The sequence below is a fragment of the Helianthus annuus genome, chromosome 1, assembly GCF_002127325.2.
Source record: "Helianthus annuus cultivar XRQ/B chromosome 1, HanXRQr2.0-SUNRISE, whole genome shotgun sequence".
Classification (NCBI taxonomy): Eukaryota; Viridiplantae; Streptophyta; class Magnoliopsida; order Asterales; family Asteraceae; genus Helianthus; species Helianthus annuus.
The window spans coordinates 113,689,595-113,761,683 of record NC_035433.2 but is presented as its reverse complement, the minus strand read 5'-3'; the positions used below and the strand labels follow the sequence as shown (position 1 = coordinate 113,761,683).

Sequence of the window (72,089 nt, the reverse complement as noted above, 5' to 3'; positions counted from 1 at the left end):
GGCTCACCGGAAGAAAAACACCGTAAACTATATATTCTAGGTTCGCTTGAAAGGACATCCTATATATAGATGACTGGTTTCGCTTATACATTCATGTCTGTATAAGCGAAACTACAATACTACCGTTCAAGCGAAACCATAAGACTGACATACAAGCGGAACCTAGACACTGCCCTACAAGCGAAACCTACATAAACACTGTTTTCTAGGATTCCGTGCCATGTCTATCCTATACAACTCTAGACTCGATGTAAGACGTAGTCGACAGACGTAAGTGCACCAACAAACTCCCCCTCGGATGTTGACAGAGTCTTCGAGTCTTCTCACCTGTCAATCTACAGTCTTTATCAGTCTTCAAACATCCTCTGAAAAATATATCATTGCAAGAATCCGCAAACTCTATCTTCATCACTAACAAGCTTCTCTTTCTTGATTGTAATTTTCAAGATCAGTACTGGCTCTAACTGCTTCTTCAACTTTTATCTTCAGACTCCCCCTCTCAAACAACTGGGATCGAAGTCTGGAATTCACAGCTTCATTCTAAGATCGTGCACAGTCTTTCATCAGGTTCAAGATCGATACCTGACTCCATTCTCTCTCAGCATCATTACCTGGCAAATGTTCACCTGCACAATCTCTACCCAACCATAAGTTTCTTCAAAGATTAAAATTGTTTTAACTATTAAGAAACTATAATGGTAAACTACAGAAATGATTTTGCATTCAGGATTTTTTACTGGCTCTTATACAAACAAACTTAACAACACATACTCTCTCTCGAACCTGTTCTTCATGTTTAGCACTTTGAACTTCAAAAATCAGCTTCTCAACACCAGTTGTCAAAAATCTTTTTGGATTTTTCAAAAAAAACAAAGTAACTAACATTACATGTAAAAAACATGAAACAATACAGAAATGAAATATTTATAGACAGTATTTTTTGTGAGTTCGTGCAAGAGGATCATATCAGTTTTTGAGACATATCATCAAACACCGTTAAGCTTGATTTCATTTTAAGTTCTAAACAATTTACCTAGATTGTCAGTATGTTTGTCCTCTTAAATTTTCACACAGATTTCAACTGTTTCGAGATATGCAATTAGTGTTTTATTTGCAATTAGATACTTAAACTTATCAGTGTGTCCCACTACTTGAATATACTCCCGTATCCAGATCCCAATATTCAGTCTTACAGGTGAGTATACCATAGCTGATATCTGTAAAGGGGTTATGTGCGAGGGCCGTGAGAGCTCAGGTCGATACTTCCGTATACGCAGAGAGATGACGGCTTCGACTTTCGGTGGGTCCCCTATAGAGGATCTTTTATTGACAACAGCAGCGACTATCAATTTTATTGTTTCATCAGCATGCTGAGGGCGAGCTTATATTTTAAAGCTTTTTGCAGAAAGCATTATCCGGGGACTAGGTCAGTATTTCCATACAGCAGAAGTCCCGGGATAATACCCCAGATATCACTGAGCATAAAGACCTAGTATCTCAGAATAAGGGACCTTTCAAACAAGATTTCAGGGGTTACCTATATATCCAAGCAGTTTTATTAACCCACAGAATAAGCAAGTTTTGATTTTAGGTTTATATCTCTTTACAGTTTTGATTTTAGGTTTATCACATTTTGACTTTTCATTTCTTTAGCGTGCTGTGATAGTCCACTGATGTACTATCATTTCCTCTTTTATGCAACAAAAACTCATTTTTCAATTTTATCATGTTTTTGGCTTTTTCAATTTTTCTAATGTTTTTGGATTTTCTAAAAATTTCTTACTCCCCCTAAAATTCAAAAACATCTAAAAAAATTGAAAACAAACTATACAGAACATAACAACTGATATCAAATCGCTTCAATTCTCCATCCGTTTGGCTTAAACAATCAGAACTCCCCCTCACAACAAACTATTTTCCCATAATGATTTCAAAACACTCAAGTTTGTTTTAATCAGAATGGTTTTTTCGGAAAATAAGTTTTGTTGATTTTACCCTTTGTAAAAATTGGGGCAAGATCATCACTTTGTTTCTTTCTCTTTATAATGATAGTTAACTCAAGCTCAATTTAATGACCTTGATTAACCACTTTGTAGAATCAACCTGATTCAAAATTTGAACCACTTGTAACAACCACAAACATACAACCACTTGAAGGATTAACAGTTAAGCATTTCAAACCTGTTTTTCAACCAATTACCATCTGTTGGTTGAATTTTCAAGGTGCCGATTCCTACTCCTCGCTTACAAACGTGGGAGTTCCGGCAAGTCCTGCAAAACTTCTCAAACTTTCTGATGTTTTTGGATTTTCTAAAAATTTCTTACTCCCCCTAAAATTCAAATACACCTAAAGAAAATTGAAAACAAACTATACAGAACATGACAACTGATATCGAATCGCCTCAATTCTCCATCTGTTTGGCTTAAACAATCAGAACTTCCCCTCACAACAAACTATTTTCCCATAATGATTTCAAAACACTCAAGTTTGTTTTAATCAGAATGGTTTTTCCGGAAAATAAGTTTGTTTATCAACCACTTGTAGGAAAAATTCAAGTACAAATTAATGTCCTTGATTTACCATATGCAGATAAGCACAAACCAAACTTCAAACCTGTTTTTCAACCAATTACCATCTGTTGGTTGAATTCTCAAGGTGCCGATTCCTACTCCTCGCTTACAAACCTGGGAGTTCCGGCAAGTCTTGCAAATCTTCTCAAACACATTAAACAAACATGATAAAGAATGATGCCGATTCATGATCCACGATTACCAACTTGGGATCTCCGTCAAGTCAGGTTTTTATTCTTTGAAAAATATATCCACCCAAGCCTGACCTTCCTTGGGTATAACAACATTTTCTTCATCTTTTCTTTCAACAAACTTGTAAATACGTCCTTTGGAAGCATAAAAATCTTTGATACTTTTGGCCTTGCCGTTGACCATTTGTCCAAAGATACGTTTTACATTTCCGTTGAAAGTTTTTTCAACATCAAATTTCTTCTTGTCAGAATAAAATTGATTTGAAATTTCAACTTTTCCATCTTTCCTCATAAAATTTTCAGCACGCAATGGTGGAAAATTTTCATCGTTCATAGTTGGAACTTTCCTTTCAACTTTTTTCTCAACACGTGGCTCCTCTGATTTTATGGAATTAGATTCATCACCAGAACTATTACCTGAACCTTTCACAACCCATTTTTGATTTGGCACATCATCCATTCTTCTTGAAGCACTCTTTGAACATTCTCCTTTTTCAAAGGTTGAATTTTCAAATCCAGTAAACTTCCGGGTTTTCAGTTCAGTCTTCTCGACAACTTTCTCTTTTATTTTACCAGAGACTTCCTGTTTTGGCTTGAATGTCTTCGGACAATCCTTCGCCACATGACCAGCAATCTTGCACTGAAAACAGGTTCTCTTTTCAATCTTCTTTGAAACTTCATTCTTCTTCAGTTCTTCTTGCTTCTTGACAAGGAATTCCCGATTAGACTGCCTTCTGAATGATTGTTCTTTTTCAGCTTCTGTTGTTTTCCCTGAAACAAACACAGTTTTTAATTTATAAATTTTTTCATTTTTATAGTTTTTCGGTGGAATAAAACCAAGACCTTTCTTTTTGAAATTACGATTATGGTTTGGTTTCTTTTGGAAACTATAACCACAATTGTAACCCATTTTCTTGTTGATTCTTTGTTGATCTCTTGAAGTGTATGGTTTAGGTTTTCCATTAAGATTTAAATCTTTTATTTCAGAAATATTAATTTCTGTTATTTTGAAAACCTTTTGAATCATTTCAAATCTGACACTTTTTATTGGAAAAGCATCATCAGAATATAATTTGTCAGAATCTTTCAAAGTATAAGCCACTTTGAATGATTCATCATTCAAATTAGATTTTGACATCAAAAACTCTTTATTATAAACCCGTTTGTCCTTTTTGAATGTTGGCTTTGACGTATTGGACCCTGACTTTGACTCGGGTTTGGACTCCATATTTGACTCCTCACTGTCATCTTTATCTAACACCTGATCGACCACGCTTTTTATCAACTTTGACTCATGATCAGTGTCGGATGACGTCTACGTGACATCAATATTTTCTTGCAAGTTATCCGATGGCCCAGACTCCCATTCTAAGTTTATTGCTTTTTCGACTCTCTCAGAATTTGGATTTCGAGGTGAATATCCATTTTCGACCGGGGGCGGACATCTATTGTAGACCACACTTGATTTCTTACCAGAAGTCTTCACTTTTTCTTCGTCTTTTGTCACAGATTTCCTTTCTTCAGACATCTTCACTTCTTCAAACGTCTTCAAATTTTCCACAACCAGATAAATCCTGTCAACAACAAAAGAAGAACATGAGTAACTTTCTAATAACTTTTTCACTTTCTCAGTTTCTATCTTTTGTGTTGCTAACTCCAACTCCAGATCTGCACACTTCTTAATATGAAAATTAGGATCATCAAGCTGTCTCAGGTACACTATCTTCAGTGTATTCAATGCCACAGTTTGTTCACCACTCGAATCAGTATACTTGTTGATTTCTCTTTTCATTGTATCATATGATTCTTTTAATCTGTTTATGTTATGCAGTAACTCATTGTTCTGCTTGATTAAAGAATCACAGTTCATGCATTTTTCTGGAACTTCAACTGGTTCAGCATCAACTTTTACTTCAAATTCAGGAACCTCTTTGACTTTTCTGTCTGGTTGGAAAAATTCAGCTCTTCTTTTTCTCTCAGCTTCAGCTTCAGCTTTTAGTATCTCTTCCTCTTCTTCCTCTTCTTTGAGCTTTCTTCGTCTTGCTTCAGCAGCTTCCATGACTTTTCTGCTTCTTTCTGCACATTTCAAATCATAGGCATTAGCAAAGAAAGCATTTGAAGTGTTTTTGGACATCTCTTTGGCCATGAGATCTTTATCTGGGCAAAAATCATCCCAACAAAAACCTTCAGCCAACTTCTCATCATCTTGTTCTGCCAAACACACTTTGCTGTTTATTGGAATATATTTATCCCATGAAAAGTTTTCATATTTGCTTAGACATGCTCTTTTTGAATTATCAATCACATCTCTCCCATGAGCAGTTTTTGCCTGATGCTGTGCTGGTGGTGTGACTTGATGATAAATCTCCTTTTTGTGATAATCGTTGTTTCCGAAAGGATTTTGGGCTCCAGTAGCTTCACGATTTTTGCACTCCCTCTTGAAATGCCCCTTTTCCCTGCAACGAAAACACGTAACTTTAGATTTATCAAATCCTAAAGTTGAAACATTTGCATCACGGAAATCATCTCTTCCCGTTATTTGCTTAAACTTTTCAGCTCGTCTCATCACGCTAGCCATACACCATTTAATGTCCATCAATTCCATTTCCTCAGCATCAATTTGATCGTAATCCTCTTTAGTAAGCATTGGATTACCGATCTTTCCAGCCACAAAACTACTATAAGACTCAAGAACCATTCCTAACAAAGACATTTGATTTTTAGCAATCTCTTCAGTGTAATCTTGATCATTTTCAATACTAAGAACAATATTGCACTGAAGTTTTCTTCCATTCTTTGTTAAAGAAATGTTTGGATCGAATGATGAAAATATTGAGCTGCTGGATCCCTGGGAAGATTTCTTTTCAGAAGAATCTTTAACACTAAAAGCAGTTTCTATCTTCGGAGAATGGTTTGTTGATCCAGTAGCACCACCCTTGTAGTACAAACTGATATCCTGTTCTCCATCATAATTCTTCATCCTGGCAATCTTCCTCTGCTCCATCTCTTGAGCTTCCAGGTGTTTCATGAAATCTCCCAACGTCATATTCTTGTAAGCATCATCAGAAACGTTCCCCATGTTTCATGTGGTAGCGCATCTGCAAGTTTTTCAATCAATTCATCAGTATCCTTTTTAATACCAAGTTTTGTCATGTTTCTCACCAAGTTACAATATCTGTCAATTATCTGCTTGGTGTTTTCAGACTTTAAACCACGAAACAGATCAAACTCTTTCTTCATGAGAGACATTTTATTCTTGAGCATATCATCACTCCCAACAAACTTTTCTTCCAATTCAATCCAAATTGAATAAGCAGTACCATCATGTTGAAGTAGTATCAAGATATCTTCTTTATAGCTTGTTGAAGCAGACTCACCATGAGTTTCTCATCTCGATATTTCTTTTTGTCCTCAGTACTCATTTCCCGGATTGATAACTCTTTGTTGTTTCTTGTGGGTCTTTCATATGGCTCTTCAGTGTGTTCCCACGCATCTAAGTGATAGGCCTCGACCCAGTTTCCAAAACGTTCAGACCACACGTTATAATCATCGATATCCATGAGTTTAGGCGGTCTCTGAGACATCCCGGTTTCATTGTCAATCAAAGCATTCTGAGTAATTGTGATCAGGCTAGCAAAAGCGTTATAGAATTCAGTATCCATTGTTTAAATTTTACAAAGTTACCCAACAGACAAATAAACGAAACTACAATAGTCCAACCAAGCGAAACCTTCAAGTGTTCACACAAGCGGAACTACAAGTTGTAACTTCAAGCGAAACTACTTGATGTCTGTTGAAGCGAAACACTTGATGTTTGTTCAAGCGAAACACTTGAGTGACTTAGAAGCGAAACCACTAAGTTGTCTGTTCAAGCGAAACTCTGAAGCAAAACTAGCAACTTAGAAGCGGAACTATGTACTTTGAAGCGGAACTAACAGCCACTGAAGCGAAACTAACTGAGATTTGAAGCGAAACTACCTGCTGATGTCATGACCGAATAAGCGAAACTCTGAAAAATCTAAGTTCTAGGTCGATTTTAGATCTGAAAACTTCAAGGGTTTACTAATACATGATTCCGAGTGTATTGTGTGATTTTGAGCTGGTTTTACCGTGAAAACAATTTTGAAAATTTGAAGAAAGTGTAGAAAACTAGATGAAATGCAGCTAAAATGGCAAGAACTCCTCCTCCTGAGCTCTGATACCAATTGTAGGATCGTGTTTCGGCCCTGTTTGAGTCGATCAGAAGAATTCCTATCCAAATCAAGAGGCGGAAACTTATGATTTGGTGCTATTTCAGTCACATTCACTTAAACTTGCTGTTGTATTGATCAATAACACGAGTACACGTTCTGACAGCACTTCGGCAGCACTTCGTGGCTCACCGGAAGAAAAACACCGTAAACTATGTGTTCTAGGTTCGCTTGAAAGGACATCCTATATATAGATGACAGGTTTCGCTTATACATTCATGTCTGTATAAGCGAAACTACAATACTACCGTTCAAGCGAAACCATAAGACTGACATACAAGCGGAACCTAGACACTGCCCTACAAGCGAAACCTACATAAACACTGTTTTCTAGGATTCCGTGCCATGTCTATCCTATACAACTCTAGACTCGATGTAAGACGTAGTCGACAGACGTAAGTGCACCAACACATAGTTTGACTTTCGCTTTGACTTTTAGTTCTGACCCGTTTTGCCAAGTTTAGGATTGCCTTAGAGCTTCTTTTGGACCTAGTTACATGCTAGTATAACCCTATGTGATTATACGGCTTGGTTCACTAGTTGTCTAATTATTATGCAAGTTTCCGTTAAATGCCCATATGTTGACCATTATGCCCAAATGTCCATAAAGTGTGATTTTTGAAAATATAAAAGGGTAGACATCTTAGTTACTGAATTATAAACTTGTACCTAAAATTTGACATCAGTTTGAGGTCTAGATTAAGAGTTATGCTCATTAGCGTAATTAGAAGCTTTCTTAGTAATTAATTAGCATAATTAGCATATAGCCTATCTAAACCCAAATTTTTATATCAAACTTTATACCCACTGATATATAATAATATTTTCGGATTTTTGGATATTTTTATTTATTTTTAGGCTGAGCATAACTTAGAGTTTTTAGCTTAATTCGGTTATTACCGGTTATGCCCTTTTAAGGCTATAAAATGAGTTTTATAAATCCTTTTAACCTCAAACCTTTTTCCACTGATTTATTGTGTTAAATATATTATTTTGAGGCTTCTGGAATTATAAAAATATCAGCTTTTCTTTCAAAACCCGGAAATGGCTCCAAATCGCCTTTTTAGGCATTTTTACGACATAGTAAGTATCAAAACTAGTTTATATATATAAGAGTTGATACCTACTGATATATTCAGTAAATTTCTATATTATAACAGTAAACTAAAGTTCCAAACTCAGATTTCCAGTTTTGACCTTTTAGGCTTATGTGGAATTACCAAAATGCCCTTTCGGTGCATAGGATGGTTATAACTATAAAATTCACATAAATATGATGCCCTACTATTATAGCATAGTAAACTAAGTATATTTACTGATTTATTCAGATATGTAACTCAGATTACTAGTTTAACTCTATTATACCCTTTAAAATGACCAAAACGCCCTTATAAGGCATAAATTGAGTTTAAAATATTTTTGGGCATAATTGGACATATCTTACTGATGTCACAACATATTTAGTGCATATAATCTCAGGAAACTTGTATATGATTTATATGGTTACCCGTTACGCATTTTCGCGTTCGGATCGGCTTATGTAACTAGTTTACGCATATTAGCCGAAACGGGTCAAACCATATCATCTTTGTCTCAAAATCCAGAATGTGTTTAGTTTGCCCATATTATACAAGTCTCCAAACTTGTTGGGTCTAAACCACATTCTAATCCGGTCTTCGCCTTCCATGCGATTGAACCGTATTCTTTTATTAAAACTAAGTGGTCTAAGCTTAGGCTAAATTAAAGACCCGTTAGGATTCTAATAGGTTATTATAAACCTTCGTTCCAGAATAGGAGATCCAGTAAAAGATACGTGCACTTGCTTGTTGTGAATTATACTTGCAAAGGTAAATACTTTTAACTTATTTTCCCTTATACGGGCTTGGGGTACGGTATATAAAATACCGCTTGGTCGGGAAATTGACCCTAACTCATTAGTAGTTGGGTATTATCAATGTGACCCATTTAAAAATTGGTTTTTGTTTGTTTTACGCCTTTGAGAGTTTAATGATCATGTCCCGGATATCCTTGGCATCATTCATGAAATGGCCACGACCTTGACACGCGGGTGTAGGCGTACACCCGACAATGTGTCCATATTTATTAAGGTATAATCCGTTGGTTTCCTGCTGCGGATTTATACTATGTGGTGTGTCTATTAATCTTAAACCCGGCACGAACCAGGCGACTGAACGCATAACAGACATGTAATTCTTTTACAAGTTTAAAATTGATTAATTATCCCAAGTTATAAAAAGGTTTGTGCCATGTGCATTCAAATAAATTTTTAAATGTTTTTAAAATGAGTCAGTTAAATTGTATTTACCAGTGTAAACTGACGTATTTTCCCCAAAAAGATTAAGTGCAGGTTCTACACGTAATAGGCTAGCTACTCCTTAGCATCGTTAGAGTCTCGCAAGCTTGGATGCCATTTATCTGTTGAACAGTTCTCCTTTTTATTTTGATCCGCATGTGGATCTATTTCAGCTACATTGTGATACTTGGATATTACAGTTTGTTTGGTTGAAATAAATCTCTTTTTTGCTTCCGCTGTGCATTATAATTTGTGTTGTTTGACTATGATCATATCAACTACGTCACGATACTCCCCCACCGGGCCCACCGGTGACACGTGGAAATTAGGGGTGTGACATTATGACCCCAATCAAACTTGATATTCTTACGGGTTAGTGAAGTTAAGGGTGCAACAATCCTTGAAAAGTGTTCAATAAAACGTCTGTAGTATCCTGTCAAACCCAAGAAGCTACGAATCTCCGTGGGTGTCTTCGGCTCTTGCCAATTCATGATAGCTTCAATCTTAGCGGGATCCACCTGGATACCACGCTCACTAACAACATGTCCGAGGAATTGGACTTCACGAAGCCAAAACTCAAATTTTGAAAACTTGGCATAGAGCTTCTCTTGCTGTAGGAGTTTAAGAATACAATGGAGGTGCTTCTCATGGTCAGCTTAACTCTTTGAGTAAATAAGAATGTCATCAATGAAGACAATGACAAATTTGTCCAAGTAGGGCTTGCAGACGCGGTTCATGAGATCCATGAACGCTGCTGGTGCATTAGTGAGCCCAAAAGGCATCACTAAGAACTCGTAGTGACCATAACGAGTCCTAAATGCAGTCTTGTGCACATCTTTGTCTCTGACTTTCAGTTGATGGTAGCCTGACCTCAAATCGATCTTGGAGAAATAACTTGCCCCTTGCAATTGATCGAACAGATCGTCGATCCTGGGCAATGGATATCTATTCTTGATCTTGACCTTGTTAAGCTCGCAATAGTCGATGCATAAACGCATTGATCCATCCTTCTTCTTTACAAACAGGATTGGTGCTCCCCAAGGAGACGAACTCGGTCTAATAAAACCTTTGGCTAACAAATCATCCAGTCGAGTCCTTAATTCTTTCATCTCTGTTGGGGCTAACCTGTAAGGTGCTCTTGCAACAGGTGCTGCTCTAGGAATGATGTCAATTCTGAACTCTACTTGCCTATCTGGTGGTAAACCAGGTAGTTCTTCAGGGAAAACTTCTGGATATTCAGAAATGACAGGGATGTCTTCAATTTTGGGCTTCGGCTCTTCAATGGTCACTTGTGCCATGTAAATGACACAACCTTTCTTCATACACCTAGACGCCTAAAGCATAGACACTTGCTTAGGCAACCCATACTGAGTGTCTCCCTGTATGGTAAGTGGCTCACCATACGGAGTCTTGATCACCACTTGTTTCTTGTTGCAAACGATCTGGGCTTGGTTATGAGATAACCAATCCATGCCTATTACTATGTCGAAACCAGCTAGCTTTAACGGAAGCAAGGACAATGGAAAAGAGTGGTTCCTAATGGTTATAAAACATCCATCTAACACAGTTGAGGCTGTCTCTAAGGTACCATCCGCCAATTCTACCTCATATTTCACGCTTAGGGTTTTAACTGGTAATTTCAACAACTTACAAAACTTATCATCTACAAATGACTTATCCGCACCTGAAGCAAATAACACCCTTGCATAAACATCATTTATAAGGAAGGTACCTGTTATCACATTATCGTCCTGAACAGCTTCTCGTGCATCCATTCAAAAGACCCTTGCATTGGTCTTCTTGACCTCTTCAGGCTTTTTGGCATATTTAGGGCAGTTGGTCTTGATGTGTCCTTTTTCATTACACTTATAGCACGTCGCATCCTTTATTTTCTTGCAGTCTAATGTCTTGTGATCCTTGGACTTGCATAACCCACATGCAATCGGCTTTAACTGAGACTTTGACTCAAACCTGCATTTTCCAAAATGACGCTTTTGGCAAGTTTTGCACTTTGGCTTCTCATCTGTCTGCTGGCTACCCTTGTTAGACTCAGACTTCTTCTTGTGGTCTGTGTTACCTTTATGCTTCTTCTCAGACCGTCGTGAGTTATCATCCTCACGCTTCCTCTTTCCTTCTTCAGAGCTCTTAAGCGATCTCAGCCTGACTGCAGCCAGAGTGAGGGATAGAGATAAATCAGCTGCTGACCTAAAAGTAGTCGGTCGAGAGGCCTTGACACTAGCTTTGATTTCTGGGGCTAAACCCCTAATGAAGCGGGCGATTCGCTTTGGTTCCGGCGTCACTAGGTAAGGAACCAATCGAGACATGGTATTGAAGCTTGTAAGGTATGCTTGACAATCCAGGTTTTTCATAACTAATGACAAGAAATCAGCCTCGATCTTTTCAACCTCATGCTGAGGGCAGTAATTCTCCTTAATAAGAGCAACAAACTAATCCCATGTCAGATTATACAGTGGGATCGTTCCAGCAGTCTGAATCAGTGACCTCCACCATGCTAAGGCTTCTCCCTTAAATGACTGTGAAACAAACTTCACAACGTCCTGTCCTGCACAACCACTAATATCGACCATAGTGTCCATCTCATCGAGCCAAGTCATACAATCGATGGCTCCTTTCTCCCCCGTGAAATCCCTGGGCTTGCAGGAAACAAAATATTTATAAGAACAACCCTTAACACGTGGTTCTTGATGTAGCACCACCTTCCTAGATGGAACGCTCCTCTGATTCGATGAGTGACGAGAATCACTCTTGTGAGCGGTATTAGTCCTTGAGGGTGGTTTTGAGTGTGGTACAGACTGAGTCCTGACATGGGTACCACTAGATTCATTGAATTGTCTGTCTAGAGCTCGTGTAACAGCATTATCTATTAATGCCTGCAATTCCGCTCATGCTTCATTAACTCGGGATGTATCATGATTCTCCCTTGGGTGACTGTTGACTTCGTCTGACCCGGCCATTGTCACACCCCGACCACGTAAAACAACAAAACGTGGCGGAATCGTCGGGGAGTGTTGTAACAGAATCATTGTTTCATAACACATGGAAAATTGAAATGTTGTTTTATTAATAAAAAGAGTTACAACGTCTTAACAAACAAAGAAGAGTAACAAAATTAACTAGTCTTGCATCTTTTATTGTCACTAAGGCCCAAGTCCGCCTATGTGTATCTTGATCAATCCTATGCATCATCTCCTGAAACACATGTGAAAATAGGTACGTCAGCATAAAAATGCCGGCGAGTACATAGGTTTTATTGATTTAGGATTCATGACTTATAAGTTTAGAAAAAAGTTGTTTAACAAAAATCAGTCATGATCCTTGTAAAATGTTTTGTTTTGTAAATCGTTTTGAAAAGCGATGATAGATATGTATAGTTAAAAGAATGATTGTAAGGTTAAATGAATAATCAAGTAAAATGAATTTGTATAACACAAACTATTTTGTAAAACAATGTCTTGTGAAAAATATGTTATTTGTGTAAAAATGTGTAAATCCAAATTAAATGATTTAAATAACGCAACGACGTGTAATATAGTACAAGCACTTATATATAGGAAGTACCAGCGGCGTATCCACCATGCTTGTATCACATTACACACGCCTCGTTACTTAAGTCACTTACCCAAACAAACCACCAATGTAAATTGCCCATGTCTAAACCAATTGTCAAATGTCATTGTGAAAACCATGTCAAAATGTCTATGTCAAATGTCAATCATGTAATGTGTAAACAAAATGTCATGTATGGCAAGTGAAATATGTATCCACTAAACCATGTATAAAAGTGCACAAAACAATGTATTGAAGTAAAACGTGGTTTAAATCAATGTTATGTTTTGTGGAAATGCATGCTATACTGAATACAAACATTTATGCGGTATTGAGAAAGTGCATACATCCAAGCCTTGCGACTGTGGTGATGAACCCCTAAACGAATTTAAAGGTCTATCTGTCTAAATGTTTTAATCGAATTCGGTCATTCCTTCCATCCAAACATACTCAGGATGTCAGGAACGGGAGTTGTCAATTCCTATGGTACCATTACCTACTAACGAGCGGCGTGATCAAAGTTAATGAATGTATATGGTCCCACTTAAACAAACCAAATGTCATACCCAAAATGTAAGCATGTGATGAAAATGTACTAAGTATGATGAACATACATAGCATGAAAAGGTAATGTAAAACAATGCACTAAGTATGCGCTAAACGAACATACGTAGCATAAAATGTCATGTAAAACGATGTACTAAGTATGCACACAATGGGCATACATAGCAAAAACATAATGAAATCATGTACTAATAGTGTACTAATGAACATAGCAAGTATATGGTATGAAAACATTGAAAGCATGAAAGTAACAAGTAGGCACATGTGTTTCACCCCAAAACGTTTGAAAAACAGTAAAAGAGGGGACTATGTACTCACTTGAGATTGCTTAGAAGTCCTAGGATAACCACCAAGCAAGCTAGAAGATCACGGATTCAAACGGCACCTAATATAGGTATCTACATTAATAAACGGACCCATCGGAGGATCGGGTAGTACGAGGGTTCGTAAACCAAATAAGTATGGGAACTTATGTAATATGGTTTAACAAAGCCTACGTACTAAAACGAAACCTATCCTAAGTGCTTTTGACCCATTACGACCCGTTTAGGTAGCTTATGCCACTTTAACGCGTCGTTTGCGTAAAACGCATCCGGACCGCTTAACTAGTCCTATGACAAGTAAAATATGCCTTAACATGTCTAATATAGTTACCTAATTAGTTTAGATGTCAAAATTTAGGTTACATATACTTTAAATAAATTTTGGTGCAAAAAGGGCATTTTGGTAATTTACCTAAGGCATAAGAACTACTTATCATACAACTACTTAAACGACGTGACCATAAGGTATAACCTCGGAAGGTTATTCCCTATACAACTATGGTCACCTAAAGTGTTTGGTCGGATCCTAATGATCGACCAAATGGGTCGGGTTCGAAAGTATAAGCGATTGATTAGATCGCTTACCTTTACGACCCTAAACAAGCACAAATCTAAAAGCGACGAGCTAAACATGCTAGAACATGTTTAGTTAAGTTAGAAAACAGGTTTGGTATCAAAACAAACGGTTTTGATACCCTAGAGTAGTTTGGTTACAAAATACGCAAGAAAACGCATTTTGGCCGAAACTACGACTCGTCACTGAGCCTAGATAACGTGGTAATCAGTAGGTATAGTCACTAGGGACTATAACCATCGTGATTACGCTCACGTTATGAAGTTCAAACAAACTTCGCGTTGACCATAGACTGGTCAATGCAGAAAGTCAAACACAGTTTGACTTTTGTGCTAAAAATGCAAAAAGAACGAAAGAGGACTTACAAAAGGTCCAAGAACGGAAGCTTTGATCCGAATATTCTCAGGTATGAAGTGATTAATCACATCAACTTAGAGAACCAATTCAGATTCAAAGGTGTGTGTTTGAAGTGCAACATGGAGGGGGTATTTATAGATTTTGTAGAGCCGTTAAGATCGTTCCTCGTTATCCGAGCTTCAATCTAGGCCGTACACATCAAGCCCACTGATTTACAAAACCAGGGGAGCCCCTAGAAATGCTCAAAACCATGTGCACAAGTGAGGGACAGCTGGATCAAGCTGGAAACAACATTCTGCTGATCTGGGGAAGCCTTACGGACCGTATGGTCCTCCCCTTACGGACCGTATGCTGGTCTGCAGACCAGCAACTTTCAAAGTTGACAGTTTAGCCCCTGCACTTGAGAATCTTGCATTTTGGCCCATTTTTGGCACGTTTAAGCCCCGTTAACCTCATTTCAAGGCTCTAAAATGAAGTTAAAGTGTAGGGAACTCAAAACATACTCAAAAATATTTCGGATGTCGGTTCGTTTGGCCATATGATTGCGTTGTTCGGTTAATTACGACGGAAGTCGTAACGGACGCAAAAACGGTCCAAATTGCGCGACGAATGGATTTTTGTCAAGCCAAACACTAAAAAATAATATTTTAATGATTACATAAATTTTTGGATGTCCGGATGTATTCAGAACGTAAGTTATGCGCGAAAATGCAAACTTATGTACTTTTTGACGCTTTTAGTCCCTGAATGACCAAAAAGTTTATTTTAACACACCGAACACCTCAAAGCCTATTTCTAAGCTATGTAAAGGATATTTTGGGTATGTTTAACTTATGGCCAAGTTCCGGAATGTTCGTTACAGTTCAAATTGGCATACTTTCGTAGTTTGTCGAATTTAGTCCCTGTAAGCGAATAAACTTGATTTCGGCATACCAAACCTTCCAAAACTTATTTCTAAGTTATGTAAAGGTTATTTAAGGTATGTTAAGCCTATGCCACTATTCCGGAGTGTTTGTTGCATTAAACTGGTTATATTTACGCATCAGTGCGCGTATAACCCTCTAGAAAGTGATCTAAAGCCCGAAATCGAACAAGAGTTTATATGTGCAAATGATACACATGTTTATACAAATCCCAAGTATGAAATACAATATTTTATTGGTTTGGTATTTGTTTGATGGCTGAAGTGACACAGGTGTCACAGCCATGTAGCTTGATTGCTACATAAGGTAAATGATAATGATTTATTCAGAAGTCTATAACAGTATTATCACTCTTGATGATTTATTAACCATGGTATTAATAAACCATATTGGTTAATTTGATAAATATAATTATTCAGGATTTTTCATTATAATAATCCTTAGTCATAATTAAGATAATACATTAGCACAAATGGCCAAGTCACAGAGACAAATTTAAATTATAAGCCAAGATTTTATAGAATCAAGGCATTTAAGGTTTGAACGCAGTTCATTACCTTTCTTGACAGGGAGTCATAGACTACACTGTCTTTTGTCTTATATGACAATGAATATGGCCAGTAGGCATTACATCACTACTGGATGTTTTAAAATAAGAACTTGGAAAGGTCCAATCTAAGGATGACTTATGTGATTTTATCGAATCATATTTTGCCAGGAGTGTTAACATGTTTTCAGATGTTAACAAGGATTTGAATCTTTTAAATAGGTTTTGCCATCTTGGCCATGTCTAAAATGACAAATAGGCTAGGTTATACCTTTAAGATTCTTTTTTTAATATTCAACGCAGAGCAATCCTAAATTGAGATGTTAACAAGGATCTAAATCTAATTGAGGAACTACCATCATGGCCCTGTCTTAAAATGACACATGGGCTAGGTTTTGTCCTTTTTAGATTTTGGTATTTTATTATAATGGTAAATTTTATAAAAGGAATAATAATTTTAATTTTTTTTATTTATTTCATATTTTATGTCTAAGCATATAATTAAGAAAGATGAAATTTTAAATTTAACCATCCCACTAAAATTTAAATGAGTACATGATTGCCCTAAACGGGACTTAAAGAGGAATAACTTGCCCACGCAGGGGCTAAACAGAATAACATGCCCACGCAGGGGCTAAACAGAAACACAAGTCCTCGTAGGGACTAAATACAGAAATAGATGTCCACGCAGGGACTTGATTTAAAGCAAGGAAATGACAATACAATTAAATAAGGAATCTTCAAAAATCCCTTTTCTTGGTCTTCCCCTTGATTAAACTCGCCAGTCCTTTAAGAAAACCGCGGTTGTTCCTACGCTCTTCTTGAACCTCCCGCTCTACCTCGCTCAACCTTTGGAAAACCTCCTATTGTTGCTCTGGTGGTATCAATTGCGGCTGCAGCGGCTGCTGATGTAGAGGTTGAGGAGGTGGCGGGTGTTGGTACCCATAAGCTGGGTATCCAGTGGTCCAAGGACCTCCATAGGGCCCTTCAGGATGAAGAGCATTGTAGTTCCATGCTTCCTGGTATGGGTCAACATTAGCATAGTTGTAGTTGGTGTGGGCCGGCTGCTCAAATGGGCTGTACGCCGCTGAACCGGCGTATGCAGGAATTGGGTTATCATAACCCATTGGTGGCGGCGCGATAGGCGCAGAGTCCACCCCAGAGATGGGGTTTGAAAGCCCTCCCATCTTTGGGTCTTCATAAAGTGACGGGTAATGACTGCCACTTAAGGATTGAGGGGTGCTGATACGGACTCCCCCTCGTACGGACATCCGTGCGTTTGATCTTCTCCGCCTCGGTGGCTCCGGAGGCGGCTGCTAAACTAGTGGTGGTGGTGGCGGAGTGACTGCCAAAAAACACGAATCTTCGGAAGGATCCTGCTACTGCTGCTGATGCGGAGACGAGTGGTAGGAGGGAGTAAACACCCAGTCATATTGAGCGAATCTTTCCTCGTAGCTGTCTGGACCACGATAAGGTGATCCGTGAAAGGATGACCTATCCGAAATCTCGATGGGATGAGTAGGATTTCCGGACGGCGGCTCGGCAGGATCGGTGTCTTCGTCCATGTCCATGGCATGGTCGCCAGAGGAATGGTCCTCTGGTCCTAATGGGTTAAAACCCAATGGTTCTTCAATTAGGTTTGCCGGGTTGAACCGGCTCTGGACAAAGGGTGGTGGGTCATTAAAGGAGTGGTGTCAGTTTGAACGTTGGAGAGGGATGAAGGAATGATATGAGTTGTGGGGCTCGTTTTCTGATTGAGGTCCAAACGAGTGTTGATACAAAGGTGATGAACTTAGCGAGACAGATCGCCTCGCTGGCTCTAGATAGGTCCGCCAATCCTCTTGAGGACTGGTGCTCATGGTAACGGATGGGGTTCGCCGGTGAGAAGGTCCGGCTTCGTGGTCATGGCCAGTAACTGGCGCCTTTCCTCTTCCTCTCCTGAATCTTGGTGGCATATTTGAACCTGTCAACAAAACAAAAGACAACAAAGGAAACAAATAAAGGACAAAATAAAACGAACTAGGATTAGTCCTAAGTTCTTTGTCTAGACTCGAAAGTCGAGGAATGTGAAATTGTGTAACTGAGATTAAACACAAAAGGCTAGTGTTTAATTCACTCAGCGTTGGCTCTGATACCAACCTGTCACACCCCGATATTTCCACATATTACCGGTCGGCCCGGTGGGGAGTATCGTGACGTAGTTGATATCATCATAGTCAAACAACACAATTTAGTGCACAGCGGAAGCAAAAGATGAATCACATTACAAACCAAATAAAAAGTAATATCAAAGTATTACAACGGACTGTAAAGGATCCACAGGCAGATCAAAAGATAAACAGATCATTGTTCAACAGACTTTAACATCTTAAGCTTGCAAGACTCTTTAGTGATGCTAGGAGTAGCCAGCCTATTCCGTATAGTACCTGCACTTAGCCTTTTTGGGAAAATACGTCAGTTTACACTGGTAAATACAATTAACCGACTCATTTTGAAAAGAGTTTAAGAAAATTGGTTTGAATGCACGAGGCACAAAATATCTTTTATAACTTGGGACAATTATTTAAAAATAATCTTGTATACAGTTTTACTTATTTGTCGTTTGTCAGGGCCGGTTAGAAGAGCCGGACAAGATTAACTGACACACCACATGTATAATGCCCACAGGGTGATTCCTTAAAGTGGGTTACTAGTTTTTATATATGCAACTGTCAGGTGTATGCCTACACCCCGTGCTTAGGTCGTGGCCATTTCAATGAATGATGCCAAGGATATCCGGGACATGGTCATTAACCCCCCAAGGGCCATATACCAAATAAAACATATTAAAACGGGTTATGTAAATATATTAATCACAATCCGATTTAAACAACTACATACCTGAGCAAGTATATATCACAATCAGCGAGTGCAAGTAGCTTTTACTGGGCTCCTAATCTGGAACTAAGGTTTTAATAACCTATTAGATTCCTAATGGGTCTTAATTAAGCCTAAACTTAGACCAGTTAGTTTTAAAGGAAGATATACGGTTCAAACGCACGATTAAGCGAAGACCGGAATAGAATGTGATTTAGACCCGAAAAGCTTGAAGACTTGTATAATATGGGTAAACTAAACACATTTTGGATTTTGAGACAAAAATGATAAGGTTTGACCCGTTTCGGTCAATTTGCGCAAACTAGTTACTTAAACCGAATCGAACGCGAAAAATGCGTAACGGGTAACCATAAGAGTCATATACAGGTTTCCTAAGTTAACATGCCTTAAATATGTTGTGATATCAGTAAGATATCTTCCATTATGTCCAAAACGAATTTAAACTCAAATTTAGCCCCGTAGGGGTATTTTGGTCATTTAAAAGGTTATAAAAGAGTTTATATATTAATCTGAGGTTCAGGTCTGATATAATCAGTAAAAATACTTAATTTAATAAGTTATATCAGTAGGGTATAGCATATATGTGAAATTTATTATTTATAACCAAACTATGCACCGAAGGGGCATTTTGGTAATTTCACACAAGCTTTAAAGGTCAAATCTGGAAATCTGAGTTTAAAACTTTTGCCCACTGTTTAAGTATAAAAATTTACTAAAAATATCAGTAGGTATCAAGTCTTATATGATAAAAATAGTTTTAATACATACTATATGTTAAAAAAGCGTAAAAAGGCGGTTTTAAGCGATTTCCTGGTTTTATAAGGAAAGCTGATATTTTTATCATTCCAGAAGGCTTAATATATTTTATTTATCATATAAAATCAGTAGTGATGTAAAAATAAAAAGTATTACACTAAACACTTGTCTTCATCAAGTGATGTAAGAGACTTAGGCAAACATGGCCTTTGATTGTCAAGAACTCTTACGATCAATCTTGGATCCCGAGACGACTCACACACTCTATGATGGACAATGGATGATGGTGGTGGATGATGGTGTTGTGATGGTGGTGGGTGGTGGGTGAAGTGTGAGAGAGGTGGTGTGCCAAGGGATGAGTTGCAAGAGCTCCAAGCACTCCTATTTATAGGCTGAGCAGAAGCTCGGGCACGGCCTCGTGTCCACTAGGCACGGCCCCGTGTCCATCCGAATCTCTCTCTTCATTAATTGCAATTCGCAATTTCATTAATGCGTCTGCAATAGTTGACCACGCCCCCGGGTCCGCTGAGCACGGCCCCGTGGTGGGCAATAGAAGCTTCTACCACGTTGTCTTTTCTGCTGACACTTGGGCATGCCCCCGTGCTCACTGAGCACGGGGCGTGTTCAGTCTTCTGTCTTCCTATTTTGCTTTGGGAAGATGCTATCGGGAGGTCGGGCATGCCACGTTTGTTCCTTTTCTTGTATTTATGTTAGATTTAGCTGCCTTTTTGCTTCTTTTGTTCATTTGAGCTCATTTAATCCTGAAAATACAAAAGGAAGACAAAAGCACACTTTTTCCAACATTAGTACTAAAAAAGGGTTAGTTTTATGCCACAATTGATGTAATTTATATGTTGCATTTTGTACACATCAAATACCCCCACACTTGAATCTTTGCTTGTCCTCAAGCAAAACTCTTTATAATGTGGCTTTTTCACTCCCAAATGGAATGGGTAGAAGAGAAGGTTTTTGGACTTGTCATAGAGTGTCGGGATTTCCAAGATTCTTTATTTAAGTTTTATTTTTATTTATTTACAATCCTATTCGTCATGATTTATTAAAAACGTTTCATAAGATAAATTACTTATTAGGGCATAACATGCCTTTTTTTAAAATTCCATTTATATACAAGTTCACATAACTCACGGGGGGATCATTCAACACTCGGCCGAAGGTGTATTTTTAGTGAATCACTCGAGAGCGGCATGGAACTTACTCCTACCATAAACTTGCCAAGCAATCAATCCTCCTCCTTTTTAACTATGTACCCTTCTAATTATCAAGAGGACTTTTGGGTGAAGGGTTAGGTTGGGCTAAAGGTGGGTGGTTGGGTTAGTGGTTAGTAAAAGGGCGAAAAGCGTAAAAAAGCATCGGTTTTTTTTAAAGACCTTTTATTTTTCACAATTTTATTTTTATTTTGATGAACCATTTCTTTCAAACAAAGTAATTTTTGATGAACTTGTTTGTTTATTTGGTTTCATCATCAATATATATATATATATATATATATATATATATATATATATAGGATAATGCTCCATAGGAAACCTTAGATTTTTAAAAAACTTTGAAAACCCATCACATGGTCTAGAATTGTCCACGTGTCCCAGCCATCTCCATCATTTCTTTTGCTTTTAAGGGCACATTTGTAAATTCAACAACAACATTTATTACACCCTTTATATTCCCAATGTGTGTCTCTCTCTCCCTATTTCAAATACATTTGAAAATTAAGATGACAGATCTTCTCTCTCTCTCTCTTCATCAAATCTCTCTCTCATCATTATCTTTTTTTCCCACCACACCACCATCACCACCGCACCACCACCATCATCACCACCACACCCCCATCAGTGTTGTACCTCCGGCACCACCGTAAACACCTCCAACCCTGTTGCACAACCCCCACCACCGTTGCACCTTTACCATCGTCGGCCGACCCCCGCTGCACAACCCCCACCACTGCCACCACTGCCCCTCCACCACTGCCATCCCCCAACCCCCAACCAATATATTCAGATGTGGAACTGAATATATTCAACCCAAATGGCTATACTTTATTCCTTGAAGAACCATGTGGGTCCGTAGCATCCTCAAAATGGCACCAGATCTGAATGTTGCCATCATCAACTACTGCTCAAAGGTCATTGATGTTGACGAGCTCTTGAGATCGTATCAATCTAAACCCGAATGTTCTCCATCCAAAGATTATATTTGGGGGAATGATCTCCATCCGAATGTTGAACTCATATCAACTACAAAGGTTTAATTGTTTGTTTTTTGATTTAAAATTTGTTTGGATTAATTTTGGGGGTTTTTTTTTATGTGCGAGGGTAATATTGTTAGATGATTGAAATTTTGAGCTCGGGGACTATGTGGATGTTTGAGTCATGGAAAAATGCTTTTGGATGCGTTGGGAAAGTTTATTATGTTAAGATTATGATTAATTATTTTTCAATACCATCGATTATTGTTTCAAAAAAAAATGACGTTTATAGGTAATAAATTTTAATACTATTGATTTTAGTTTGGTTGGTTTTCATTCTCCTGGTGTTTATAAATTTTGATTCATGGATTACTTGTTTTGGTTTCAAACTCGTTTGATTTTGATCCATGTATTAGTTATTTTTGTGTTAAAAAAATGTGTTTGTTGGTTTGGGGATTTTGATCTGAAGAGTAACTGTTTTTTTCTTGGTTTGGTTGCCTTGTTTGGTGCTTTTTGATCTAAATAGTAACTGTTTTTTGTTGGTTAGGTTGCTTTGTTTTGGGCTTTTGATCTGAATAGTAACTGTTTTTGTGCGTTATAGTACAGAAACAGACCCATAACATGTGTTAATCCCTTGTTAGAATGATATATAACGTGTGTTGCTTTACAGGAACAGAACAATAAAGATATTCAATCATGGTTTCGTCAAACGTGGATCAGATAATCAAGGATCATGACCATGTTTATATTGCAGCACAACACAACTAACACGTGTTATAGTTTGAACTTCTCGGACATGCATGTGTTACATGTGACATGAAACCCATGTACAACGTAACACGTGTTACGTGTGACATGAAAACACATTTTTATAACTTCCCTGGCATACGCACACCCACATGTTTACAAACCGTTTCAAGACCGACCCAAACAATAAAGCAAGGGTAGCCGCTGAAAAGATAAGGCAGCAACGGTAGCCGCTGAAAAGCTAAGGCAGATTTTCAAAGGAAGCTCCGCCATTTTCTTAGTGCTATGTATTTTCTTTTACTAGTAATATGTAATGTGAGACTCTTATTTTGTTTTGTCTAGTACATGATGTTAAAACGGTATGGACTTAACACATTCTGGTAGTCTTAACACACGTTATAAAAGAGGCTTAACACACGTTATATCAGGTATACTATGTTATTAAGTTACTATTGGAGTTTATGCATCCATTCTGGAAGTCTTAACACACGTTATAATAGAGGCTTAACACACGTTATACAATATTAACTTGTATGTTCCATATTAACTTATACGCATATAACCCACCCCTATATAGGATAATGCTCCAGGTATACGGTGTTACAACATTAACTTGTATGTTCCATATTAACTTGTACACGTGTTACGATTAGTATATGCACATCATGGTGTTTTGCAAACCACTTTCATATACATGAATACAAGTCGGGTTATAATGGATGCTTACATGTTATCATATGTATACAAGTGGGGTTACAACAAGATTACGATATTAACTAAGCTCACCATTAAACTGATCGCCCCGTCGACTGTTTTCACCCTTGTCACATGTTAAGCAATTACATGTTTCGAACAGACAAATTGTAACACATGTTAGATCAGTATATACACATCATGGTGTTTTATAAACCACTAGCATATACATGAATACATGTCAGGTTACAAAAAGATTATAACAGAGGCTTAACACATGTTATACATTCCAAAATGTGCAAAACAAATGACCCGTTTCATATTATATATTCCATAATTACCGGTACACGTGTTACCATAAAATGGCTCGTTTCATATTACACGTTACATACTAACTTGTACATTTATTACTTGTACAAGTTTTACGCTCAGTATCCACATTATCAGATATTTTAAACATCATGGTGTTCTGTTACAGCATGAACCACCAACACATATTATAAATGAACGAAGACTTCTTTTCCAAAGGATGTGACTTATTCAATGTCCTCGCATTAACGTCGCCTTCATCCATCCAGCTTATCAATTGAATATCTTTTATGGGTCTGTTTCTGTAAATCAACACACGTTATATATCATTATAACAGGTGCTTAACACATGTTATGTGTCTGTCTCTGTAATTCAAGCAACCCAACAAAAAAACAATTATTGTTAAGATCAAAAGCCCCAAACAAGCAACCAAACCAACAAGAAAACCCGTTCAAAATCTCATCCTAAAGTTTTAGATTTATTTAAAATACATGAACATTAACCATTACTAGAACACGTATTAACTTCGCCTACATCCATCCAGCTTGTCAATTGAATATATTTATGGGTTTGTTTCTGTAAATCAACACACGTTATATAACATTCTAACAGGGGGCTTAACACATGTTATGGGCCTGGGTCTGTGAATCAAGCAACCAAACAAAAAAACACTTACTGTTCAGATCAAAAACCCAAACAAGCAACCCAAACCAACAAAAAAACAGCTACTGTTAAGATTAAAAGCCCCTAACAAGCAACCAAACCAACAAAAAAACCAGTTCAAAATCTCATCCTAAAGTTTTTGATTTGTTTAAAATACAAAATCATATTAACAACCATTACTAAAACACTTTCAGCACACAAAAACATATTAATAACCATTTCAACAAAAAATCAAGTGTGAAATGATATTTCAAGAACACTTACCGGATCTATAACCGTCCGATGAACATGAAGAAGATCTTCAAACCTTCTTCTCACACACACACTTGTGCGTGTGTCATCGTTCTCTCTCTAAAACAACATACTTCAAACTTCTTCTCTCTCACACACTTGTATGTGTGTTCTTGGTGTTATAGATGAACATGATGAAGATTGTTGTTTCTCTCTCTAAAGCAAAAAATTCATCTCTTTAAAAACCTTCATCCTGTCCTCGTTCTCTCTCTAAAACAACAATCTTCAAACATTTTCTCTTTCACACGATGTAGATCTGAACTTGAAGATCGAATGTTGTGTTTGGTGTTCATCATGATCTTGATTGAAGAGAGAGGAGAGAGGAGAGAGGAGAGAGATAAGATGTGTGTGTAAGAGAAATAAAGTTGATGTGAGTGAGAGAAAAGTCAGATTTTTAATCCCTTAAATGCCCTTCTCCTTTACCTTTTTTATAATTTATGGTTTTATTTAAATGTAAAGGACACCAAAAAAAGCTCAACCATTGATCTACTTGGATGAAACAAAATCAATGGATGAGGTTGGGTTTCCAAGGTTTTTTAAAAAAGATGGGGTTTTTCATATAACCCACCCCTATATATATATATATATATATATATATATAGGGGAAGGTTCAAATGAAAACCACTATTTATTGTGAAAACTCGAAAACTAATTAAAAAAAGCCAAAAAAACATACAAAAAAATTTTTTTTTTAATTTTTTTTTTTGCAATCAAAATTTCGCAGGTTTTTTAATATAAAAAAAATTTTCAAAAAAAAAAAAAAAAAATTTGTGTAGTGCACATGTGTAATACTGCACATATGTATGTGTACTACACATGTGTATTATTACACATGTGCACTACACAAATTTTTTTTTTTTGAAAAAAAGTTTTTTTATATATATAAAAACTAGCGATTTTTATAAAAAAAATTGAAAAAAAAAATTTTGTACGTTTTTTAGGCTTTTTTTAGTTAGTTTTCGAGTTTTCACAATAAAAGTGGTTTTCATTTGAACCATCCCCTATATATATATATATATATATTGGAAAGTCTTAAGAAAAACCGAGCTTTGTTACTAAAAAGAAGGGTTAAAATAAAAAGGTTTAGGTGGGTAAAAAGGGTGATTGTTTTGGGTTAAGGAATGAAAATGTTTAGGCTCAAAGGGGTTAAATAGGGGGATTTTGGGTAGGTGGTAAAAAAATGAAAAATAATGGTGTAGAAAAAAAAGGGATAGTCCTAATGCCTCCATCATTTACTTACTCGGGTTTAAGTTGGTAAGGACCGGGAATGCATTGTTGTGGCAAATTCTAGAGTCGTACGAACCAAGCGGCTATTCACACAAGAAACGAAAATGAGCATTTAGTGTAAAGATATGTATTTGTATGCTCAATAAAGGCTCAAAACTCACTTTTGTGGGAATGGGTTTTTATGTGATCATGTATATATAATCAAATTTTAACTAAGCTTATCATGCCGTTTCATAATTTTCTTATTTTGGTTCTTTTTATCACGACGCTATCAGTTGTAAACTTGTAAAAATATAACCTTTTTTTAGAACTTGAAATTCCCAACTTAAACTTAGACAAGTAAAAAAAATGAAAAAAATTTGGGGTGATTAGCGGTTCCAATAAAGTTTTGTGTAATGCTTGTTGATTAGGACTTGCAAGATTTAAAGTTTTAGCATCCCCCCCCCCACACTTAAATTACACATTGTCCTCAATGTGCCAAAAATAAGTTTTTAGGTTGATTGAATGTGTAAAAGGGTGTTAAAAGCAAAATTTTATGTTACTGGCACTCTGGACACGGCCCCGTGTCGGATGGACACGACCCTGTGTTCAGCTGCCAGTAACGAAGACTTACAGAAGGTGGACACGGGGGCGTGTTGGCTGGACACGACCCCGTGCCTGGGAAAAATGTGCAAAAAGTAAACAAACACCAGGTCTGGGAGGTGGCCACGGGGGCGTGTCGGCCGGACACGACCCCGTGTAGACAGTTTGCAGGGTTGACAAACATGTTTCTAGCTCCGGTTTTCCTGTCCCGGCTTTAGTAGTACTTAGTGTTTAGTACTCTAAGCCTCATATGTACCTGTTTTATCAATAAATACCACACCAAACATACCAAACATCCTAGATTACCAAGTTCAACATCCATGTCACAAAATTAAAAAAAAAACATATGCAGAAAAATAAAAAGAGTTAGGGAAAGTAAATTGTTTAACACTCTGCACGCAGGCCGGAAATTGTTTGATAGAAAAGGGGGTTTAACCTGTGGTATCACCAACCACCTGCTCCTGCTCCTACTCCGCCCGCCTAGTCCATGTCTCCATCACTGTCCTCGTCATCACCTCCTCCTCCATGCCCCGCCATGTACTCCCGGATGCTTCCGATGTCATCTTGGATATCGGAGATGTTTCTCTCAATGGCTCCGACCCGGTTGTATGTGTTGTTGGCGAGGTTGTGTAGGTGTTCCTGGTGCACATAAGGTTTTCCTGCAAAAGATCATGCAAACTCTGAAAGTTAGGAAAACCACCTCCTTGCGAGGAGGATTGGCCTGGATCACCGTGAGGGTGGTACTGGTATTGGGGAGGTGGAGCGTGAAGGACTAGCGCCTCTTGTGGGTTCCATGCATGGCCTTGCATCCTCTGAAAGCTTACCGACCTGTCTTCAGCCTCATAGCTTAGGTTCATGGAGCGGCAGATGTGTACATCGACTCTTCCCGGCCATGGGCTCCTTTCGAAAGACCTAGGTATGTTCACGGAGTGCCTGTAGAGACGGTACACCCATCCCCTGAAGAAAATAGGGGTTGGCGCATGAGCTAGCTGGTTCAGATGCATGTTTCGGAGTAGGAGAAACGGAACATCGAGGTGTCTTCGGTTGTGAATGCAGTGAAGGACTATCAAATCTCTCAACCCAACAACGCCACCACTATGCCTTTGGCTTAAAGAGTAACCGAGGACCCTATGGATGTATCGGTAGAGTGGGTCCCTCAACTTGGTACTCTTTGTGCTGCTTGGGTTGTAGTGCCCTTCACCAATCTGAGCCCACGCGGCTTGGCACTCGTTCTCATTCAAATCTCGCACCCCTCCGGTGTTCTCTTCATTTCCCGAGTCTTCCTCCGTATACAGCCCAATTATTACCCCGAATTGTGCCATCGAGATCGAGTACCTAGTTCCACCACACCGGAATGTCACCCCATCATTGTCGAAAGGGTCGCACCTTGAATTGAAAGTGAAGGTGCTATAGAACTCCATAGTGCACTCATGGACGGAACGAAGTCTAGTGGTTAGGGCAATCCTTAGTGGGCCGGTAACGAGGTTGTTAACCCGGTCAAGTTGGTTCACCATGGCTAAGAGATCCGTGCACACTTGTCTTGGATATTCTTCTGGTCTTGTTTGAAGTATGTCATATCTGGCCCTAGCATCGAGCTCGTTTGCGTTGAATCTTGTGAACTTCTTCGACATCTGAAAGAATATACCAAAAGTTAGCACGAAATAGTGAAATTTTTCGGAGAAAACTGACAACAGTGGGTTGGACACGGCCCCGTGCTCAGCGGGCACGACCCCATGTCCAGGCGTCTGTTACTCAAAAATTTCATTTTTCGACCCGGTCCCGAAAACCTGAAAATTTTTGGTCAAGTGTGTGCGGTTTCCCCCGAAAATGAAACCCCAAGTGCCGTTTTCCCAAAACAAACCGTTTACCCCTTCAATTTTATCTTTTCCGGTTCAAGAACAAGGGTTTGGGGTTTTGTGAGAAATCGGCCAAAACTATCAGCAATACAAGTGGGTCTACTTTCCATAACACTAATCTAAACTAATTCTAACAGATTTATGCAAAAATTTGAGGTTTGATCTGGATGAACTTCAAGAACCCTAGATTTTTCCCCCAAATTTTTGATGTTTTAACTACATGCAAGTAACTAATCTAACTACTAATGATGATAGACTCATACCTTGATGTTGTTAGAATGAGAGGAGACGTTGAAAATCTACGGAAAATCGCCTGGACCAGAGTGTTTTTCGGGGAAACAGGGCGTGTGGAATGGTGTAACTGTTATGAAAAAGGGGTTTTATCCCGACAGTTGCGCGGACACGGCCTCGTGCCGAGCAAAGTTTTTTGAATTTTTTTTAGTGCTCGTGTGAGTGCCCTGTTTTCCCAAAACTCGGTTAGAAGACTTACCAGTTTCGATGTTCATCCGCTTGTTCGTAACCTACCAGGTATGATGTTGATGCCTTTATTCGTCCACCGTTTGAAGCGAGATTTCTTCCTCCTCATCCTCAATGAATCCTTGATAGAGTTTCAGCCGTTGGCCATTGACTTTGAATGGAATACCATTCTGAGATTTAATTTCTACTGCATCGTGAGGAAAAATATGGGTGATGGAAAAAGGTCCTGACCACCTAGATTTTCATTTACCCGAAAAAAATCGAAGTCGTGAATTAAACAATAGAACTTGATCTCCCACTCGAAATTCATTAGGTTTAATGTGTTTGTCGTGTAAAATTTTCATTCTTTCCTTATAAATTTCAGAGTTAGAGTATGCATAATTCCTTAGTTCGTCTAATTCATTTATTTGACAAAATCGATTTTTACCTGCAATTTCTAAATCCAAGTTTACATTTTTTATTGCCCAGTAGGCCTTGTGAGCAATTTCTACTGGCAAATGACAACTTTTTCCATAGACGAGCTTATATGGGGTTGTGCCTATAGTTGTTTTATAGGCAGTTCGAAAAGCCCATAAAGCATCATCTAATTTATCAGCCCATTCCTTTTTATTTAATCCTACGATTTTTTCAAGTATTCGTTTTAAACCTCTATTAGTCACTTCGTCTTGTCCGTTTGTTTGAGGGTGATATGCTGTTGAGACCCGGTGATAGACCCCATATCTTGTTAAGATTTTTTTGAGTTGATGATTACAAAAATGGGTACCTCTATCACTTATTAATGCTTTAGGTGTTCCAAAACGAGAGAATAATTTTTTCAGAAATCTTACCACGACTCTTCCATCATTTGTTGGAAGTGCCTCGGCCTCGGCCCATTTAGACAGGTAATCTACTGCCACAAGTATATATTTGTTTCCTTTTGACGGCGGCAAAGGTCCCATGAAATCGAGTCCCCACACATCAAAAATTTCACAAACAAGAATGCCATTTTGTGGCATTTCGTTTTTGGAAGAAATATTACCTGATCTTTGGCAAGCATCACATGTCTTAACTAGACTTTGCGCGTCTTTGTAAATGGCCGGCCAATAAAATCCTGAATCAAATACCTTTCGTGCGGTACTAGCGGTACCATGATGTCCTCCGTATGGATCTTCATGACAATGGAGGAGAATTCTTCTTGCTTCACTACCATGTACGCACCTTCAGATGAATTGGTCGGCACACATTTTGAAATGATAAGGATCTTCCCAAAAGTAATGCTTCACATTAGCAAAGAATTTTTTTTCTTTGGTGATGTGGCCATCCTTTGGTGACTATACCGCTAGCTAAGTAGTTAGCGTAGTCGGCATACCATGGTTCTTCCTTGTATTCCACCATTTCTAGGGACTCTATTGGAAATTTTTCGTTGATTTGCTCGTCCCTAGTTGCCTCCAAAGTTGGGTCTACTAAGCGCGAAAGATGATCTGCAGCGGTGTTTTCTGCTCCACTTTTGTCTTTGATTTCAACATCAAATTCTTGGAGGAGTAGAATCCACCTGATCAAACGGGGTTTTGCGTCTTGTTTCTTGAAAAGGTATCGAATGGCTGCATGATCTGTATAGACTATTGTTTTAGAAAGAACAAGATAAGAACGAAATTTATCAAAAGCAAATACCACAGCTAGTAATTCTTTTTCAGTTGTTGTGTAATTTTTTTGTGCATCGTTAAGTGTTTTACTAGCATAATAGATTGGGTGAAAATGCTTCTCTTTTCTTTGTCCCAAGACAGCTCCAACTGCAAAGTCACTTGCATCACACATGATTTCGAAAGGAAATTTCCAATCAGGCGCTATCATGATAGGTGCATTGACTAGCATTTCCTTGAGGGTTAGAAATGCCTGATTGCAATCCTTGTCAAAGATGAAAGGCGCATCTTTTTCAAGTAATTTTGTTAGAGGTCTTGAAATTTTAGAAAAGTCCATGATAACCCGCCTATAAAATCCGGCATGCCCAAAGAAACTTCTGATTGCTCTAACGGAGGATGGTGGAGGCAATCGAGAAATAGTGTCTATTTTTGCTCGATCAACTTCCATTCCTTCGCTAAAGATCTTGTGACCGAGCACTATTCCCTCTGTTACCATGAAATGACATTTTTCCCAGTTAAGGGCGAGGTTAGTTTCCTCACATCGGGATAGCATTCGTTCAAGGTTATCGAGGCATTGGTCGTATGAGTCTCCAAAGATAGAAAAGTCGTCCATGAAGACTTCCATTGTCTTTTCTATCATGTCATGGAAGATGGCCACCATGCAACGTTGGAATGTTGCGGGGGCATTACATAGACCAAATGGCATGCGTCGATAAGCAAAAGTTCCATAGGGACATATGAAAGTTGTCTTTTCTTGGTCTTCGGGCGCTATCGGGATTTGAAAGTAACCTGAAAAACCATCCAAGAAACAATAAACTTTATGACCAGATAATCTTTCTAACATTTGATCAATGAAGGGAAAAGGAAAGTGATCTTTCCTTGTTGCTTCATTTAATCGTCTATAGTCTATACATACTCTCCATCCTATGACGGTTCTTGTTGGTATTAATTCATTTTTTTCATTTGTTATTACCGTCATACCTCCTTTCTTTGGAACTACTTGGACGGGACTTACCCAGGGACTATCTGAGATAGGGTAGATAAGTCTGGCGTCAAGTAATTTGATGACTTCGTTTTTAACCACTTCTTGCACATTTGGATTTACTCTACGTTGTGGCTGTATTACTGATTTGTAGTCATCATTCACTAAAATTTTGTGCGTGCACATGGAAGGACTTATTCCTTTAATATCTACAAGCTTCCAAGCGATCGTATTTTTTATGTTTTTTCAGAAGTTTAATTAATCTTTCTTTTTCTAATCTACTTAATTTAGACAAAATAATTACAGGTGATTTACTATCTTTGTCTAGAAAAGCATATTCCAAACCTTTTGGAAGTTCTTTGAGCTCAAGGGGTGGGTCTTTAGGAGACTCCTTATTTTGTTGCTCATTTTGATCAAGAACTTTAAAAGTTTGTTCTATGGCGACCTCTTGTTCAACAAAGTGGTCAATCTTTTCACTTGTATCGGGTGGCTATCTTCAATTAGGGGGTCATTGTTGCCAAAAAGATATTTCATTGAGTGCTCAAGATCTATGCTCCTTTTGAATGCCCCTAGTTGAAGAGATAGATTGTTGAACTTCCGGTTTTTCAAAGCTTCATGAGTTTTTACAAAAGGTCGTCCCAACACTAGAGGAGCGTCATCAAGGATGACAAAGTCGGTTGGGATTACCATTTGATTTGTTTGAACCAAGACATCCTCAACTACACCGATTGATTTTATTACTTTCCGATCGGATAGAAAAATGGGTATTTGAAGTGGAGAAAAATCATTAATACTTAATTTTTCGAAAATGTAGTTAGGCATTATGTTAACACAAAGATCTTTATCGATTGTGATATTACTAATAAAGGAATTTTGAAAGAAACATGGAACCGGTGTAATGTTAATTTCAAAAGGGTCTTCTTTTATTAGTGAAGTTTGATCATTAGTTAACTTAACACTTACCATTTCCTCAATTTTAGTGTTAGTGTTTAACTCTTTTAAAAACTTAGCATGAGTTGGTACTAAACAATGATTTTCAAAAGAAGGTGATAAGAGATTAATTTCTTCAAAATTAGACTCTTCTTGAATTTTAACGCTATCTTCCTCACCTTTTCCGTTGTTTAACTCATGTGTCGGTTTTTCACTTATTTGTTCTTCCATTTTTAACTCTTCAACTATCATTTCTTTATTTAATTCTTCTCTTGCGCGGGACTCCTCTTCCCTTGCGCGAGATTCATTTATATATCGCTCGATAGTTTTAAGTTTTTCTATTATCCTATCGACCACTTCGGTGATAGAGAAAGGATCGGGATCCTCAAAGTTTGAATCCGGTTGTTCGATCCTTGGTTCCTCATAGTACTCATATGAAGTAGATGGTTCACACCATTGTTCCTCATTGTAAGTATATGATGGATAAGGGTCGTAATTTTGTTCTTCATAGTACTCATATGAGGTGGGTTGTTCACGCCATGGTTCCTCATAATAAGAGTATGAAGGTGGTGGCTCATATCTTGGTTCCTCAAAGTATGAGTATGAAGGTTCATACCTTGGTTCATCAAAATATGAGTAAGGGGGAGAAGGTTCATACCTTTGGTCTTCATAGGATGTGTATGAAGTCGATGGCTCGTACCTGGGCTCCTCATAATAGTTGTATGAATTGGATGGTTGAAATAAGTTACAATATTGAACCGAGTGCAGGTTACCACAACTAGTGCAATAGTTTCCCCTATAATCATCCTCCTCATAGGTTTAGTTGTAGCTTCCTGAGTATTGATCCATAAGAATCACTCAGCAGACCACAACAGAGTCTCGGGACTAGAAAATAAAAATAAAGACGGAAACAGAAGCTGGACACGGCCCCGTGGTCAGGGTCTGTATCTGGGCGTTTTAATTAAAGTTACTGGTTTTGTTGAGCACGTGGGCGTGTTCTGTGAGCACGACCCCGTGTTCAGACTCTGTATCTGGGTGTTTTATGAAAAATATGCAGCACGGCCCCGTGTTCAGCGAACACGACCCGTGTTCAACCTACCGTAAATGCAAACTAAGCTAAAATGCAGAAAAATGTGCGCGCGTTTTGAAAAAGTTTTGTAAAACTGATTAGGCCGTCGATTTTAAGCTTTCTTAAAATCCTTGTGTCCCCGGCAACGGCGCCAAAAACTTGATGCGTGTCAGTGTGTATATATTTTAGGTGTATATTTTAAGCCCTTTTTACACTTTTTAGCCAAGTTTTAAATTTATAAACACGATATTCACTAACACTAAACACACATATGGGCAAGTGCACCCATCGTGGATGTAGTATAGTGTTAGTAAGATACCGAGGTCGTCCAAGGACACAAGAGCTTTTAGTACCGGTTTATCCTCAACGTCTAATCAAATAAAAATGTTAGAAAAAGGTTTTTAAACTAGAAAAATAAAACTAACTAAAATGCTGAAAAAGAAAATAAAAGTAAAAACAGACAGACAAGATGAATCACTTGGATCCGACTCGTGTGTAGTGTAACCTTTGATTATTTTCGCACTTTTGCACTTGTTTAAGAGATTATCTTAGTTATTGTAGTAGGCCCCTCTTTTGAAGGTGACGTTACCCTCAACCCAGTAGTTTGAGTCAGCAAGGATACAATCCTAAAGGGTCGGATTATTGAAAGATAATTAATTAAGTTATTAATGCATAATGTGGTAGGCCCCTCTTTTGAAGGCGACGTTACCCTCGGCTAAGTAGTCTGAGTCAGCAGAGATACAGTCCTAAGTAGCCAGGTTAAAGTTTTAATAGTAGTTTAACTTATGAGGGGATCAAAGAGTTTGGACCCCCGCCATCCAATACCGTTGGGTATTGAAGGAGATCCTACTAAATTTGACCCAGGTCCTTTGCAGGATCTATACACTGAACAATGGCAAGACTCTTACCAAACCGTTCCCTTAACCCCCCGACCAGGTAGCCAACATACCTCCATATAGACCGTGGAGATATGAATGGTGAAAATCTTTTATTTTATATAGACAGTAAAATAATGCCAAGACACCACGGACAAACGATAAGGAAGAATCACCTTCAACATAAGAAACTAGTAATTAAAGTCATTAATACAAAACCAATTAAAAAATGCAAAAGATTAAAAATAAAAAGTATTACACTAAACACTTGTCTTCACCAAGTGATGTAAGAGACTTAGGCAAACATGGCCTTTAATTGTCAAGAACTCTTACGATCAATCTTGGATCCCGAGACGACTCACACACTATATGATGGACAATGGATGATGGTGGTGGATGATGGTGTTGTGATGGTGGTGGGTGGTGGGTGAAGTGTGAGAGAGGTGGTGTGCCAAGGGATGAGTTGCAAGAGCTCCAAGCACTCCTATTTATAGGCTGAACAGAAGCTCGGGCACGGCCCCATGTCCACTGGGCACGGCCCCGTGTCCATCCGACTCTCTCTCTTCATTAATTGCAATTCGCAATTTCATTAAATGCATCTGCAACGGTTGACCACGCCCTCGTGTCCGCTGAGCACGGCCCCATGGTGGGCAATAAAAGCTTCTACCACTTTGTCTTTTCTGCTGACACTTGGGCACGCCTCCGTGCTCACTGAGCACGGGGCGTGTTCAGTCTTCTGTCTTCTTGTTTTGCTTTGGGAAGATGTTGTCTGGAGGTTGGGCATGCCACGTTTGTTCCTTTTCTTGTATTTATGTTAGATTTAGCTGCCTTTTTTGCTTCTTTTGTTCATTTGAGCTCATTTAATCCTGAAAATACAAAAGGAAGACAAAAGCACACTTTTTCCAACATTAGTACTAAAAAAGGGTTAGTTTTATGCCACAATTGATGTAATTTATATGTTGCATTTTGTACACATCAGTCGCGCCACGCGACAGGTCGTCACGCCACGCGACAGGTCGTCGCGCCACGCGAGAGAACCGGTTTTAAAGTTTTGTTGTTTTGTTGCATGATCAGTCCCTGCACTCATGTTATTCGATATTCTGACATTTTCAGTATGCAAAGTCAGTGAAAACAGGTCAGGGGTGTCCTAGGGAGTGTGTCCATGCATTGGAAAGTCTTGAACACTTTGAAAATGGCTTCCGAACAAAGAATTGTGATATTTACACTTTTAACCCTTATTCTTGAAAAATTTAATTTATATCAAAATTTTGAATTGGGTCCTTGTGAAACTTTTTATCAAATGTTCATGAGGATGTAGTAATGTATTACAAAACTTTCGGGGATGTAGAAAGGCCTTTCAGAGGTAAAATTAACATGTTGACACTTTTAACCCCTGTGTTTTGTAACTTTTGATTTATAAGCGTAAACGGCTTCTAGTGCTTGATAATTTATTCAACAATGAATACATACATTATACATAGTCATTCAAAGGCACAAGTTTGGCATGACGACGCTTTTGGTCCTTCTGATTACATCTTTGCACTAGTTGACAGTTTTAGTCCTTCAAGATATCCTTAATCACAATCAGGGTTTATGACACGTGTCATTATTAAATCAGACGTGATTTCACGAGGTGTTACATCATAATAAACAACTACATGATCAAAATGATGTTCATCCATTCATAAAATTTGAGTATACAAACACTGGTTATTTAAGTTTTGAAACACAACCTTCGACTATGTCACAGTCCTCGATCCCTAATCCCCAGGAACGGGCGGCCGTGAGCCAGTTTCGGTGGTATCTTGTTATTGTCTAATTTGGCAACGGAATTTACATCAGGACCGTAGTTAGGAAATATTTAAACAGAGTAAAATACCACATTTCCATAACATTAAACACATGGGTAAAACCCAAGTTTTTAGTACACACTTTTCATAGGAATACATCCTATTTTTATTTAAGAAAAACATCTATTTCTTTTAGGTAACTTTATTGCCACTTTTGCAAGCCTTCAGTGTTGTCCAGGTGGCTTCTAATTGACTTTCACATTTTGTTACCTGAAACGCGTTTTAAAAACATTTTGTAAGTGGGAAATACTGGTGAGTGAATCCCAGTTTAATCAAGTTTAAATAAAAAGTCGCATTGAACAGTATTGAGGGCGCATCCGCAGTTACATTTGTTTCCAAGTTATATCAATTACCACCACACGGTAATGTCATTCCGACTTATGGTCATGTTACTCCTTTACCAGGTGGTAACAAATTTTGTATACAAAACCCCAAATTTACCGACTGTAATTGTATTCTTACAAATACTCAATAACTGTTATTCGCATGGAAAGATATTTAAGGTTTTGTAAAAACAATTCACAAAATAGGTTTACAAAAAGATGATTACTCACATAGCTGTTTTAGGGTTTTCAGTAAGGATTTCCTGGGAATAATCTATAAATTACACAAATGCACGTGTGTTAGTATAATAACCCATTTTAACATTAGTAATACCCTCCCCGAGACGGCATCCCAACGACTACGTCGGGCAGAACCACAACAGCCGTTACGGAACCCTAGATCAATCGGGCAGAGTATCTAATACGTCTTCAGGGGTTATGATACTTACATCGTAGCAGAACCTCGCTATTTAGGGGGGGTATAATACCCGTATATTAAGCCTAATATCAGAATTTTGAGAAAAAGAAATCGTTGTGAGCGAATTCGAAATGAAATCCGATGCCTTCTATTTATACTTGCTGAACTGGACTCTCACGCGGCCCGCGTGAAAGATAAGGGGGCGCTTACGCGGCCCGCGTACTAGCCGGGTAGGGTTTAGGTGATCCGGGTCATCGCCTAGACTCGCCACGATGTCGACACGTGTCAGCTTCTGGTGTTGCCGTGTTGTTGATCTCTCGCGGCCCGCGTACACTTAACATAGATCTTACGCGGCCCGTCTTAACTTAAGGAAACTAACGAAATCAGGTTCCAACCTTAATACCGCCCGCGTAAGATTGAGGTGGGTTCTACGCGGCCCGCCTCAACTTAATATTTCTTGTTTTTAATTTATTTTTAATGCCATATTATATTTCGGGCTCGGTTTTCACATACGGGGTGTACTTAAAGACATTTTGGGATATTTTAAATACTTTTAGGGGGTCGGAAAATAATCAAGGGTGTCGGTTTAATTTAGAATTGTTACAGACTAGGTTACAAACCGACAAAAGTGGATGACATCTAATATTTGAAGTCTACTTCTAGAAACAATACCCGCGCCCAAGATCCAACCTGTCACCTGACATACATGTAATTTTGGAAAACATCAACAAAAGTTGAGCGAGTTCATGCGTTTTGTTTAAGTACTTGTAAACCTTTGAGAGACTCCTTTGAAAACAGGTATGAAAGCGTGTATGAACATACCAAGTAAGTGTTGGACAAGGACATTAAGGCATGTGAGAACATAGGGAGCACTCGAAATGAGTAAGCTTATACCCTTGTCGATTTCCCTCGACTATGTCGATTTCCCACGACTATGTCGAATTTCCCTTCGACTATGTCAATTTACCTTGACTATGTCAATTTCCCTTGACTATGTTGATTTACCTCGACTATGTCAATTTCCCTCGACTATGTCGACTACCCTCGACTGGACACCGAAGCACTCAAGCGATCACATGAGGACCATGAGTGGGGCTCGGCCGTACCCGTTAGATCTAACCCTCGTCCCTAATTAAGTATTAATGGCATTTCAATATTAAGTCTATGCTCACATGATCTAGTATTTCATAGGCATTTCATACCGTTTAAGCATTCGTAACATGTATTCCACCCCCGAGAGTTATAAAACCAAAAACAGTTAAGAGAAAAGGGGGAGCATGAACTCACTGTTTTGCGTCTTCGATACTCGTAACTCAATTCTCCTTAGCAAACACGACTCCCTACAATGTACTAATGTCTATTAGACGAACGGGTCGTGCCTTGGCTTAGAGTTTAACGTTTTTGAGTTATGTTTCTTATGTTCCCAATATTATTCCAAGTTATAATTACTTGTTAAAATAATGATTATTTTAACTCTAAATTATATTCAGCTTTTGGAATATCGTTAAACAATATTCTTGTAACAATACTTCTTGAGTATTTATTTTCGTATTTCCTTCCCAAGGATGGGAGTATTTCATACATGTATTTCAAGAAAATATATATTTTTCATATATCTTCTAAATATTCTAAGAAAATATATTTTTACTTCCAAAAATAATATATTTTCTCTTTGTCGAAAATATGATATACTTTGTAATAATAACGAAAATCATATTTTCATTTCTTGTGTCCAAAATAATATTTACCAAAAACATATTTATGATGGTATTTTCCGGAATATTTCATAAATTACGTTCTTGCGTTCGATTTCACAATATCAAGTGTGTAGCTCATATATTTATTCCTTGTAATCTTTGGTATTACTTTGGATTTGTAAGTTCTTGGTATTATGTTAAGTTATATTATTTTACCCTAAAATAATATAACTATTTCACAAAGTATACAAGTATTCACACAAGTGTCTTAATATATATATATATATATATATATATATATATATATATTAAATATATATTTACCCATTTTTATTTATAAAACCAACCTCCAATATTTGTATCCTTGTTACAAAAATTATGGCAAAGTTTATATTGAAAACCATAGTTAAAATACACTAGTAAATATTTGTTAGAAAATATTTCTTAAAGTGTTTATATTTTTAGAAAATTTTGTCATAGTTTCCTTTGAAAATGGAGGTGTCCATGCTATATAGCATATCATTTTCTTTTCAATATCAACACACAATAATCAACAATCAGCCCTAAACAATATTATACTTACCAAGTGCTAGAACATAGCCATCTACATAAAGATCATGAACTTGAGTTTTCACAAAAACTTGTAGTAACTTGGTAGTAAGTTTAGTAGACTTAGTTACTCTTTAAAGTGTGTTTATTTCTTTAAAAATCTCATTCTTAAAAAACTTAAGTGTTTACAACTTGTAAACATATTTTACAAAAATGTTTCTTTGTGAGATCTTCTTGTTTCATAAGTGTTTATACACTTGTTTTACCACTAAAAATAATGTATATTTAAGTAAAAACCAAGATCTTCTAAAAATCGCATTTTAAACTTGGTTCTTTTGGAAAACCATCCATAAGTCTTAGATCTATAAGTTTAACAACTCACTTGATTATCATTTTTCAAGAAATCATTTTATTTTCAAGTTCGTGTCTACACAAGAAGATGATTATCTTATGTTGTCACATAATCATCCTCTCACTTGCTAGATCATGTGTTTAATCATAATCTAGCAAGCTCCATGTGATGATCAACATCATATTCTCAAGAAAACAACAAGCAAACATCATTCATACACTAAACAACATCATTTCATCCATATTCCATCATATGTTAAGCTTATGTTCAAGATTCAAGATTATGTCTTTTAGTGTTCTTGTGATTTATAACATAATACATCTTTTAACCAACTAAAATAGAAGTATCAAAGGGTTACAAAGATCTTACTACTAGCTCTAAACTAGGGAAGAAACAAGTGTGAAGATGGAGTGGATAAAAGCTTGTGTGAGTGGTCCTTCAAGATCCAAGAGTTCCAAGCTTCTTTAATCACCTTCTAACAACTTGAGATAAGCTTGGAATAGATGGAAGCAAAATGGAAGTGATGGTGGTGGGGAGGGGGGTGTTCGGCCGAGACTTGAAGGAGAGGGAGAGGAAGAGTGGTGTTGAGAAGATGAAGATGCTTATGCTTACTTATAATCCCTTTAACTCTATTAACCAATGGTTCTTGTGTCTTCAATAGTACTAACAATATCTTTCACAATCTAAGCAAGATCAAGGTAATCTTAAGAGATCTAGTGAAGATTTGGGGTGGGCCACTCCCCTTGGTGACCGTAATTGTGGAGGGGGGGGGGTTATGTGTAAGTTTAAATGGTAACTTGTGTAATTAGTTGGAGGTTAAGTGTAATGTCTAGTGTTTTAAGTGTAGGATGTATTATGTAGTGTATTAGGGTGTTCGGGAACCATAACTAACTCAGAAACATTAAAACAACGCTTCTGGTATAATTTTGGTGTTTCGGGTAATGTCCGGTTGTTCGGTTAGATACCGGCTCGTTAAAGTGTCAAACTATTATGTTTAGTGATCTTTATGTACCCTTTTGTGACACTTTTAATTCCCGACACGTAGGAAAGCATTCAGGACCATTTAGTCATATTTTTGCATGTAATAAACTTGTTAAAATGCTGAATTTTGCTGATTTATGCAGAATTCTGCACTTTATGTGGGTTTTAGGCACTTTCCGGCACTTTATCTATCACCTAGAAAAGCAGTTATGTGGTCCTTACTTCCCTACACACTATACTAGTGTAATACGTAGTTTCTGGCTCATACTGGGCCTCAAAACACTGTCTGTCTATGTACTGAACTTCGTCAGCATTTTTAGTTTGTCTGATAATGGTGCTAATTCTGTTCTGTGCATTATTAAAACTATACCGTGTTGCATGTAGCAACGATAAAAGTCTTGTAACATGAAATGCCATTGTATGTATATAACAGAAATCAGAAATTCATTTGTCTTGTAAACTAGATCATGCACAGTTATTAAAGCACAGAGTACTGTTCAATTAGTGTACGGAATGTACGGAAAAGTGACAGTTGTCACAAAATACAGTTAGAGTCAAAATACACAAACTAATCCAATTTCTCCACATTTAACTACTTAAGCAAAAAAAGTAGAACAATCAAGACCCAAGTAATCCCTAAGTACTTCTTCAGTTTGAACACATCGCCATTCTTGTACCGAGCCAACTAGTCTTTGCACTTAGCCAACTCATCCTTATCTTTAATGCTTTGAATTAAAGCATGCATTACCTCTCGACAAATCGGACATCCATGTTCTTCACCAACATCAGCCCATCTGAGGAATCCACATCCTCCAACCTATTATCGGACATCATAAGCAACACGACAAAGAAACTTGAGTTTCAATAAGCATAAAACAAAAGAAACTTACACATCGAAGATACCATCGACCAGGATTAGCTTTGGATTCTGATTGTTTGAACACTGTTTGCCCACCACAAGGACAGATGATGTCTGAAGCTTGAGTTTTGCCCATTGTCTCCTTGGATCGGAGCACAGAGGAAGAAGATGAAGACATGTTCAGCAACAACGATGAATTTGGGGGTCGATTGAAGAATTGGGTGAGAACAGCGTTTAGGGCAGAGAATTTAGGGCTTGAAGCTTCTTAAATGAGGAAGACAAAGGGCAGTTTGGACATTTCAACATACACTAACGGTAATATTAACGTTGACATGGTCCGGGGGTAAACTTGCGACATAACACCAAACGTTGAGGGGTAAAATTGTAATTATTTCGTTAGGGGGGTCAGAGTGCCAATTGGCCTAAACCCAGAGGGTAAAATTACAGTTTAATCTTGATGTTTTGTATAGTTGTGTTATAGCATTCAATTTTTCTCATCTTATTCTCTTCTTATTGCTCAGTGAATAAAAAGTACAAAACATTGGTAGTTTGAAATTTAATTTCTAAAATTCAGAAACTATGAACCACTATATCCTAAGGACAAGCTTATCCACAAACGAATAAAGTTTTACGTGTCCAAAATAGTTAGGGCAGTTCATCAATTATTGAAAAGCCTTGTCATCATCTTTATCAAAACTCAAAATGTGTATATAATAATTTATTATTATAAATTGTAAAATAAATTTAAAAGTAATATACATAAATAATAACACTAGTAACACTAGTAACAATATATATCATTATTAAATTTATTTGAACTATTTGTATTCATCGTATTAAATGAATGAATGTAACAGTAGCGGATTTAGAAACGTTTCAATAAAAAAAGGGTAACGAAATTGAAAAAAAACATCAAATTTTTTCAAAATTTACACTATCATTGAAACATCACAAGATTATCAAGGGACAACAGAGGTTACCCCTTCTATCACTTTAGGTCCGCCCCTGAAATGTAATAATTCATTTTAGACCCATACCGAATCTAAAATTGAAAATCCAAATCAAATAATCCAATATTATTCAATACAATAATATTTTAATTCTATCGAAGTGGTCCGACAACCTCTTGGTTGTGTTACCAACTTACCATGCCACATAGCATAACAATATTCAGGACCACGACAACGATATATTTGTAATACGAGAATAATGTACAAGAAATTATCAACCAATCACCTTTTTTACTAACATCATAACCTAAAATTAATGTATAGATCACTCTATCAAATCTTATTAAATATTAAATCCTGAAGAAAAATAGTAAACTCTAATTGTCAAAAATTAAGTGAACTGTTCTGTAATAACTTACGGTCATTAACTTAAAAAAATCTGAAACATGAATATGTATAATTTTTGCTTAATATTCCGGTATAAATTTATTGAAAACAAAATTGTATTTAAAGTAGAGTCATTTTTCTGTATCATAAGTCACACCGAGTGTCTAGTGGTGGAGCCACATGTAAGATTGGGGATGAGTGCCCTCTATAAAAAAATTTGGTTCTTTTTTAGGTAAAAATTATTTTCACTCCCTTAAAAGCCCCCTTCCTGAAAATAAATACTGGATTCGTCAGTGTGAGTGCTGGTAACGTTACATGCTGAAACCGACACCGATTACCGGTATTCGTTTTTATGTTTTTTGATCAGTGTAAAAAATACGATGATATTATTTTGAGCATATCACGACTTTTTCTTTTTAGTATCCCCATCAATTGCTACACCGAGTTACAACACCATAATAAAACAAATCGATACTAATCGAATTCTCTATTAATCCAGCTAGTTAACTATTATGTTATTCAAAGTTAAAAAAACAATAAGAACTTAAAGAAATCTTTACTTCTTTTTTCTTTTTTTTTTTTTGCTACAAAAGGTAGCGATATACATTGTATCGTAAGTATGCCATTAATGTGGAAATCTGTCTGCGTTATCCGCTTCTAACTTTTTACAAAACTATTTTGGTCTAATAAAAAAGAAAAACAAAATATTACGTGACCAATATAATGATAAGACAGCCATGACTGTTTTTTGTATTTATCTACTTGTAGTAATGAGTTTGATCACCAATCCTAAATAAACACCCTTTCTTCCACAATTTCATCATCATTTCAACTCTCAACAACAACACATCCTCTGTTTTTTCTCATTCACTCAATTCTCCATGGCCACCTTCTTCTTATCAAAATCCCACAAATTAATCATGCACAACCTCAAATCAACCAAGCTTCTCACGTTTGGAGTCACCAATCACACTTCTTCCGTTGCTAATTCGTTGTTATCTTCTCATTTTCTTCATACAAGATCCCGCCCGCCATTGCCGAACGACGCGGGTTTTTCGCGATGTTTTGCGACGGTTTCTAGTGGAAGAAGATCGCATACTGCTGTCAGCTTTAGCGACGACGTTGATCAGGATCAGGTTGGTACTCTGTTTTATCTTTGATACTGTAATTTGCTGTTTTGGTTTTATTTATTGTTGTGAAATGTGTGGGTTGGGGTTTTTTTTTTTTTTTTTAATTTAAATTTGGTTAGGTGCTATTTGGTTGTGAGGTTAGAGTTTACTAGACGAAAGTTTTTTACTCCTAATTTGGAATTTTGATTGGTGATGTTTTTGATCCTAGTAAATTAATTTAGGAGAGATGAGTTTAACTACCCCGTATGGCGTATAGTTTAATCAATCACAAAACAAATATATAGGAGTTATTATTCAAAAAACTCGAGGTAAATCGAAAAACCGTAGTAGTATGTGATACATATAAAAAGAAAAACATTGCAGGGTCATGAGTCATGACCCTGACTGCATGGGCGGATATAAGGGTAACGCCCTTGCCCCTTAATACGGTGGTGTAAATTTTGGAAAAATTTGACGTTTTTTTCTATTTTGTTACCCCTTTAGATTTTTTTTAAATATTGTCTTTATAATGGTTTTCTATGGTCTTCTAGATCCGCCACCCTCTAACTGTAGAGGGTGGGTGGGGTCTGCCCGTGTTCATGAGTATTACTAAAAACTTGAACTCTACTTGTTTTTGTTTTATTTATTATTTAGTTATTTTATGTTTGTATGTGTAATTATTGATGTAAATATTCTTTGGTTATATGTAACATATTATATTTAATGTAACTAATTTTTATTATCATCAAATATTGTTTAGTAGAAAGTATATAACTTTTAGGTAAAACTAGATTTGAGATTTTTGCAAGCCAGACTAAAATAACCCACTTTAACTGTATTTGTGGTAAAATCTAAAAAAAAATTACTCTTCATAGTTTCCTTATAAATTCTAAATAAAAGTGAAGTTTTGACTTGTGATTTAAAGTTAATAATGTGAATGAAGAGGTTAATTGTTTTTAATATATAGAGTTGAAAGATTTTATATGTTGACAATTACCCCAAATAGAACAAAATTTGACTAGGGACGCATATGGTAATTTTCATTTTGGCTAATTATATCTTTGACATTGCCAGCCCTTTTTCAACTCTGCTTAAGTGCCTAACAAAGTCATGATTATCTTATTTTTAAGATTTGTCTATATCTAATATCATATGTGATATGTGTATCCAGGAATAAATGATCTCATCAAAGTCAACTTCACCTACTCACCAACACGGGTTTTATACCAACTTTGAAGTTATCAAACCAATTTTAACCATTTAAAAATACTGCTTTGCTATCATACACCTCTTTAATATGCTTTTTTACATATCTTCAACACCTGGCTGGTGTTTGTATCCCAGCTTCCGGCTGGTTTTCTTATTCCATACATATATTGAGAGAGTTGCCGTTTAAAAAAATCATATCATCAACACGTACCCCACCAGTGGCGAATCTTAAGATTTTCGACTGGGTGGCGGAAGTTACTGGACCTAAAAATTTCTATAAAGCCGGGGGTAGAAAACGTATACCCAAAAATTTCTATATGAAAACTACATACTCTCCATTGCTAAGCGAAAAAGTTCGAGGGGTCGGCAACCCCCTCCCGGCTCCCCCCTACTTAAGCTTCGGCCCATGTACCCCACCACGACGCATTTCAATTTCGTTAACAAATTTACAAACCGAACATTTTTACCAAATAAATACATCATAATTCCAATTCCAACCGTTTTCAATTCTTTAAAATTCATTTCCTTTCATAAATGTTAGAGTTAAATGCTATTTTAGTTCATGTGGTTTGAGCCATTTTTACAGTTTAGTCCAAAGGTTTTATTTTTTGTCAGTGGGTTCAAAAAGGTTTCGATGTTTCTATTTTAGTCCACTGGGTTAACTTCATCCCTTTTTTTTTGTTAATAAGAAGGGTAATTCGGTCATTTTATATGTAATTCTGTTAACTATAAGGGCAATTTGGCTATATAAAATGACTGAATTGCCCTTCTCGTTAACAGAAAAAATGGATGAAGTTAACCCAGCAGACTAAAATGGAAACGTCGAAACCTTTTTGGACCCACAGGCGAACAATGAAACCTTTGGACTAAACTGGCAAAATGACCCAAACCATAGGGACTAAAATGGCATTTAACTCTAAATTTTAATTCCAAATCCAATTTTTTTTCGAATTCTAATTCCTTAAGAATAGTTATATGAACCAAACTCCCCTAAAGAAGGTTTTATTGATAAAACACACACAAAAGTTACAAAACACTTTGATTTACTGACAATATTAAGGTTTATTAAATGGCGCCTTTTTAACCAACAGACTATAAGACTTAGAATAAAATTTATAATACAATACACTTAGGATAATAAAGGCTTGATTATTATTCCAACACAAAACTCCTTGAATAAGACTGAAATTATGATGTATATATCTATCTTGATACAGTTATCTACTGAAGCTCCTTTACAGCAAGAACTAAATTTCCCAGGTGGAAAAGTTAAGTTTACCCCCAATAAGTTATTCACATCTGGTTCTAGCGCCGAAAGGACTCAATGTTATCGAGTTCTTAATGAAAATGGCCAGCTACTCATTGATAGTGATTCGCTTAAGGTAAACCGACATTATTAATAATTTAATATGACTGACTGCTTACATATTAATATTATTTTCTGAATCAATCTGAAAAATGATCTTTTGAACATAAAGATTAGCAAAGAAGTTGCTGTCAAGATGTATAGAGATATGGTAACACTGCAAGTTATGGATACTATTTTCTATGAAGCACAAAGACAAGGAAGAATATCTTTCTATCTAACAACAATTGGAGAAGAGGCCATTAATATAGCATCGGCGGCAGCTCTTAGTCATAATGATTTCGTCTTCCCTCAGGTAACTTTACGTTTTATAGCACCTTTGTGTAACATGCTAGGCAAATCCCACGTCGCACATATAAGGAATGCCTGACCTCGAATCCCACCAATGCGTTTTTAGCACATATGAACAATTTAGGATGGTTGACCATTGACCTCCTAACAAGTTTCGACTTGGGCAAAACAGACAATATTGGTTGGTATGAGATGAGGGGCCGGATGTTACAGATGAACTTTTCTTTTGAAATTTATAGTTGGAGGTGTTATTCATACGTAAAATCTTATGTTAACGCAGTATAGGGAGCCTGGAGTGCTACTGTGGAGAGGATTTACTTTACAAGAATTTGCAAATCAATTATTTGGAAATAAATATGATCAAGGAAAAGGAAGACAGATGCCTATTCATTACGGGTCTAAAAAGCTCAATTACATTACAGTGTCATCAACCGTAGCGTAAGATACTTTATTTCTCAGTGCCAGTTCGAAAAATATAACCTCAAACTCTTGTTCATGTTCTAATCTTGATGTCCATCAGAACACAGATCCCACACGCGGTTGGTGCTGCGTATTCCTTGAAGATGGAAAAGCAAGATGCATGCACAATCACTTATTTTGGCGATGGAGGCAGTAGTACGGTATATACACGCCTCATTTTGAAAACATTTTAATTTTTTTATAGTTATTATATTTGGAATTTGATTATTTAAATTTTGTTACAGGGAGATTTTCATGCGGGTTTGAACTTTTCGGCTGTTATGGAGGCCCCGGTGATATTTTTCTGTAGAAACAATGGATGGGCCATTAGTACTCCAATAACTGATCAATTAAGAAGTATTTATGCCTTTCTTTAATTTCCTTTTGACAATTTCAAGTTGTGCATTCATATTATGTTGTTTTGACTCTTGGTGCATTTGGTCAACTTTAGGTGACGGTATTGTTGTAAGAGGGAAGGCGTATGGAATTCCAAGCATCCGAGTAGATGGCAATGATGCTCTCGCTATATATTCTGCTGTTTATGAGGCGCGCAAATTGGCTATCGAAAAACAAACACCTGTTTTGATTGAGGTTAGATGTTTTAGTTGGTTTTTGTTTCTCATATCATGTCTTTTGACTTTTCCCACTTTGACTTTTCCGGATCACAGGCACTTACATACAGAGCGGGACACCATTCTACATCGGACGACTCGACCAAGTATCGTCCAGCTGACGAAATCGAATGGTGGCGAGATGGTCAAAACCCTGTAAAGAGGTTTAGGACATGGGTCGAAAACAATGGCTGGTGGAACGATCAGGTGGAATCAGAACATCGTAGCAACATTAGGAAGCAGGTAAAGCCTTTTGACTTTATGGTTGACCTGAGTACTTATGTATCATCTCTAAAGTCAAACATTGACTTTTCTTGTGTAACTTCTTATGCTTGTAGCTATCACAAGCGATTCAAGCTGCAGAACGGGTAGAAAAACCTCCGGTTGCAGACATGTTTAACGATGTATATGATGTCCTGCCTAAAAACCTTAACGAGCAGGAGGTTTCGTTAAGAGAACACGTCAAGAAACACCCACAGGAATATCCCTCCAATGTTGCCGTGTAAATCAATCTTCATAATGTATGCATATCACTAATTTACAAATTATAATCCAATGAAAGTTCTAAATCAATACCGTTACTTTTACCTATTTTGAACTCATTATTAACTTGAATCCCAAACCGTTTTTAGAATCATTTAGTACAACATGTAGGTTTCGGATATATACCCTTGTAATCTCCATCGTTGTCAATTAGAAATATATAAACCCTTTTGTTGTATCGTAGAATACAAGTGAATTTACATCGGTTTGTGATGTCCAAAAATTCTACTTGTAACAATGGCATATCCAGATATCTTTTACCATTACATGTTTTGGTCTTGGGGTGTGAGTTCAGTGTTGATTATATGTCTATATTTAGTATGAATTAATATTAATATGTTATATGTAAGAATAGTTTTGTTACAATTTTTCATAAGCAACATAGTGTCATCGTGCTTGTTGACTTATCTCTTTTATAACTCAGAAGAATACTCGATTCAGAACCTCGGTTTTCATTAAAATAGAGATGATTACACACAAATGGCAGGTAGACGGGCTGTTAGAACCTGAAGGTTTATTCATGTAGGTTAACAATAGGGATTGATCTTGTAACTAGTTTGTTTATGTTTTGGGTTAAACACTTGTGGGTTGGGCTAGAGTAGGTGTTGCATGGGCCTAAGTATGTTTTCGGCCCTAATGTGTTTTGTATATAAACACCCCTAATCACTTGATTAGGGGTTGTTGGTTACGAGTAGAAGGAAAGGCGACACCAAGCAAGGAACCGAGTTCCATCGATCTTGTATCAGTCATCTTCTAAGTTGAATGCAAGTTTCGGTTTGATTGTTCTTTATTGTTTGTTTATTATTTGATCTTATATTGTTCTTGAATCGACTTGTATTTGAATTCCGCGCTTATACAAGTTTAGATTGATATCATTGTGATCCTCACGGGTTTTACAATTGGTATCAGAGCCATTGAAGCCATTCAAGGGCTCGGTTTGATATCAATCGGATTCAAGAAGTTTCATATATTACTGATCCGGTTTGTTGAAGTGTGTTTGCAGATCTGTTCATCGACTGTTCTTAAAAAATTCATTGAAAAATCACTGATTTTGGTTCTGTTGATTTCAGCATTGGTGTTTGCTGATTTTTCGGGATTTCGGTGCAACAGATTCAAAGATTACAATATCTTTGAATTTTGGAATTTGCTGAAAAGTCGGGATTGCGAGTAAACAGTTCTTATCACTTTTGTTTTGCAGGTTACGACTCGCAATCTCTTAGTTGCGGTTCATCACGTTTCAGTTACGACTCGCAACAGTTGCTGGTTTCGGTTCATCCTGCCCAGTTACGACTCGCAATCAGCCTTGGTTTCGGTTCATCCTGTTTTGTTACGACTCGCAACCAGCTGTTTGACCTTCACTCGCAACTGTGGTTTCGGCTCATCCTGTTTTGTTACGACTCGCAACCACTTCGGTTACGACTCGCATCCACAGTTTGACTTGACTCGCAACCATCGTCATTACGACTCGCAATCAACAGAAGTTTTTGACTCGCAACCTCGTTTCGACTCGCAACAACACATTGTGACGGACATTTGGACTATTGACTTTGGACTAAATAAAATTAATTAATTAATTAACTGATTAATTAACAATGTCAACCACCAACAGTGAATTGTCTACCCTAACTCAGCAACAAGAACTTGATTCAAAGCTTGGGACCACATCACGCATTCCTAGGCTAACTGATGCCAACGACTTTCCCGAGTGGAAGTGGCGCTTTGAACAGCATCTTAAGGTTAAAGATTACAAGCTATGGCGCAGCATCTTGAGGGGACCTAGGGAAATTATGATGGAAAGTCCTACAGAACCTGATGTTAAAGTTAAGAAGCCTCGAGAACAATACACTGAAGATGATTTGCTTATTGTTGAAGAAGATGATCGAGCTTTCTCTTACTTGACCATGGGTTTGGGTCCTAATATTGCCATGGGCTTTCGCACCTGCAAATCTGCCAAGGAACTGTGGGACTCTCTGGTAGAAGTGTATGAAGGTAACGAAGATATGAAAGAAAGTCGAAGGAACTTGCTGCAACAAAATTTCAACAATTTCAACCATATTTATGGTGAAACAGTAGATAATCAGATCCAAAGGTTTGTCAAGCTGGTGACTCAAATGCAGATGGAAGAAATTCATACCTCAAACGCCTCCACCAACAGACAACTTCTCAATGCTTTGCCCAAGAGTTGGGATCATCATGTTGCTATGATCAAGAAGACTAAAGATCTTGCAAGATGCACCCTGTCTGAGATGATCTCGCACATCAAAGCTTGTGAATTGGATGACAAGCAGAGAGAGACTAACTACAAGAACAGCATGCTGGCTGCCGGTTTCTCAATAGCTCCAACCACGTCTAGCGACAGCAACACAGCTCTTCTATCACAAGGAGGATTTCAAATGTTTCGCAACAATTCCTCTGTCTCTCAATCTGGATCCTCAAATCAAATCGTCTCTTCAGCTTCTCCAGCTTCAGTTCAAAATGCTGGAAAGGCTTCTGCTGCTGCCTCTGCTTCTGCTCACTCTACGAACAATGAGATGATGGCATTTTTCGCAAGTCAGTCAAAGGAAAAGCTAGACATAGCAGCTTCTGTAATCAACTGTTTGAATGCTTTTCTTGCAGGGAAGCTTGATCCACCAAAGTGGAGTCAAGATGATTTGTCACAGATTCATCCAGATGATGTTGAAGAAATGGATATCACCTGGCAAATGGCAATGGCGGCATTCGGAGCTCAAAAGTTTGTGAAGAAAACGGGTAAAAACAGGTGGGGCAACGCTTGGAATGGAGCTTCTAAAGTGCCCTTCAATCTTCGATGTTACAACTGTCATGAGGAAGGACACTATGCTAGGAACTGCCCGAAGCCACCCATGAACAGAGATCAGAATCCTACTATTCCTGCACAACCAGCTACTCCTAATCGAGAAAGGGCTCTTGTGTCTACTGCAAGTATAGCAGATGCAGCTGCCTCTGGAAGTCCACAGCCGCAGGGATTAGCACAAGCGCTGGTGGTGCAGCCAAATGTCAACTTTGACTGGTCCTCTGAGATTGAGCGTCTGAACATATCAGCTCCAGATAATCAAGCTGCAACTTCTAACATTGCTTTCATGACCTCAAACGAGCATGACCCTGAGCCACAGGAAGAGACTGCTGCTGACGATTTCGCTTTCATGACTCAAATCCTGTCAGCACCTGTCAAAGGTCTCACCAAAGAAGAGGTACTTTCAGTTTTCTGCACTCCTGAATGTAGGGAACGTGTTGAGGCTTATAGAATACACAACGCTGAGCTAATCGAAGATTACAATGAAATTAAAAGAAAAAATTTCACTTTAACGAAAAATGAAAAACTTTTCAAAGAAAAAGTCGAAGCTCAGCGTAAGGACATCGTTCAACTAAAGGACGATGTCAGTGTAGCTAAAGGCCAACTAATGATAGTCAAAGAAAAATTATGTGAAGTAACTAAGGAACTGGAGAGTGTAAGAGACAAATACCAAATCAATCAATTAAACATCAAGAAATTTGATTCCTCCAGTAAGTTAATAAAAAATCTGTGTGATGAACAATTGGCTTACTCTAAGAAGAAAGGGTCGGGCTTGGGTTACAATCAGACTCCTCCTCCATACAATAACAATTACACTTATTTGCCAATGTCTGAGGAGGAGATCTTGAATGAAAGCAAAATGACTTATGGCTCATCTAGCAAATCGTCTGTTCACAACAAAACTGTTGAGCCACAAAAGCCCTCGCCTTTAAAGTTTATTCCTAAAGGCACAATTGATCCTAACATCTCGTTGTCATGTGCAGATGATAGCTCAGAAGTAAGATGTGATGATGTTCATGGGAGTGAACCAGTTATTGTTTCAAACATTTCTGAACCTTATTTTGAATATTATTCTGAACCAACTGAGTCAGACATTGCTTTTACCAATTCTTTGTTTGCGTCGTTTTCTGCGTTTGTTTCGTCTTGTGAGCCTGCTGTTTTGGGCAAAACTGATAATGTTTGTGTGGATGATTTGAACAATATTTGTGGTGATGATAGTTTTTCAGCTAATGTTTGTGATGATAACATATCAAATGTTTCAGCTTGTGATAATGTTACAGGTGCGGTCCCCAAGGATGCATTCAGTGAAACCACTGAAACTATTTCTCAAGAAAATCAAGTGTATCCTGATTCTTCTTCTGAACCTGTCTCAGTGGGAGTCCCTAATGTTGAATCTAGTGGGACCCCATTGGAAACCGAATTACCAAATGAATCAGAACCTGTGTCACAAAGTAAATGCTCTGAGGAAATGCATGTTGATGAAACTTCTTCAGGATCAGAAAGTGAACCTGAATCAGTTTCACTCGAGAAAAGCATTAAGGAAGTGCAAGTTGATGAAACTTCTTCAGGATCAGAAAGTGAACCTGAATCAGTTTCACTCGAGAAATGCATTAAGGAAGAGCATACTGTTGAAACTTCTTCTTGTTCGGAAAGTGAACCTGAATCAGCTTCAGATGATAAATGTGTTGATAAAACACATTTGGATGAAGCTCATACATGTTCAAATTCGGAATCAAGAGTAAGTGAAAAGGAAAAAGGGGTTGATAAAAGGGTGAAATCATCAGCAGAAAAGTTGATTAAAGAAAAACCACAAATCAAACATGGTCAGAAAACTAAAACGTTGAATCACATGAAATCGAACAAGCAGAGACCTAATGTCAAAAATGTTCAGAATGTGAAGCGTCAAACTTGTTTTAACTGTGGCATTGCTGGCCACATTGCCAGAAATTGTGGTAGACTCCCAAGGACACCAGACAAGAAATCATCAGGGCGAAATCAGAAAGTTACGTCTAATCGATCTAAATGTTCGGAGTCTATGAAGTCTGCTTGGACTAAGACAATGAAGAGCAAAGATCTTCATAGGACTAGACCTTCTGATCAGGATTGGAATGCAGCCAAACGCCTTAATCAGAATCGACAAACAAATTTTCAGCGTAATCAGAGAAATTATTTTGGTAACGCTTTTGAAAGTTTAAATTCTAACTGGTCAAGACAGTTTTGGAAACCTAAGGTCAATGGCATGCAATCCAATCCAATGAAGTCATATCATCAAAAGGCAGCACACAGAAATGTTTCAAAATTTCTAAACAAAGAGAATTTAGTGTGGCAAAGAGTAACGTATTTCGATGCTCAAGGGAAACCCAGATCCACTATGGGCTGGGTTCCTAAATCTAACTAATCCCGCTACTCGTGCAGGAACAGCTGTGGAGGACTACCGTGCGCCTCTGGTACATGGATAGTGGCTGTTCCAGGCACATGACAGGAGACTTATCCCAGCTTGTGAATGTCAAAGAATTTAATGGTGGATATGTCTCATTTGCGGGAGGTGAATTTGGCAGAATCACTTTGAAAGGAACTGTTCAAAACGGAGTTCTCAGCTTTGAAAATGTCAATTATGTTCCAGAACTGAAACACAATCTGTTGAGCATTTCGCAGATTTGTGATAGAGGGAATTCAGTTCATTTTACGAAGAAGGGATGTCATGTTCTGAAGCCTGGGATCGTTATCCCAGAAGACTGGTTCTTGATGACTGCTGAAAGAAAAGGAAACGCTTACGTCATTGATATGAACAAGAAGCCGTGTGAAGAGATCACCTGCTTATTCTCGAAAATTTCAGAGCATGATGGTTTATTGTGGCATCGTCGACTCGGGCACGTGAATATGAAAAATCTGAATCGTCTAGCTAAAGGTCAATTGGTGCGAGATCTTCCGATCAAGGATTTCATGTTGGTGGAGAAGTGTGTTGCTTGTGCAAAAGGGAAGGCTCATCGAAAACCTCACAAGTCTAAACCAGTACCCTCGACAAAAGCTGTACTCGAACTACTTCACATGGATCTTTTTGGTCCAGTGAATGTGCTGAGTATCGGGAAGAAAGCCTACTGTCTAGTAATCGTCGATGATTACTCTCGCTACACTTGGGTGTATTTTCTCAGTCACAAAAACGAAACTGCTGCACTGGTGAAACAGTTCATTACATTGGCTGAAAATCAAGCGAGTACTAAGGTGAAGGTTATTCGATCAGACAATGGGACAGAATTCAAGAATGTTACTTTGGATACGTTCTGCAGTGAAAAGGGAATTGATCGACAGTTCAGTGCGCCTCGCACTCCACAACAGAATGGAGTGGCTGAAAGAAGGAATCGTACTCTAATTGAGGCAGCACGTACCATGCTGGCTGATTCAAAGCTTCCTAGCTTCTTTTGGGCCGAAGCTGTTAGCACGGCTTGTTATATCCAGAATCATGCTTTAGTTAATAAACGTCACATGAAAACCCCTTATGAGATTCTGGAAGGACATAAACCTTCGGTTTCACACTTTCGTATTTTTGGTTGTCCATGTGTATTATTACTAATGGACTCAAATGGAAAGTTTGAAGTCAAAGGTGACGAATGTTACTTTGTTGGATATGCTAAAGGCTCTGCTTATAGGGTATACAACAAAGTAACTAGGAAAGTCGTTGAGTCGTGCAACATCGAATGGCTTGAAGAGAATGCTACGGACGCTAGAGTCGGTCCAGATTGGTTATATGATTATTCTGCTCTGTTTAAATCATTTAACATTTTGTCAAGTGATGTTTCAGTTGCAGGTGAATCAGTTCCAAAACAACCATTGTCGTTTGAAGATACAGAGGACGAAGTACAGATGGATGAAATTGTGAAGCATCATACTGTTGATCCACCGGGAATGGTGTTTACGCAACATCCTACACCGACACCGGTGGTCAACCAATCCCCTGAAGGTGCATCAACCAGTGACTCTGCAATGTTTCCTGATCCTATCCCTGAGGATTGTACAGTCACTTCTCCTGTAATTCACACTACAAGTGCACCTGATGAGGGGGAGTGTAGCAACACCACCACTGAAGAGGAGACGGTACCAGATTTGGCCATACCGACGAGCGTTCAACGCAATCATCCAATCGAAAATGTGATTGGTCCTGTAAATGCAGGAATTTTGACCAGGAGTCAATCCGGGACCATTAACACTTGCTTATATTCTAGTTATCTTTCACAAATCGAACCTAAAACCATTGATATAGCTTTGCAGGAACCTGGCTGGGTAGATGCTATGCACGAAGAGCTGAACCAGTTTGAAAAACTTGGAGTATGGAAGCTTGTCAAGTTGCCAGCAGGAAAGCGTAAGCTTGGAACTAGATGGGTATTTCGAAACAAGCAGGATTCTGCAGGAGTCATCGTTCGAAACAAAGCAAGACTGGTGGTTCAGGGTTTTAGGCAAATCGAAGGACTGGATTATGATGAAGTATATGCTCCGGTTGCACGACTTGAAGCCATCCGGATCTTTTTAGCGTACGCGTCATACATGGGATTCACTGTTTATCAGATGGATGTCAAGACCGCGTTTCTCTATGGAGATGTGAAGGAAGAAATATTTGTCGAGCAACCGCCTGGATTCGTGCATCCAGATCATCCTGATTATGCCTACAAGTTAGACAAGGCACTGTATGGGTTACACCAGGCTCCTCGAGCTTGGTATGCCACCCTAACAGAACATCTGTTGGCTCATGGATATACACGTGGCACTATTGACCAGACTCTGTTCATCAAGAGGGTAGGCAATGATCAAATCTTGGTTCAAATCTACGTTGATGATATCATTTTCGGATCAACAAGCGAGGATCTATGCAAGGAATTCGAGAAAGTTATGAAGAAAAAGTTTGAAATGAGTGCTCTGGGGGAGATGACTCTGTTTTTGGGCCTTCAAGTCAAGCAGAGTTCGCAAGGAATTCTGATTCATCAAGGGAAGTATGTGGATGATGTGCTGGCAAAGTTCAAGTTCACGGATGCAAAGCCTGCTGAGACACCTATGGCTGAGAGACCATTGTTGACTGAAGATGAAGAAGGAGAGTCTGTAAATCAACGTCAATATAGGTCAATGATTGGGTCATTGATGTATCTCACGGCTAGCCGTCCGGACATCATGTTCGCTGTTTGCAACTGTGCACGCTATCAGGCTAATCCTAAAACTTCTCATCTTATTGCTGTTAAACGGATCTTTCGGTATCTTAAAGGCCGACCTCGGTTTGGCCTGTGGTATCCGAGAGATTCCAATTTTGACTTGTTTGCTTTCTCTGACAGCAATTTTGGAGGTACTGACAGTGACAGGAAATCCACTTCTGCGGGATGTCAATTTTTGGGTGATCGGCTCATTTCTTGGCAGTGCAAGAAACAACAAACGGTGGCGATATCCACAGCTGAAGCTGAGTATGTTGCTGCTTCTGCTTCTTGCTCTCAAGTGGTGTGGATGCAACATCAATTGCAGGATTATGGTTTGACATATCTTAACACTACTATTTACTGCGATAATGATGCTGCAATACAAATTGTTAGAAATCCTGTTTTTCACTCCAAAACCAAGCACATTGATATTAAAGTTCATTTCATTCGAGACTGTTTTGACAGAGGTCTGATTACGCTTGAACAGATCGACACAGATGCAAATGCTGCCGATTTGTTCACTAAACCTGTCAGCAGCTCGAAATTCAGAGTGCTTGTGGATTTTCTAAAAATGATCCGTTTTACTGATTGAGCATATTTTTGTTTTGTTTTGTTTTTCGTAGGTAAATTTGTTCATAAAGTTTTCTATTCTTAGGTAGTTTTTTATTTATGCACAAATTTAGGGGGAGAAAAAATCGAAAAATACAAAAAAATTGAAAAATTGAAAATATACAAAAAGAGTTTCAAAAGGAAGTATGGCTGGACTGGGAAATGAAATGAATTTTCACTTTATGGTCAAGGGCTGACTCATGTAAGACCAGTATCGAAATTGTTTGACTCTAGTATGATGTGTTGGTAGGCTCTATCCTTAAGATTGGAAACAATGGCTGTTTTTGTTCAGAACTAAACCAGTACATGACCTCAGAAAAGAAAATCACTTGGAATTAGCTCATGTCTATTTGAATGTTTGTATGCTTTTCCCGATACACACAATTTCGGTCTGATTCTGAAATCTTATCTGAAAAAGTCGTGTACCTCCTCTGCTGCATCCAGATACATGCTGACCTGGAGGTGCTAGGCAACGTCAGCTTCTGCTGCATCCAGATACATGCTGACCTAGCTGTACGTTGTCGATCTGTAGATCAATTAAACACCCGAAAGAGGCCCTCTAGTGCCCAAAAGAAACCCAACAAACCTATATCAAATTGAGAAAACTCATTTGATCTGTATATTATATCATCTCATTCTAAGATCTATTCTGTTCTTTTCTCAACCTATTCCCAGTTAAGATTTCAGAAATTTGGATTGGGCTTGTGAAATATGTGGTAGGGAAACTGCTTGCATGATAGAGTGAGCTGTGTATAATTCCGGGATTTGATTAGTATTTGTTTGGGTGCTCATTATTAAAATATCAAAACATGATAAAAGGAGATACAGGCAGTTATATGGAAAAGATCTAGGGAGATGAGTTTAAGAGGACAAATATACTGGCAATTGTCTAGATCATCCTCTAGTAGATCAGTGTTGATAAGTGAAGTCATGCCCGAGACCCTGTGATTTGATCCCTGAGCATCTTTGCAAATTTCCTGTTTTTATTTTTGTAAATAATATTTTATTATTTATTTTTGTTTTAGGTTTTGTTTTGCAAAATAATGCTCAATGGGTTTGATGGGTTATTTGAAAATCAAATTTTAATTGGGTTTGTTTAAATTACTATTGAAAAACATTTTATTAAGCCCAAAATTCTGAAAATGTTCGCAAAGCCCAAGTCCATGAGGCCTAAGCCCAACAGACTTGGCCCATGAGAAACAGTGGCCATATATAAGGTGATTACGAGTCATTATTTCATTATTCACTCGCAATCTTTACTGAATTCTCTCTCGAAGTTCCGGCCGTAACCAGATTCCGACTCATATTCCGGTTGCGACTCGCAATCAAGTTAGATCATCAACAGGTAAATGTGACGTCATTCTTCAAGATTTTGCAGGATTGTTGAAGATTCCGGCGAATCTATGAAGATTCCGATGAAGATTTGATGTTTCCGATGAATTTTCCGATGACATGTTGAAGTTTCCGATGAAGTTTCCAGTCGCAATCAAGAACAACAGGACTCGAAACCAATGATTAAGACTCGCAACCTCGAGATTGCGACTCATGGTTGCGACTCATTTTGGCCTGTTGCGACTCATGGTTGCGACTCGCAATCTCATGGTTGCGACTCAGTTATCCTGGTTGCGACTCATGGTTTCGACTCGAAACCTTGGGTTGCGACTCATGGTTACGAGTGAACAGTAACAGTGTTTGTTTTTTACTTTTGATTTTTATCACTGTTAAATCAGGAAACTTATAAGTTTTGTGTGATGTGCAGAAAATGGACCTAAAGTTTATTGCTTCTCACAATCAAGTTGCGTATTTGGCACCTCCACCTGTAAAGCACAAGCAGTTGTACACGTCTTTGATTAAAGGCTTAAATACTTGCCGTATTGTTCACGCTCTTCGAGACAATCCGGTTGTGTATGAAAGTCTTATACGAGATTTCTGGAAGACTGCAAAGGTGGAAATTGTTGAAGGAAAGGGAGCAATAACTGTCGAGATCGACGGAACAAAGATTATCGTGACAGAGCAGGTTATCAGGGAAGCGTTGCAGTTTAATGATCAAGAAACGGATCCAATCGAGCTTGCTGCTGGAGCAATTGAAGCTATCTTGCCACGTCTAAGCTATGAAGGAAGATTTCCTCCTCTGGTCAAAAAGTTTGTTCATCCATACTGGCGTTTGTTATTGCACATGTTCCTATTGTGCATGACAGAGAACCGAGGGGGAATTGATCAACTAAACACAACGCAGACGGCTGCATTGATTTGCGTGATTACAAATGAGCCGTTCAACTATTCACGTTACGTTCTAGAGGCAATGAAAAGGAATGCTATTGGGCTACGAAAGGATAAGTTTTTGATGTATCCTAGGTTTGTGCAGATGATTCTGAATGCTCGTTATCCTGAATTGAGGAGATCGGGTAACACACTGGAGTTAAAGCCCATGGGTCCTTCCTGTTTTGGTACTCTTACAACAAAGAAAGGAACAGAGAAGAAGTTTGAGGGATTGATTGAGTTAGAGAAGTTCGGTCAGTTTGCAGAGACCGAAGATGTTGTTGAGAATCCAGTCAGGGCACAAGCCGTACCTGCACGTGCCATAGTTGCTGAAGAACATGACATTCAAAGGAGTACTGAAAATGAGCCAGAGCCAGAGCGTATCACTATCAACTCTGACGATGAAGGTGTTGAGATTGCATGTGATTCTGATGATGATGACTGTAAAACCCGTGAGGATCACAATGATATCAATCTAAACTTGTATAAGCGCGGAATTCAAATACAAGTCGATTCAAGAACAATATAAGATCAAATAATAAACAAACAATAAAGAACAATCAAACCGAAACTTGCATTCAACTTAGAAGATGACTGATACAAGATCGATGGAACTCGGTTCCTTGCTTGGTGTCGCCTTTCCTTCTACTCGTAACCAACAACCCCTAATCAAGTGATTAGGGGTGTTTATATACAAAACACATTAGGGCCGAAAACATACTTAGGCCCATGCAACACCTACTCTAGCCCAACCCACAAGTGTTTAACCCAAAACATAAACAAACTAGTTACAAGATCAATCCCTATTGTTAACCTACATGAATAAACCTTCAGGTTCTAACAATGACTTTGAACTTCCTCCTGAAGTTAATGCTGATGCTGTTTCTACTGTTAATCCGGTGATTTCTGCTGAGAATTTGGCTCTGTTGTTAAAGAAAGTGGCTGATACGATGGGTAATCCTCCTACCAATCTGTCAGTGTCTACTGAAGAGCCTGAAGAAAGCCCAAGGGATTCTGATGATATTCCGCTAAAAAGGAAAAGACGGGATCCTAGACCCGGAATGTTTATCGAACGAAGCAAAGATCAATCCGTAACTGTTGCTGATGATGCTGAAGGTTTATATAAGTTTGATTTCGAAACAAATGTTGATGACACCACCACTACTACAGATAGTTTCTTTGAGTCTGATGCTGGAATTCAAGGTGATGATACAGTTATGGCAAATGTTGAAGCTCAACATGAAGCTGTGCCTAATGTTGAAGTTCAAACTGAAGCTGTACCTAATGTTGAAGCTCACACTGAAGCTGGGCCTTCTGATACTGTTAGTGCTGGACCTTCTGGTACTATTCATGAAGAACCGGGCAGTTCAAGTGGTAAACGGCCTATTGAACCACTCAGAATGCCTTTCGACAGTGATTCCAGTGATGATGATGAATTTATAAGTATGAGAGATATGAAGAAACGCTTGGTTGTGCTCGAACAAGATTCTATTCATAAAGATGCGAAGATCATACAACTTGAAGACACCATTGTGAAGAAAGATCAACAGATTGAACAACTGCAGGGAGATGTTGGTCTATTGTTTAATATTGTTTATGATCTGCGAGGCAAGCTTGAAAAGAAATTTGGTCAAGAGTTTTCTGATCCCACTGATGTAGAGAACAGAAAGAAAGCTTTTGAGAAAGATAATGCTGAAAAGGCTGCTGCTATGGAAAAGTACTTTGAAAGGGTTACTGATCCAGAAGCAGAGAAAGCGAAAGCAGAGAGGTTGAAGAAGAAGAAGAGAGAGTTTGTAATTCTGAAGAACAAAAATGCAAATCCTGATGATGAAGATGCACGTGCTACACATCATTTGATGGATGTTGGTGAAACTCTCTACGACAAGAAAGGGAATCGATCTGGTGTTGTTAGCTGGGGTTATGATCATGATCGTAACAGGTGGTGGATTAAGAGAAAAGTTGGACCGGTTGAATGGTACAAGCGTTCAGGGCAATTTCAGTCATTCACTAAGGTAGACTTAACAGATTTGGTAAATAAACCTTATGTGGATGATAAGCTTAATGGACCTGGTCATATGTTCTTCGAGAGATTGAAAAGGGAAGTTGCAAAAGGTTTTCCCTCGATGCGTACAGCAGATACCACTGTTAAACCAGCAAAAGGGATCAGGGATCCATATACAAACAAGCGGATGAAGATAGTGCATTGGCCCGCTACTGACAAGGAAAAGACGATTCCGTTGGTGAGAAAGATTCCTAAAGGGGCGCTGAAGACTATGCACTTTTGGGCGTATAATGAACGTCTAGGTCAAGCTGTAATTGTTTGTGATGGAGATGAGAGTTATTGTTTGGTGGATCAGGTTGATTTATTGAATCTTGCTGTTGAAGATCTTGAAGTACTGGCAAGCAACCAAATCCGAGCTACAGAAAAGTATGAAGAAATTGCTAAGGGATGGACGTCTGCAGTAGCTTCTGTGATTCGTATTCATAAGGAAGGATTTGGAGGACGTAGTGACAGAGCAAGTGGTGGTCATCAAAGCAGCTGAAGTCGGAAGAACCTGCATGCATAAACCTAGGGGGAGATTGTTAGAACCTGAAGGTTTATTCATGTAGGTTAACAATAGGGATTGATCTTGTAACTAGTTTGTTTATGTTTTGGGTTAAACACTTGTGGGTTGGGCTAGAGTAGGTGTTGCATGGGCCTAAGTATGTTTTCGGCCCTAATGTGTTTTGTATATAAACACCCCTAATCACTTGATTAGGGGTTGTTGGTTACGAGTAGAAGGAAAGGCGACACCAAGCAAGGAACCGAGTTCCATCGATCTTGTATCAGTCATCTTCTAAGTTGAATGCAAGTTTCGGTTTGATTGTTCTTTATTGTTTGTTTATTATTTGATCTTATATTGTTCTTGAATCGACTTGTATTTGAATTCCGCGCTTATACAAGTTTAGATTGATATCATTGTGATCCTCACGGGTTTTACACGGGCAACAAGCTGCGCCACTACCCCAATTAAATTTATTAGTTAAAATTAACTTACTCCAACTTACTTTACTATCTTTTTCAGCAGCCAAAACATACCAGTAAAGAAACTCCAAAAACCGAAATCACTTATAGTTGCCATTTCAACTCATTATCGAAACCAACACATAACTCAAGTCCAAAATCAATGAACATGAACACGAAAATCGTTAGATAACTCTCAAACTCTATATTAATAATCAAGAAAATAACTCAAAACTCGATTACACAAATCATACGTACATCATACTCAGTGCATGTATATATATATAGTTAACCTAACATGTTAACAAAGCTAACTACTTTTAACAAAAATAAAATACATTTTAAGCTAGCAACATTATAGCTCGATGCATGCATAAGGTTCTTCAAGCCATTATCTTCACTACATGTTGCATATTTGGAGAGCGAGGAACAATCTTATTTTCTCTAATAAACCAGCGAATGTGACTAAAGCCTTGATGTAGGCTTTCTTTGTAATCTTCTTCTGTTGTTTTGCTCTGACGTTGTTAGTAGCAGATCTTTATGACATTTGTCGTTCCGAAAAATATAAAAACTCTATAGTTAACCCAACCTACTTGTTAAACTAATCATCCTAACCCATCCAACTTGTTACCTACACATTCAAAAACATGAACCTTGCGCCCAAATTATATAATTGAGTAAATTGTCATTTTAGCCCATGAGGTTTGGTCCAAATTCCTATTTTAGTCCAAATTGTTTTTTTTTCTTTTCTAGGTCCCTGACTTTTCCATTTTCTTGTCATTTTGATCACAATGCCTAACTCAGTCTAAAAATCTGGTTATAACCAGGGGTATTTTTGGCATAACTGTTGTGTATTGATAACCAGGGGTAGTTTACAACATAATTTATAAACCTCATAATAATTTAATGCCAAAGATACCCCTGATTATAACCTGGTTTTTGGACTAAGTTAGACAATGTGATCAAAATGGCAAGAAAAAGAAAAAGTCAGAGACCCTAAAGAGAAAAAAAAAACTATTTGGACTAAAATGACAATTTAGACAAAAACTCAAGGACTAAAATGACAATTTACTGATTATAATTCTAATCAAATACTTTAGACCATGTGTAGTGGTTTAGCTCAATAGCATGGGGCATTATTGGGGGTTATTGCAAAAGTGTCGTAGTGAGAATAATGCCCAATAACGCCCCTTCCAATCATTAAACAATTTTTTTTTTATAGAGAGGTTGTTAATAAAACGCTGATTCACTTTTTTTCAAAAAAAAAAAAAATGCCAAACAATGCCCTATGTAATGAAAGGGGGCATTTTTGGGCGTTATTTTTTAAATTAAAAAAAAAAAGGTCCCAGTACGGGTTCTTATAACTCATTATAATACTTTATCTTTTTCATTGAATTATTATTTGATTAACAACCAAAATGAGGTAAACGACAATAACGGCACCAGCACCTAACACACACACCTGCATATTTCTCATCTTTCTCCAAACTCATTTCTTCGATAATCTCCATTAATGGCTTCTTCTTGCTTAACTAAATCCAAAAACTTCATCATCTTCAATCTCAAATCCAAATCTTCTTTCACAGATCGCATATCTGCCTTCACTAATTCGCTGTTTCATCATCGTCTTCTTCACACTGTGAATCACACAATCTCACCATTACTGGTTCGGAAACATGCAGGTTATTCTAGGGTTAATCGAACCGATGATTCTCATCGGTTTTTTGAACTTGCGTACGTTCAGAGACAGTTGCATTCTACTGTCAGTGTCAGCAGTGACGTCACTCAGGTTTGGATCATGTTCTTCATTGTAATTTCCGTTGTAATTACTAGTTAGGGCATATGTTAGGATTTTGTGTTGTTGAAGTTGTTGTTGTTGTTTGGATTCAGTTTGATTTGAGTTTTTTTGTTCTAGTTGTTGTAGTGACTAGTAACCTTTGAATTTTGTGTTGAAGTTGTTATTTATTCCTAATTTCTTTTTGTAGTTTCTAATTTGTAATGATTGGTCAAATAGAACATCAAAAATTGATATTATCATATCACTTTAGTTGTGTGGATGATAATGAGCGATAGGTTACTTTGACTTGATTACTGTTCACAATGTCATAAAGGTTTTTTTTTTTTGTGTGTGTGTGTGTGTGTTCTGATTTGATTTCATCCCCATTTGGTTGAACGTAAAGGTTGAAGGGTTAACAAGCTATGCGGTTAAAGCGGTCTAAACTCAAATAGCAGTCAAGGGCCGATATTTGAGATATAGGTTATCGCGGTGGGATACGGGTAATCAGTGGCTAAGCTTTACCCGAATGACCGGGGGGGGGGGGGGGTCGAAAACATATATACCCAAAAAAACGTATATACCCAAAAATTTCTATACGAAAACTACATATATAACACTACTGAGCGAAAAGTTCGGGGGGTCGGGCGCCCCTCCCCGCCCCTTCTATACTTCACCCCTGTGGGTAATATAATAACATGCAGAATTTATATATACACATGTATAAAACGTAAAACATATATAATATTAATAGTAATATCAAAAGTCAAAACTCCAAAGGGCCAATATTTGAAACATGATCTAATCGTAAGCCATGAAATCTTCCATCAACATAGGCATCCAAAGTAACGGTCAATATCGGTCAGATGTTGGTCAATAGTGGTCAATATCGCCGCTATTTTGGAAGAGCCAGATAACCGCTATCCCACCGCTATTGTCTGCTTGGTTAACAAGTATGATATTTATTTGTTAGTTAAAGCCCATTAGGTTAAATGTAAAGGTTGTATTTTGGGGATATCAAGTTGAAAGCACCTGTTTTTAAGGAAATATGTTCATGTTGACTTTTACAGGAAAGTTAGACCATGTTTGACTTGGGCCCAAGAATGATATTTATATGTTAGCGAAAGCCCTTTCTAATTTTTAACTGGGTAAGCTATTATTGTTGTCCTCTACATCTAACTAAATCTACTTTAGATCTGAATCCTATGATTAACTTGTTGGACCATCAAAGTCAAACTTAACCAGCTTGGGAGTAACTAAATCTACTTTATAGTTTATAGTTTATACAGTCAAAAAGTCTATTATGGCATAATGTCCTTAACTAATGGGATTGGATCTTGGTTTAAAATAGTGTGAGGTGCTCCAAGGCGTTTAGGTCCTGAAAGACGAGGCGTGAGGCAAGAGCTTCACATACGTGAGGTGTTGCTTTATGTAATACAACCAAATAAGCTTTATGTACAACCAAAACCTGCATCTGTCTTGTTCGCTTTACATATTAGGCTTTTTATCGAGTAAATCATTCATAATGTGTTCATCCCTTATTCCCTTTGGTTGTCTTGACTTATCACCCTTCTACAAGACCCCAATGTTGACTCGTTTTGACCCAGATGTGCATGAGGCGCCTCCTCAAGGCCCTGAGGTGCTTCCCTAATCGGCTTGTGCGCCTTGCGCATCCGCATCAGGCACGCCTTTTTAAACCAAAGTTTGGATGTCCGTTTTCTATCTAGCTATCTGATTATTATAATTTCGAGTTGTAGATAGTCAGTTTCTAGTGTTTATATCTGCTTATTCAGGGTCAATAATCATTTTTTTGTGGAATATTTGTTTATGCATAAGTTTTGGCTGATTTAAAGGGAATTTTAGCATTTAATCATAACTTAAGAATCTTTTGGACACTACTCCTTGATTTTGAAATGCATACTAATCTTTAATAAATATATCTATTTTGACGCAGTTGCCCGTTGAATCACCTTCCCTTCAGATCCTAGATTTTCCTGGTGGAAAAGTCAAGTTTACCAAAAAACTGACATTCACCTCCAATTCTACCGAGGAAAGGGTCCATTGTTATCGCGTGCTTGATGACAACGGTCAACCATTCACTGATGTTGATTCACTTGAGGTAACCACAAATTTTTCGTACTTTTTCCTGATGAAATCGTGAAATCATTTTGTCGTTTTTTAATATACAGATCAGCAAAGAACTTGCTATCAAGATGTATACCAACATGGTAACACTTGAAGTTATGGATACTGTTTTCTATGAATCACAAAGACAAGGAAGAATATCGTTTTATGCAACCACAACAGGGGAGGAAGCAATCAACATTGCATCAGCAGCCGCTCTTAATGATAACGATTTTGTGTTTCCTCAGGTTACTTTACTTTTTCAAACACGTGATTTTTTTTTTCATTTTTTAAATTTGTAGATGGAGGTAGGGCTTTAATCGAATCGAACGAACACAAACAAGGCCTTGTTTGTGTTCATTCATTAAGAAACGAACATGTTCATGAACGGTTTACGAACGCTTACAAAACGATATTTCTTGTATATGTTCGTTCATTAAGGAAATGAACATGTTCATGAACACTTACCGAACGCAAACGAACACAAACAAATGTTTATGAATACAAACGAACGTTATATATGGATTCTAAAATAAAATCTACATTTTTCATCAAAAAGATTACGAAGAATCCACCAAAAATAAACATAATTAAGACAAATATTAAGAAGTTTGTCAAGCTTTAACATAAACCGAAATTGAAATGGTCAAACGAGGGATGTTGGGGGAGGCGTATAGTATAACTATGGTTTCAAATTTTTAAAACTAAAACCAACAAAATAAAAATATAACATAAAAAAACGTTAAACGAACACATTACCAAACGTTCACGAAGATAAACGAACGAGCGCAACCTCTGTCCATGTTCGTTTGTTTAACTTATCAAACGAAGTTTCTTGTGCGTGTTTGTTCGTTTAATAAACGAACTTCCCGTCGAACGGTTCACGAACTGTTCGCTGAATGTTTGGTTCATTTACAGCTCTAGGTGATGATATGCAAAATGTTATGTTAACGCAGTACAGGGAACCTGGAGTTCTACTGTGGAGAGGATTTACTTTACAAGAGTTTGCAAATCAGCTATTTGGAAACAAGCATGAGTATGGAAAAGGAAGACAGATGCCTATCCATTACGGGTCTAGAAAGCTCAACTATTTTACAGTGGCATCAACAGTAGCGTAAGATATCAACTTTACTTTCCATATCCGGTGGCAATCAGTGGCGAATACAGAAATTTTTTGTACGGGGGGCACATTACAGGTCGGCTAAAAATGAGCCAGAAAAAAAAATTATGATAAAATAACATACTTAAGTAAGTATTTAAATGTAATATAAAAATATCTCAATTACAATTGTCTTCTGTATGTTTAAATCTTTTGGAAACCCTTTATTACATTTTCAGTAGTAACGTTGAGAAGTTCTATCTAGTTCTACAACACAAATTAGGCAATCGTTAAAAAAATATTACCTTTATTTGTTTTGAATCACATAACAAAATCTTATTTGATATGATTAATAGCATATAACAATTAGTTGTTGATTCTGATGCAAATAATATCTAGACCAACTAAGGGGCTGTATGACAACTTCTGAATGGTTAAGTGTTGAACCAGTAAGAGGTCTGAACCATTAAGTGCTAGTATAATCCTTAACCGTTCTGAGGCAAACGTCTGAAGAATTCAGATTATAGGTCTTAACCATATAGACTTAGTATAATGCTTAACAATTCAAAGGCAAATGTCTAAATCATTCAGACATCTGCTCGCGAAACAAACAGTCTGAACCATTAAGTGCTGAACCAGTAAGAGCTCTAACCACTAAGAGTTAAACAAACAGCCCCTAAGTTGGTTGGTGAAGTAAAACCAATAACATAACAGTTAATTCATGGGACACAATCTCTCACGTGATCCCTGTAGTAATTTTATCAATTATTAATTTGATATTGTTTCTATATCAAAATTACCTACAGCCAAAGTCAACGTATTTATTAGAAAATCAAACAGCCTTATGGCATTGGGGCCAGCTGGGACGGTGGGCCTGTGCCCACCCTAAGATACAAATGCATCCGCCACTGGTGGCAATTTGACCGGTTTACTTATGAATGGGTCAATTTGGGTTATGTTTTATCTCTAACGAGTCAATGGATATCATTTTATATATTAGTGCATGAAACTTCGAAGATCATTTCATTTAAAGTATTGAGTAATTATTGATATGAGACCAGTTTTGTAAACGTTTATGACATTATTTATTTTTATTATTTTTAGAACACAAATCCCACATGCAGTTGGTGCTGCATATTCTCTCAAGATGGAAAAACAAGATTCATGTGTTATCACTTATTTTGGTGATGGAGGCACTAGTACGGTAAATACACAATATTCAATCCTTTTTTTGCTGCACTTCGGAAACGATTCATTTAAAATATACATCCACTATAATTGGCATTTTTTGAACTTTGTTATACCAAATAATGACAGGCAGATTTCCATGCTGCTATGAACTTTGCTGCGGTTTTGGAGGTCCCAGTAATTTTCTTCTGTCGAAACAATGGATGGGCCATTAGCACACCGGTCAATGAACAATTTAGAAGTATTTATACATCTTTCCTAAGATTTTAATTTTTACTACTTATACTTGAATTATTGACTTTTGGGTCAAATGGTCAACTGTAGGTGACGGTGTTGTTGTTAAAGGGAAGGCGTATGGTGTTCCTAGCATCAGAATAGATGGTAATGACGCTCTTGCTATCTATAACGCTGTTTATGAGGCACGAAAAATGGCTATTAAAGAACAAACACCTGTTTTGATCGAGGTTTGTGCACCCTTTGACTTTTGAGGTCAAACTTATTGCCTACTTCAGAACTTGGATTCATCATTCCAATACAAATTGATTTTGGGAACTTCTTTTGAATACAGGCGCTCACGTATAGAGCAGGACACCACACCACATCAGACGATTCAACCAGATATCGTTCAGTTGAAGAAATCGAAAGATGGCGAGGTGATCAGAACCCTGTGAAAAGGTTTAGAGCATGGATTGAAAGCAGAGGATGGTGGAATGGCGTGGCTGAATCGGAATATCGTAGCAGCATAAGAAAGCAGGTAAAAGCTTTGACTTTATGTTTGACTTTTCTTTTATCACTAGTCTAACAGCTAACTGCGTTTATGTGGTTTTTGATTTACTTAAATGATGGGTTTGGTAGGTGGCACAAGTGATTCAGGTTGCAGAGCGGGTAGAAAAACCTCCTGTTGCAGACATGTTCAATGATGTATATGATGTTCCCCCTACAAACCTTAACGAGCAGGAGGCTTTCGTACAAAAAACCGTCAAGAAACATAGACAAGATTATCCTTCTGATGTTCCGCTGTAAAGCAATCTTCATCATTATGTATCACTAACCCGATTTAAGCTATTTGAAAACAGTGCAAGACGCTCCTAGGCGTAAAGGCCCTGAAAGCCAAGCCGTGGGGCGCCTTATATTTTAGTGAAACTTCATAGATTACATTTTCTACCTTGTTAATACCTATAAACTAATTAGGGCCTTGATATCTTCTATTAGCTTGGAGATAGGCAATCTTTTATTGCTGAAAACTGCTTTGTTCCGAGCATGCCATAATACCCAAATTGTCGTGAGAATTACCGCATAAAACACCTTTTTCCTCAACTTGTTTCCGGGGGGTCGTGTTTGTGATGCTGCAAAAGATCACCCGAAGAAAAGGCATATGTCGGGGGATTTACACCATTGAGAAATCAGTACTCAAATCACATTTGCGAACTCGCATTGGGTCGGATGGGTCTTGAAAAACTGGATGAATTTATGTCACTTATGCTCTAGCAACCATTTCACATAGCTCACGCACTATGAACACGAACTTCAAGCTTTTAACTCTCTACATAATGTGTATATATAAGTTGTCTAATCTTATCATATTGATTTAGTTAAGCAAATTTATTTAACGTAAAGCATAGATATACATTATACAAGTATTACGGGTTTGAACCACATTGAGCTTGCTTGAAGAAAAATTCACATAAAAAGTTCCAGCCAAACATAAGCCTAACATCATACGTTATCCCACATGAAACATGTCAAACCTAATAAAATTACATGTTATAAATTTGGAACATTTTGTTGCATGACAAGTTGCAGATTTATGATCAAGAGGGGAACAAGGTGTGATTCTCGGTCTCTTATATAAAGTGGTTCAAATCACTTCAGCGATGATTCCGTGTTTCTTCAAATACCTATGGAGAATCGTCTGATCATAGATCTGCAATAGAGAAGAGAGAAAAGTGGAGATGTAGAGATGGCTTGTAGGGGAAGAATCTCCTATTTCCAGCTACAAAAAGTGTGGTGACTCCATATCTTGTGCCCTAATAATGAGGTGAACACCTTCTTATATAGGAGATATGAGCCTCCCTTAACCTCATTGGGTCAGGCCCAGTTATGGGTTATCTCTACAAGCCCCATTTTCAGTGTAGTGTAAACTAAATCGCGTTAGACCTCGCAGTTGGCTTAGTAAGCAATAATAATAAAAATTAATATAAAATGTGATAAATAATAGACGTGCCCGATCATTCGAGTCGGGTCGAATACTATACCTCTACAAGTTCCTCAGTCTAGTGTGGCTTCCACGTGCAAGCCTTGGGTGGGGCACCATTACAGAGGCAACAATAACCAAGATCATAGCCGACGAGGCAAGAAAGGGTAGAAACACGCCCTGGAAAAGCTCCCAACCCATTAGTTACGAAGGAGAGAGATACAACTCAAATGATGGCGCACGGGCAACGATCAACAGAATCATTCATAGAAAGAATGTCAAGCAAGAAAATAGAGAAAAACAATGGACTTCACTCACAAAAACTACACAAGAAATTCAGAGTACGGAGAACAATCAGTTTAAACTACCACGGTAGATGCTCAACAAGAAAGGTCAGGATCCCAACCTTTACTGTGATTACCACAAAGATTCAGGGCAGAAGACAGACGATTGCATCAGTCTGCAAACAAAATTGGAATAGCCTTAAAGAGCGGCAAGCTAACACATCTAGTGCAAAACGTGCACAAAGAGATAAGGCAGATCACGCGTAACGATGAGGGACCGAGCAACAAGAAGATTCGCCAGATCGATACTCACATGATTCAAGGTGGACTGACATGAGTGGAGTGTGGTATAATTTTTAGTATATTTTTAAGCAATGTTACTCGTTTATCAAGCTTTAAATTTATAAAAGACGATATAACACAGTCACTCTCTACAACACGCTAAGGCAAGTGCACCCATCGTTGGCGTAGTATAGTGATGGTAAGATACCGAGGTCGTCCAAGGACACAAGAGCTTTTAATACCGGAATATCGTCAATGTCTAATCTAATTAAATTTTTAGAAAAAAAGATGTTTAGTAATTAAAAATAAAGAAAGAAACTAAAATATTAAAAAGAAACAATTGACGAGATAGAAATCACTTAGTTCCGACTATTCTTTTACGTATCCTTTGATGATTTCTGTACCTTGGGTTTTTTAAAAGATTATCTTAGTTATAGTGGCGTGTCCCTCTTTTAGAGGCAACGCTACCCTCGACCATATTGGTATGAGTCAACAGGGATACAGTTCCACAAGGACGGAATATTGAAAGATAATTAAATAAGTTATTAATGCAAAATGTGGCATGTCCCTCTTTTGGAGGCAACGCTACCCTCGGCCATATTGGTCCGAGTTAGCAGGGATCCATCCTGCAAGGCCAGTTTAAAGTTTTAGTAGTAGTTTATTTATAAGGGATTCAAGTCGTTCTTACTTCTCCCGATTTGATACTATCTGCCTCAAGAGAAGTCCTAATAAGCTTGAATCAAGTCATCGCATGAGCTATACACTGAACCAGGTAAGAACTTTACCCAAACCACCCTTCTAACACCCTTCCAGGCAGTTAACGTGCTTTATATAGACCGTAAAGACATGGATGAGTGAATCAACAAAACGTGAAGATATGAAAGAAAAAAGTTCACTTTCAATATAAAAAACTAGTTATTAAAGTCATTAATACATACCCAATTAAAAAGTTAACCAAAGCTTGGAAACCAAAAGTACTACATAAAAGTGA

General features: G+C 37.7%; 4 protein-coding genes and 1 long non-coding RNA gene across 5 annotated transcripts; 3 read left to right on the top strand and 2 right to left on the bottom strand.

Moving 5' to 3' along the window:
• Positions 1-11,101: 11,101 nt before the first annotated feature.
• On the bottom strand, positions 11,102-11,650 carry LOC110929495. Its single transcript, XM_022172650.1, has one exon. It carries the CDS (start codon positions 11,648-11,650, stop codon positions 11,102-11,104), a length of 549 nt encoding a protein of 182 aa, XP_022028342.1.
• A 12,285-nt stretch (positions 11,651-23,935) lies between these two features.
• On the bottom strand, positions 23,936-24,738 carry LOC118492537. Its single transcript, XR_004894313.1, has 2 exons — positions 24,698-24,738; positions 23,936-24,071 (listed from the first exon to the last, which is right to left on the bottom strand). It is a non-coding gene; the product is annotated as an uncharacterized LOC118492537 (long non-coding RNA).
• Positions 24,739-43,425: 18,687 nt separating this feature from the next.
• On the top strand, positions 43,426-48,558 carry LOC110875210 (2-oxoisovalerate dehydrogenase subunit alpha 2, mitochondrial). The gene is made up of 9 exons (XM_022123410.2): positions 43,426-43,843; positions 46,243-46,407; positions 46,504-46,686; positions 46,963-47,120; positions 47,203-47,302; positions 47,387-47,498; positions 47,593-47,732; positions 47,810-47,995; positions 48,091-48,558. Exons 1-9 carry the CDS (start codon positions 43,589-43,591, stop codon positions 48,256-48,258), a joined length of 1,467 nt encoding a protein of 488 aa, XP_021979102.1. The 5' UTR covers positions 43,426-43,588; the 3' UTR covers positions 48,259-48,558.
• Positions 48,559-51,070: 2,512 nt separating this feature from the next.
• Positions 51,071-52,624, top strand: LOC118492536. Its single transcript, XM_035990697.1, has 2 exons — positions 51,071-51,504; positions 52,091-52,624. Exons 1-2 carry the CDS (start codon positions 51,157-51,159, stop codon positions 52,106-52,108), a joined length of 366 nt encoding a protein of 121 aa, XP_035846590.1. The 5' UTR covers positions 51,071-51,156; the 3' UTR covers positions 52,109-52,624.
• Positions 52,625-63,556: 10,932 nt separating this feature from the next.
• On the top strand, positions 63,557-69,533 carry LOC110875220 (2-oxoisovalerate dehydrogenase subunit alpha 2, mitochondrial). Its single transcript, XM_022123420.2, has 9 exons — positions 63,557-63,942; positions 65,882-66,046; positions 66,117-66,299; positions 67,008-67,165; positions 68,255-68,354; positions 68,468-68,579; positions 68,663-68,802; positions 68,907-69,092; positions 69,194-69,533. The coding sequence occupies exons 1-9, from the start codon at positions 63,667-63,669 to the stop codon at positions 69,359-69,361; spliced, it is 1,488 nt and encodes a 495-aa protein (XP_021979112.1). The 5' UTR covers positions 63,557-63,666; the 3' UTR covers positions 69,362-69,533.
• Positions 69,534-72,089: the final 2,556 nt, after the last annotated feature.

Coding starts and splice junctions, on each gene's coding strand:
- LOC110929495 (XM_022172650.1), bottom strand. CDS start 11,650: ATGTCTCGATTGGTTCCTTACCTAGTGACGCCGGAACCAAAGCGAATC.
- LOC110875210 (XM_022123410.2), top strand. CDS start 43,589: ATGGCCACCTTCTTCTTATCAAAATCCCACAAATTAATCATGCACAAC. Junction 47,121..47,202: donor ACAGTGTCATCAACCGTAGC/GTAAGATACTTT, acceptor GATGTCCATCAG/AACACAGATCCCACACGCGG. Junction 47,733..47,809: donor AAACACCTGTTTTGATTGAG/GTTAGATGTTTT, acceptor TCCGGATCACAG/GCACTTACATACAGAGCGGG.
- LOC118492536 (XM_035990697.1), top strand. CDS start 51,157: ATGAACAGAGATCAGAATCCTACTATTCCTGCACAACCAGCTACTCCT.
- LOC110875220 (XM_022123420.2), top strand. CDS start 63,667: ATGGCTTCTTCTTGCTTAACTAAATCCAAAAACTTCATCATCTTCAAT. Junction 66,300..67,007: donor ACGATTTTGTGTTTCCTCAG/GTTACTTTACTT, acceptor ATGTTAACGCAG/TACAGGGAACCTGGAGTTCT. Junction 68,580..68,662: donor GGTCAATGAACAATTTAGAA/GTATTTATACAT, acceptor GGTCAACTGTAG/GTGACGGTGTTGTTGTTAAA.